At 43.5% G+C, this 72,089-nt stretch overlaps 1 protein-coding gene across 2 annotated transcripts; it reads right to left on the bottom strand.

The window, feature by feature from the left end:
• Positions 1-13,411: 13,411 nt before the first annotated feature.
• Positions 13,412-31,972, bottom strand: ATP6V1G3 (ATPase H+ transporting V1 subunit G3). Of its 2 annotated transcripts, none has more exons than XM_077452741.1 (3): positions 31,826-31,972; positions 17,508-17,608; positions 13,412-13,869 (listed from the first exon to the last, which is right to left on the bottom strand). In XM_077452741.1, exons 1-3 carry the CDS (start codon positions 31,905-31,907, stop codon positions 13,696-13,698), a joined length of 357 nt encoding a protein of 118 aa, XP_077308867.1. In that variant the 5' UTR covers positions 31,908-31,972; the 3' UTR covers positions 13,412-13,695. The 2 variants fall into 2 exon arrangements, with proteins under 2 accessions (XP_077308867.1, XP_077308866.1); XM_077452740.1 differs by lacking the exon at positions 31,826-31,972 and adding an exon at positions 30,020-30,080.
• Positions 31,973-72,089: the final 40,117 nt, after the last annotated feature.

Genomic DNA, 72,089 nt, shown 5'->3' with positions numbered 1-72,089 from the left:
ATGCGCGACACATGCAGACTTCTGCGGCCATTTGAGGAGATCACCAAACTGGTCAGTCGCAGCCATGGCGCCATCAGTGACATGGTACCTTATGCCTTCTTTCTGGAGCGTGCATTGCGTCGTGTCATTGATCAGGCTGTGGAGGAGCAGGAGCGGGAAGATGAGGAAGTCGCAATGCTGGATGAATTCCCAGGGGGGGCTACTCTATCTGAGACAAGTCAACAACAGGAGTCTGATGAGGAGTCAGAGGAGGATGGTGCCGGGGCGGATGAGCAGGAGCAAGAAGAGCATGCTTTAAACCTTTCTGGGATCCCTGTTGTGCGAGGATGGGGAGAGGAGAATGAAGAGGACGACATTATCCTGGATGATGAGCAGGAGCCAGGCCACCACACCGCTTCCACTTTAGTGCAAATGGGGGCCTTCATGCTCCAGTGTTTTAATAGGGACCCCCGTATAAAAAGCATGAGGGTCAAGGACCAGTACTGGGTGGCAACGTACTTAGACCCCCGGTACAAACACAAAATGGCGGAAATGTTACCGCCGTCGCAGAGGGCTGTCAGAATGCAGCACTTCCAGGCCTTGCTTCGAGAAATGCTGCATTCTGCTTTTGCGTGCGCTGGCAGAGGAGCAATTCCCACTCCCAGAGAAGGATTTGCGGGTACCAATCCAACAGCGCCTGCAAGAAGAGGCCGGTTTGAAGATGTGTTGGTGACTTCGGATATGAGGTCATTCTTTCAGCCGACCCATCGACAGGTGTCATCCGGATCCAGCATCAGGGAACGCCTAGACCGTCAGGTGTCCGACTACATTGGGTTAACGGCCGATGTGGACGCTCTGAGGAGTGATGAACCCCTAGACTACTGGGTGGGCAGGCTTGACCTCTGGCCAGAGCTTGCCCAATTTGCAATCGAACTGTTGGCTTGCCCCTCATCCAGTGTCCTGTCCGAAAGGACGTTCAGCGCAGCAGGGGGGATTGTGACCGATAAGCGTACTCGCCTAGCTCACCACAGTGTTAACTACCTCACATTTCTAAAAATGAATGAGGCATGGATCTCGGAGGAATTCAACACATGTGACCAGTAGACCATGTATATGTCTATAAACTATTTTTTTAATCAAGCACACAGACCTTCTTAATTCATTTGGCTCACTTCCTTGACCCAAAAAAGCACACCGTACTATATGCCCCTACCCTCCTCTTTGAAGAGGTTGAGCGGTGTCATATTTCTACTGGGGCTGCTTATGATATCCCTGTGCTGTGCTGACTTCCTCCTGGGGGTTCTTATTATGAAGGGATCACACTATCCCTGTGCTGTGCTGACTTCCTCCTGGGGGTTCTTATTATGAGGGGATCACACCATCCCTGTGCTGTGCTGACTTCCTCCTGGGGCTGCTTACGGTGCTGCTGTCAGCGCTGTATGTCACGGTGCTGCTGTCAGCGCTGTATGTCACGGTGCTGCTGTCAGCGCTGTATGTCACGGTGCTGCTGTCAGCGCTGTATGTCACGGTGCTGCTGTCAGCGCTGTATGTCACGGTGCTGCTGTCAGCGCTGTATGTCACGGTGCTGCTGTCAGCGCTGTATGTCACGGTGCTGCTGTCAGCGCTGTATGTCACGGTGCTGCTGTCAGTGCTCTGTATTACGGTGCTGCTGTCAGATGCCTCTATCACGGTGCATGTGTCATTCCGGTATGTCACGCTGCTGGTGATCATCTCCTGCACCCTCTTCTTTGCCTACCCTGGTCCCTGACCTTCCCTCTCCTCCATTGCCTTCATTAGCTCCATAGTCCTGAATTGTTAGAACAATTTCCCAAATAAAATAAAAATGCTTGTAGTTATCGATCCCAAATTCACCTCATACATGTATTATGTCATTGTCCAGATGGTGGGACTACGTTTTACCCCCTAATAATTACCACGTGGCCGCAAATTCGACATGAAGGTTTGCAAAGTTCGCCTCCCATTGAAGTCAATGGGGCCCGCGGCGAACGTTCGGTTTCGCGAACGTTTGGGTCCGTTCGCATTTCACGTTCGCGAAACGTCCCGTCGGAAGTTCGTCCATCACTACTCTGCAGTGTGACATTTCAGCTCTCCCCCCCCCTTTTTTTTTTCTCTCAGACAAGCTGTATACATTATGGACTTTAAATGGCTGTAGAGAAAAGAAAACTGCAGATAAACAGGTAAAACTTTTGTAGGATGATTTGTTTCAGCTCTGTGTATCACTTGAGGTCACTCATTATATGTAAGGGTTTACAACCACTTTAAATATAACTGGGAACAACACGTTGTTTGCAAATATGATATCTTACCACTGTTTTTTATTTTCCTGTGTTCCAAAAGCTGTCACTTTATTTCATGTCAGAAGACCCACAAATTAAAAAGATGACTTTATTTTAAACTTATTTTACAACTGGGCTACAAACTCTTCCCTGTAACACTTATTCAGTCATTGGGAAGTTAGAATTTAACTGTCAAGCTTGTATAAACCTTGAAATCTTTTCTTTGTGTTTAAAATGCTTCACCCTGAATACAGGTAGTCAAAAATGTATGCAAGGATTAAAAGTTCAAACGTTTGTAAAATAGGGGGGATTTGCTTTTACAATAGCAGAGCTATATAATAGGTTCCAGGGATGTCCTCTCAGCTGCAATCAAGGCAAGGCAGACATCAGTAAAATCTCTATGCTACTCACAGTCAGTTTGCTGTGGAAAGGTGGAAGTGCAGCATGAACTGATGAAAACAGACCTGCTTACTACAGCGGGTAAGCATGGGGCCTAAGGGTAGCCTAAAAGGGACCTACTGAGGAGCAGAAATTGTGTTCTCTGCTGAGTCAGGCAGGGATACACCCCATGGGGGGAATAAGGTCAATATGCTCAGAACTACTCATTGTTTTTATGCCGTCTACCAAAAAAAAAGCATAATTGTGATTTTCTAACACTAAAAATGCATTTTGAAGCAAATATCTTTTTTCAGGTTCTATAATCTTAACCACCTCAGTACAGTGCAGTTACACCCCCTTCCTGACCAGACCAATTTTCAGCTTTCAGCGCTCTCACACTTTGAATGACAATTACTCAGTCATCCAACACTGTACCCATATGAAACTTGCGTCCTTTTTTCCACACAAATAGAGCTTTCTTTTAGTGGTATTTAATCACTAGTGGGTTTTTTATTTTTTGTGCTATAAATAAAATAAAACATAAATTTTGTGAAAAAAATGCCTTTTTCTTCGTTTCTGTCATAAATTTTTGCTAATTAGTAATTTTTCTTCATAAATTTTGGCCAAAATTTATACTGCTACATATCTTTGGTAAAAATAACCCACATTAGTATATATTATTTGGTCTTTGTGAAAGTTATAGAGTCTACAATCTATGGTGCCAATCACTAAAAATTCATCACTTCTGATCAGGCCTTCAGTACATCAGGTGTACCTCATTTCTTGAGACTCTAACTAGTCAGGAAAGTACAAATACCCCCCAAATGACCCCTTTTTACAAAGTAGACATCCCAAGGTATTAAGTAAGTAGCATGGTGAGTTTTTTTAAGTTGTCATTTTTTCCCACAATTCTTTGCAAAATGAAGATTTTTTTTTTTTTTTTTTTTTTTTACTAAATTGTCATATTATCAGGTTATTTCTCACACACAGCATATGTATACAACAAATTACCCCCCAAAATACATTCTGCTACTCTTCCCGAGTACGGCGATACCACATGTGTGAGACTTTTACACAGCCTGGCCACATACAGAGCACCAACATCGATGTAGTACCTTCAGACGTTCTACGAGCAAAAATGACGCATCTCATTTCTCAACCACCTATTACACTTTTGAAGGCCCTGGAGTACCAGGACAATGGAATTTCCCATAAAATCACCCCATTTTGGAAAGCTAACACCCCAACGTATAATCTGTGAGGCATAATGAGTCTTTTGAATGGTTAATTTTTTTCCAGAAGTTTTTGGAATATGTGGAAAAAAATTAAAACGCATTTTTTTTTACACAAAATTGTCAATTTATAAGATATTTCTAACACATAGCATGTATATAGCAAAAATTACACCCCAAAATACATTCTGCTACTCTTCCCGAGTATGGCGATACCACGTGTGTGAGACTTTTACACAGCCTGGCCACATACAGAGCACTAACATTGATGTAGTACCTTCAGACGTTCTATGAGCAAAAATTACGCATCTCATTTCTCAACCACCTATTACACTTTTGAAGGCCCTGGAGTACCAGCACAATGGAATTTCCCATAAAATTACCCCATTTTGGAAAGCAAACACCCCAACGTATAATCTGTGAGGCATAATGAGTCTTTTGAACGGTTCATTTTTTTCCAGAAGTTTTTGGAATATGTAGAAAAAAATTAAAACGCATTTTTTTTTTACACAAAATTGTCAATTTATAAGATATTTCTAACACATAACATGTATATAGCAAAAATTACACCCCAAAATACATTCTGCTACTCCTCTCGAGTATGGCGATACCACATGTGTAGGACTTTTACACAGCCTGGCCACATAGATGGGCCAAACATTGAAGTAGTACGTTCAGGCGTTCTAGGAGCATAAATGACACATCTTATTTCATTCCTACCCATCACACTTTTGAAGGTCCTGGACCACCAGGACAGTGAAATTACCCACAAAATGACCCCATTTTGGAAAGCAAACACCCCAACGTATATTCTATGAGACATGGGCTGCAAATAGGTACTCGGGTACTCTGATGGGCTGGAGATAGGTACTCGGGTACTCAGATGGACTGTGACAGGTACTCGGGTACTCAGATGGACTGGAACAGGTACTCGGGTACTCTGATGGCCTGGTGACAGGTACTCGGGTACTCTGATGGCCTGGTGACAGGTACTCGGGTACTCTGATGGCCTGGTGACAGGTACTCGGGTACTCTGATGGCCTGGTGACAGGTACTCGGGTACTCTGATGGCCTGGTGACAGGTACTCGGGTACTCTGATGGCCTGGTGACAGGTACTCGGGTACTCTGATGGCCTGGTGACAGGTACTCGGGTACTCTGATGGCCTGGTGACAGGTACTCGGGTACTCTGATGGCCTGGTGACAAGTACTCAGGTACTCTGATGGCCTGGTGACAAGTACTCAGGTACTCTGATGGCCTGGTGACAGGTACTCTGATGGTTTGGTGACTGGTATTTGGGTACTCTGAAGGGCGGTGACAGGTACTCAGATGAACTGTGACAGGTACTCGGGTACTCAGATGGGCTGTGACAGGTACTCGGTACTCTAATGGACTGTGACAGGTACTCGGTACTCTAATGGACTGTGACAGGTACTCGGTACTCTAATGGACTGTGACAGGTACTCGGTACTCTAATGGACTGTGACAGGTACTCGGTACTCTAATGGACTGTGACAGGTACTCGGGTACCCTGATGGGCCGTGACAGGTACTCGGGTACCCTGATGGGCCGTGACAGGTACTCGGGTACCCTGATGGGCCGTGACAGGTACTCGGGTACCCTGATGGGCCGTGACAGGTACTCGGGTACTCTGATGTGCCGTGACAAGTACTCGGGTACTCTGATGTGCCGTGACAGGTACTCGGGTACTCTGATGTGCCGTGACAGGTACTCGGGTACTCTGATGTGCCGTGACAGGTACTCGGGTACTCTGATGGGCCGGGACAGGTACTCGGGTACTCTGATGGGCCGGGACAGGTACTCGGGTACTCTGATGGGCCGGGACAGGTACTCGGGTACTCAGATGAACTGTGACAGGTACTCGGGTACTCAGATGGGCTGGGACAGGTACTCGGGTACTCTGATGGGCTGGGACAGGTACTCGGGTACTCTGATGGGCTGGGACAGGTACTCGGGTACTCTGATGGGCTGGGACAGGTACTCGGGTACTCTGATGGGCTGGGACAGGTACTCGGGTACTCTGATGGGCTGGGACAGGTACTCAAATACTCTGATGGACTGTGACAGGTACTCTGATGGACTGTGATTGACAGGTACTATGAGGGGTGGTGACAGGTCCTCTTTATTGGGGGGGGGCAATCAGTATGTTTGGTGTACACTGTATGCGGTAACGAGATGTTACCGCAATCTCCTCCTCACACACGATCGGTGTGTGAGGAGGAGAACCCGGTAACATCCCGTTACCGCGGTTTGTTTACATTTTAGTGATCGGCTGTGAAAGGATCACAGCCGATCACGTGGGTAAACAGCCAGCCAATGGCTGTTTACCAGTGTCGGTGACGAGCAGTGTTCCCGGGGAACACGCCGTCACCGACGTGCACGCGCAGCGCGCTCGCGATCGCGCGCATGCGCCGTGCACGTAGGGGGTGTGACCATCTGTGATCGCCCGTGACTTCATCACGGCCGATCACGTGGTAAACAGCCATAACGAATGGCTGTTCACCCCCTTCGGTGGCGAGCGGTGTCTCCGTGACACGCCGCCACCGAAGAAACAGGGATGCGCGCGCACGATCGCGCGCATCCCTGTTTAAACGGGAGGCCGTCATATGACGGCCTCCCGCCACAATAGCTGCGCCGCCTGGCCGTCATTTGACGGCCGGCGGTCAGCAACTAGTTAATGTAGTATTAAACCCAAAAACAAAAATGTATTATATTGCAGTTTACAATTTCTTAGAGGTGGTGACCGCATTCATTTTCTTTTTTTTTTTATCAGGCTTTTTTTTTCCTTTATTTTCCCCTGGTGCTCCAGCCATTAAGTCTGTAATTTTTATTTTTAACAGACCAAATTGTCCAGAAAAAATAGCAGTTAGGGTTGAAACAAACCATTTAACCACTTCAATACTGGGCACTTTCACTTCCTTCCTGCCCAATTTTCATTTTTCAGCGCCGTCACACTTTGAAGGACAATTGCGATGTCATGCAGCATGGTACCCATATGAATTTTTTATATTTTTTCTTTTTTGCAAATAGAGCTGTATTTCAGATTTAATCACAGCTATTTTTTATTTTGCTAAATTAGTGAAAAATAAATGTTGAAAAAGAAAAAAAGAAGTGTTTTTCTTTGTTTTTCTTATAAAATTTTGCAAATAAATAATCTTTCTTCAAAAATTTTGGCCAAATTGTATTCTGTTCAATTTCTTTGGTGAAATTAACCCAAATCTGTACCTGACCTTGTCTGTTTAAATAAACGCATCAAGTTTTAAAAACATACTACTTCTATATTTCCCCAACGTATCCAGTTTTTACATACTCTGAGCAGTGCTTGGCTATTTATTGGGCCCTGGAGGAAGCCACCATCCCTTAGGCTCTGGAACCCCTCAGGAGGAACTGATGAGACCTCCCTCTCTTCCTAGGATAACCATCCATTTCCCTGTTTTCTTTGAATGCTGCTTACCTTAAAGCAGTAAGGTAAGAAGTTAACCTGTTTCCCCGAAAATAAGACCTAGCGTGATTGTCGGTGATGGCTGCAATATAAGCCCTACCCCCAAATAAGCCCTAGTCCTTGTAGGTCTTCTTTTCAGGGTAGGGCTTATTTTCGGGGAAACAGGGTAGGGCTTATTTGGGGTTAGGGCTTATATTGCAGCCATCACCAACAATCACGCTAGGTCTTATTTTCGGGGAAACAGGGTATTACACCTGCAGGTGTCATCTTGCACTGAAGACCCACAACACAAAAAGTCACAACATCACTTGTTGGTTGCCAGTTAGCACCTTGTGATTTGCACCTTGCACTTTTTAATGGTTGGAAGATCTCTTCTGGATTGTGATTTACTTGCACTACTTGCACTTTGATATATATGGACTTTTGCTATGGGATTATTTTTCTTATGCATTGTGATTACATGAACATCCAATGCACCACAGTCACTTCATTTGCTAATATTGCACTGATCACCATTGTATTTATGTTGAAGCAGTTGATTTTTTCTACATATCAGTATATGCCAGTGTGTTAGTTCTATAACATTCACTGTCATTTATCTCAGCACTTCATATGTATTCATTTATTTTGGAGCGCAACACCAATTTTAGTTTTTTTTCCATATAATTTATTGTGGGTATTGTTTGACCCATACGGTGGCTGCTGCACCATATGTATTGTCATAGCTAACTCCTCAGTAACACGGGCATATTTCAAATCAGTGTTTATTATTTAGTCTGTAGGAAAATTATAAAGTCCACAAACTATGGTACTGTATATATAGCTGAAAATTGATCACTGTACTGACGGCCTATCTCATTTCTTGAGGCCCGGAAATGGCAAGTAAACAAATAATCCCCAAATGACCTCTGGAAAGTAGACATTCCAAGGTATTTAGTAAGAGGCACGGCGAGGTTTTTTTTTAAAGTTGTAATTTTTTTTTTTATCACAATTTTTTTTAAGGTTAACAAAGAAAAAAAAAATAGGATATTTGTACTCACCGTAAAATCCTTTTCTCTTTCGTTCATTGACGGACACAGCTCCTTTAAATCTTGAAGGGTTATATTGCCACCTTCAGGAAATATAACCCTAAGGTCAAGATTTAAAGGAGCTGTGTCTGTCAATGAACGAAAGAGAAAAATATTTTTTTCACTTTTTTTTTTACATACTGTCCACAATGCAGTGCACCATAATATAACTGGTGTGACGATGATCACTGGACACTGACACTGACTGGTGACAGTATGTAAAAAAAAAAAAAAAAAAGGAATTTTTTTTCAATTTTTTTTCTTCTTTTAATGATTTTTTTAACCACTAGCCGACCAGCTGGCACAGTTATACTATGATAAAGTGGGGGGGGGGGGGGGAAATAGGCTTGGCGCTATACCGTTTAGAATTTAAAATGTAAAATTCAGATACGCAATAAGCAAGAATTTTCCAGCGTGCTGGATAATAAAAATGAAATAAAATTAAAATTGAAAATAAATAAATATGTGTTACCAACTGGTATAAATGTGCTTGTCAATGGATGTCAACAAAAGATTATTGTATCTTAGAGACCATAAATGTCATAGAAATCATAAATTAATGAGCCATAAATCAATTAAAGCAACATACAGTTACTAAATGCCAATAATAAAGTGCAAAGTGCCAGTGAACAAATAGTGTTAGTGTAAATACAATCACTAGTAATGTAAAAATGAACTATAAAGGTAGAAGGTGAAAACCATTAGTATGAAGATTGGAATATAAAAAATATATATAGTCCGATTATCTATTCCACATGTCGGATCCTCACATGGTGCAACTGTGATTAAAGGTGCGTACAAAAGTAATTACATAAGATAAAAATACAAAGTGAAAAAAGTGTGATAAAATTTAAAAAAATATATAAAAATATAAAAATAAAAATAACAATAAAACTATAAAATATAAATATATAATGCCGGAAAGACTATATTTATATTTATATTTATATTAACACAGGTGCATTGAACAATCACCTGCCTAGCCTAATACGTTCAGTATTACACTAATAGAGGGCATTCCCTCAATCAAAATGGCGGCGGGATTCTCCGCGCATGCGTGGTGGCACATTACACCCTATATATAGAAAAAGGTGTATGCAGATGACCGCTCCAGAGGACGTCTTTGATGACGAAACGCGTAGGGCGTGGCCAGACAGCATACACCTCTAACTCATACGGCGAGACAGCCGAACGGGATCTTTCCTTCCTTTCCTTTCTAAGCATATACGAACGGATGTTTGTGAGTAATTTTGTCTATTTAATAAATACGAATTTTTAAAAACATACTACACCATGGATATGCCTCTTACTCATTACATATAATCGAGCACGGCATACGAACGGAGGAACGAGGGTCTCCCAGAACCACAATAGAGGCAAGCCAGAGAGCAACACAGTGGCTGATACTGTGAAGGCTGATCTACCCCGGACGGGGTCATAACTCTGGTGAGAGCAATTGCATAAGTGGTCACAGAGCACCGGGAGCAACAGTTGAAGTCACCTTCCCTCTTTCGTTCACCTCCACTTATAGAGGATACCCCACTATTTTACCACCATTTTGTTCATTTTTATTTTTTATTTTTTAGGACACCATTTTTTGGGACATTATTTACCATCAATTCTATCTCATTTTCTATTTTTACTTTCAGTTTTAGTGTTATTTTTATTTTTATTTTTATATTTTTATATATTTTTTAAATTTTATCACACTTTTTTCACTTTTTGTATTTTTATCTTATGTAATTACTTTTGTACGCACCTTTAATCACAGTTGCACCATGTGAGGATCCGACATGTGGAATAGATAATCGGACTATATATATTTTTTATATTTCAATCTTCATACTATTGGTTTTCACCTTCTACCTTTATAGTTCATTTTTACATTACTAGTGATTGTATTTACACTAACACTATTTGTTCACTGGCACTTTGCACTTTATTATTGGCATTTAGTATTTGTATGTTGCTTTAATTGATTTATGGCTCATTAATTTATGATTTCTATGACATTTATGGTCTCTAAGATATAATAATCGTTTGTTGACATCCATTGACAAGCACATTTATACCAGTTGGTAACACATATTTATTTATTTTCAATTTTAATTTTATTTCATTTTTATTATCCAGCACGCTGGAAAATTCTTGCTTATTGCGTATCTGAATTTTAAATTTTAAATTCTAAACGGTGTAGCGCCAAGCCTATTTCCCCCCCCCCACTTTATCTCTTTGTTTCCACCCCCATTGGGTTGAAATTAAAATAGGGGCCGCTCTTACCAGAATCACAATCCATAGCGCGACCTAAACCCCCTCGCTTTTAACAGTTATACTATGGCAGGTTGGCTCAGATCACCGTAGCTGTACATCTCTCCTTTAAGATGTGACAGCAGGCATGTGTGTACCGCTAGAGGCACGCAAATGTGCCCGATGTGTGCCCCCAGAGCTGATGCGCATTCCTGGTGTGCGTGATGACAGCCGGGCACCCGTGATTGCTCTTGACATAGAAAGAACCAGGATCTGTGTCTGTAAACACAAATCCCAATTTTCTTGGGAGAGGAGGGAGATTGTGTGTTCATACTAAGTATCAGTCCAATCCCCCCTACAGTTAGAACATACCCAGGGAACACAGTTAACCCCTTGATCGCCCCCTAGTGTTAACCTCTTCCCTGCCAATGATATTTATACAGTAATCAATGGCTATTTTTAGCTCTGATCGCTGTATAAATGTCAATGGTCCCAAAATAGTGTCAAAAGTGTCCAATCTGATTGCCCCAATATTGCAGTCCTGATAAAAATCGCAGATTACCGCCATTACTAGTAATAAAAATAATAATAATAAAATGACATAAATATATGCCCTATTTTGTAAATGCTATAATTTTTGCACAAACCAATCAATATACGCTTATTGCGATTTATTTATTTTTTTTACCAAAAATATGTAGAAGAATACATATTGGCCTAAACTGAGAAAAAAAAATGGTTTTAAAAAAATGGGATATTTATTATAGCAAAAACTACAAAACATAGTGTTTTTTTTTTTTCAAAATTGTTGCTCTTTTTTTGATTATAGCAGAGGTGATCAAATACCACCAAAAGAAAAGCTCTATTTATGGGGGAAAAAAGGACATACATTTTGTTTGGGTACAACATTGCACAACTGCGCAATTGTCAGCTAAAGTGACGCAGTGCCGAATCGTAAAAAACCTGGTCAGGACGGGGGCAAGTGGTTAAACATGCTGTGACCATAGCAATACAGTGTTACCCTAGTAACACTGCACTACTCTGGGGAAGTGATTGGGATTTTTAATTTTTTAATTTTATGAATGCTTATACCTGTGAATTTCACTGGGAAAAGCAGCCATTTTTAAAGAATGAAATTGATTCATTGGGTATTGTTGTGATTAGCCAAAACTAATCACATGGTACAGATGGGCTGTGATTGACCCCGCCTGTACCATGTGAACACTGTGACCAATCACAGCTAGCAACACAATTGTATACAATGACTGGCATGAAAGAAATGCCATCCATTGTTTTCAATCGTCATTTGATCTGCTGCAATTGGTCACAGTGATCACATGGTATGGGCAACATGCTGATATAGTGATCAGTCAGTTTCAGGAAGATGTCATATAGCATCCAACCAATATGGCAAATGTCCCACCCAGCCGTCATTTGACAATAGGCTGGGTGGGAGGGGGTTAACATTGACAGGGGAGCTTGCAATGGTCAGATTTTATTCTTTATATGAAACCGTTATCCCAAAAGAAAAAAAAAACTGTTGCTGCAACTCACCTTTAAGGAGAATTACAACCAAAGCTCGTTTGACTGTACTTCTGTGGCTCACAGGAGTGCAGTTCATTCCTGAGACCCATTTTCTGCCAACAGCGGGCTGAAGCCCGATGTCGGTTGACATCACAGAGTCAGTCCAGGCATGGAAAAGATCATGACTATATGGTAGTGATCCACCCACATGCCTATATTGGCCCCTGGCTCAGCCTCTCAGCGAGCCTCTGAGAGCCTTGAGCTGGCCGCTCACGTCCCTTCCACAGCCCAGCACTCCAATGAGCGAAGGGGGCAGAGCAGAGAGGCGGTCACTGACAGTCACCAGCTCTCTGCTCAGGAAGCTCTGAGAACCGAGCGATCATGGTGTTTGATTGCTAAGTTCTCAGTCTTAGAGCCGGCAGGAGACAGATGTAGCATTAGACTGATGCTGCATCCACCTAAGTAAGTATGATCCCCCCCAAAAAAAAGATCCCTATACTTCTCTTTTAAATCTGCTAGTGCATCTAATGTTATCCTCTCCCCAGACTGACAATGCGGATGTCCAAAGGTGTCTTCATTGCTCCTCCATCCAGAATGGAGACACCCTAAGACAGAAAATGTGTTACTGACTTCAATCACCAGGTGAAAATATTGGGGATAAAAAGACTAAAAATAGAAAACTAATGCAGCCACCATATTTAATAATACACTTTTATTTTTGGGTTTAATACTGCTTTACTTAAAGTGGAACATCACTCTCTCAATTAACATTGATTATGTTTAATCCTCATGCTGCTAACATTAGTAAACAGATAGGAAAGAATATCCTATTTATTTGTTTTCTTTAGTTACTTTCTGGTTTTCATGAGTAGGCAAATAATGTAAAAAATCCCAGGAGTCTTCAGGAGGGGAGGAGGAGTTTTTACAGCCAACAACACCCTCCTGCATGCATGCCTGAACTAAGTGCAGAAGGATTCCAGGATGTAAATACTACATAATCATCTGCCCTTACTCAAGATGGCCAGGGCCAGAAATGCTAAGGGGGTGTTTTTCAAAGTGAGTTCTTAGCAAAATAAAGCATAGAGACATGGATGGATGGGGGAGTTTGCTTTGAATATTAAAAATGAATTAACTATCATTTTTGGTTTGTGGTACTCAGATGCAGTGACATTTGGCTTTAATATTTTTTTTTAGTTGCTGCCCTGTCTAGAGATAAATGCAAAATTAGCAATGGCACTTATTTATTTATCGAATTCCTACAGCATAATCATTTTCAGATTTCAGTACAATGTGTTAGCAAGGGAAAATGAACAATGCAAATAACGCAGTACTGGATATTTAGGTATAGCTATAATAACAATTTTCAGCTAGTGATTAAAAACAAAAAAATATCTTCTTTGGTCCAGTTGTCATCCTCATGTTTTCGGTGGTCTTGGTGCATCGTCCCTTTTTCTAGTACTCCCGATTGCATAGTAAATAGAGGTTGGATTTTGGAGACAGAATGGTAGTTACACCTTGTACTTATAATTTTTATGGAGTTCTGGTCTAACATCAGAGGCCAATTCCAGAAGTTCCTTTAATACTTTCTCCTTGAATTTCTGGAAGTTTGAATTGTATGCCTGCATCTTTTCATTGGTCTGTTCGTCTATCTTCACAGCCAAGTTACCCTGTGAGCCCATTATCTGGGAAAAGAGCAAAGTATTAGGAGAGGCATAAAAGTACGATTACATACACAAGTTGAACTGGAAACCAGTAGGACCAAATTTTACAATACTACCAAGTATTTCTTAGACATGTGCATTCGTTTTCATCCGATTGCATTTTCATCCAAATTTCAGGTATTTTTGTTATCGTTTTAACAAATGATAACAAATGTGCAGAATCCAAAAATGGAAAGATCCGACATAAACAAATGCTTTATTTTCGTTTTCGTTGCGGCAACTGTTCGATATATATAGGAGATTCGACATGATGCTGACAATAGTGATCTGTGTCCATTGAACCTGTGGTCGATTGTGTCTTACCTTAGCTCTATCAGTCCAAGATTATTCTACATGGAGAGAAAAGATTCGACATAGAGATAAAAGATTCGACATAGAGAGAAAAGATTCGACATTATAGAGACAATAGCAAAAAAAGGTTGAATGTGCCTAACCTAACTCTAACCTAAATCTAACCTAACTCTAACCTAACCTAATAATCTCTAACTCCAAGGTTATTCGACATAGAGAGAAAAGATTTGACATTATAGAGACAATAGCAAAAAAGGTCGAATGTGCCTAACCTAACTCTATTAGTATAAGATTATTTGACATAGAGAGAAAAGATTTGACATGAAGATTCGACGAAGCAGTCACCACGAGTGGATATTTATGGTCAAATGCTCCACCCATAGGCTATAGAAGAATTCTAATGTTGGTTGACTAGTAATAATAATTAATAAATATAATTATTACTAGTGTCATACAACATTAGAATTCTACTATAGCTTGTAGGCGGAACATTCGACCGGAAATGTACGATTGCGGCGTCGTTCAGTTTAGCTGCTCCATCGAATCTTCTTAGAACATTCGACAGACACCATAAGCCTTCAATGAGCCTTCAATGAGCCTTCAATGACAGATTTGACCTTAATTATTTCGGATTTTTGGACAAATGCATTTTTTAACTAAACAAAATGAATAAAAACTAATTTCGGGAGTAACTAAATAAATGTATTTTTCGGACGAAAACTAAATTCCAAAACTGTGTACACATGTCTCTGTGATAAGGACAGTTAAAGGGGGGTCGCACTTATAAACCATATGTCTTCTAACAGCAAATAAAAATATGTCTACATGTATTTATCTGCAAATTATGCTAAGGCTAATTATGCTATCAGACACTAAAAACACTAGTTGTAAAGCTGGTGTGTTTATTTTAGGTAGTATGGTTAAGGTTTCAAAGTTTTATTGGTGGAAGACAGGAAGATGACCCGTAATGAGCATGTGTCCCGACTATGTACCTATAACATTGATGCCAGTACATTGAAAATTGGCTAATTAAAGTATTACAAGGACATTAAATATCATAAGCATAAGGGACAAAACTTACAGTTAACGCAATGTGTCCCCTGTACGGCTGGCACAAAAATACCATAGTTAAACACTTCCATCCTCTGATCCACCATCTACCACCACCGCTGTAATACTCTGGTTCTGCGGAGGGTTAATAGAGCAGAAGGACCTATCATATGCACCCTTTAAAGTGGTTCTAAAGCCTAAACATTTTTTCCTTAATGCATTCCTTGCATTAAGGTAAAAAATGTTTAGGCATTAGTTTGCCCGCTCACCCCTCCTTTTACTTACTGAGCCTTTATTATTTCCAGTCCTGTGCATGTCTGCAGCTCTTCTCTCCCCTCACTTCCAGGTCTCACTGGCTTTGCTGGAGCACTGGGAGCCATTGGCTCCCGCTGCTGTCTGTCAAAGCCAGTGAAGAGGGAGCGAGCATGCACAAGTGCCCCCATGGGAAGCGGGTTCCTGTGGGGGCACCAGACAGAGAGGAGGAGTCAGGAGTGCCAGCAGGGGACCCGAGAAGAGGAGGTTTGTGGCCGCTCTGTGCAATTCTATTGAACAGAGGCGGTAAGTATAGACATGTTTATTTTTATTTTTTTACCTTTACAATCCAGGGGTGTCCATTAAGGGCACACGGATGATACAATGCCTCCCCCCTGCATTTCCACCTCCCCTATCCATGCATCCAGCCCCTTTCAGGACACCGGCATGTGGATTCCAATGTGGTGGGGCTGTTTTTTTTTAAGCACCGGTTAGAGCCAGAGGCTGTAATAGGTTTCAGTATTGGGTGGGCTCGGGCTGGAGAGAGTGCGCTCTGAGCCCACCCAGGTGTATTACAACAGTGAATCAATAGGCGCTCGTAACCCGGCCACTGCTCGCTGCTGTAGGAGCCCGTCCGCCCACCTGCAACTGATGGTGTAAGTACCGTGCTGAGGTGTGTGTGTGTGTGTGGGGGGGGGGGGGGGTGCCACCAACCGCCCCAACCAAAAAAAAAAAGAGTGCTGACCATGTCTGTCCTTTCCGTCTTCTCCTCCATTTATAGAAGTTGTGCTATAGCTCCCATGAATGAAAAGCAATCTATGAATGGAACTTGGGCAGATGAATGAAAGGTCCACCTCCTTCATTCGTACATTGTTTTTTAATTCATGGAAGCTATAGTACCGCTTCTATAAATAGAGGAGGGGGCAGAATGGGTGTACATAGTTGAGACTCCTGGTAAGTCCCTCAGCTCTATAAACCCCGTAAAAGAAGATTACCTCTGTGTGTGTATGTGGGGGGGGGGGGGGGAATGAAAGAACAGAACAATTCATCTAATTCTGCAGCCATCAGCTCAATAGACACATTGCCGTGTCTGAAAGTACGGTCTCTTGTGCTGATTTTTTAAAAACCTTTTGTGACTAAACATAAGCTTTAGAAATCAAACGTAATAACATCCTGTGAATGTAATTAGGCTATTTTCTTACCAGTTCAAATGTGTTAATCAGAAAATTACTGCATTATGGCCACTAGATGGAGCTGATGATTACAGTAAATAAGCATTTATTTCCTTTGATTATCAGCTCCACCTAGTCGCCTTAATGTAGTATCTTCCTGATTCCTATTTTACCTGGAGAGAAAATAGCCTAATAACAGTGCATTTTGCCCCCCATTTCCACAGATCAAATGAACATGCAGTTTCACAGGAAGAATAGCTGTGCTAAATACTAAGCAATAAATGTTGTAGAATAATGTTACCTTCGTCATTTGCCAGACACATCTTTGTATAGTCCCTTGTATGTGTGTCTTCTCCGTGGCATAAAACAGTTTTTGTCTACATGATGACTACAAATTATATACAGTAACACTAATAATGCTATTTAAGTTAAATTTGTTAAAGAAAACTTCCAGATGGAAATTGTTTTTATTTGCAAAGAGAAGGGTTAGAAACTCTCTAATTTGCCTTGCTTGTATACCTAATGGGGGGAAATCTCATTGCTTCCTGTTGGGTCACAGAAAAAGGAATTGAAACAAATCACTCCAACAGAGGCAAACAACAGTAAATGCACTTTTATTTGTAGAGCGGGGAAATTGCACAGATCTGTCAAGGTTTTGATTGCTGTCTGTGACCTTATTGGCAAGATTTGTTAATAGCCTGTTGTGCCATCAGGAGGCAGACATTGCCACAATGGGAATACACTCAGCAACCGAATCCTGAGAACGGCTTCTGAATATCCTCAACTATAAAAACAAAACCCCATGCTCATTTCATGACTTAATCAAATACTTACAGTGGTCTGGATACGTCGAAAGTCACTCTCTCTCTTTAGTTTATACTGATCGATATCTGCTGTAGCTTCCTCTTTTGCTTGCCGTAAACGTTTATTTTTCCCTATAAAGAGGACAATTTTACAATACAAATATTGATCTCATCCACAAATGGATATATGATTTTTATGATATAAAACACATTTTGATCTTTATTTGATCTCCATAAAGTAGGTAAAAAAAAGTTTAATAACCTAAGGCTGGATTCACACCTATGCAGTTTTAGTGCTTTTTGCATTTTGCAGATTTGCACTACAGTGCATCTAACATGGTTTCCTATGGAACACCTTCTGTAGCGCAAATCTGAAAAATGCAAAAAGCACTAAAACTGCATTGGTGTGGATCAGGCTTAAGGCCTCTTGCACACTGCTGCCTAAAAACGCAGAATTTGTAGGCATACAGGTATTTTTTATTCTTATTTTATTTTACTGACGTTAATGCAAACCATTATTTTCAATGTGCTTATACAAAGAGGTGAGTAAATATGCGCTGTTTTTAAATCAGTAAAAAAAATTTAATCTGCGTTGCCGGTTAGTATGTTCATGCATATACGCTCATATATGTACAAATGTGCACAAACGTGGCACTCACTTGATTAAAAAAAAGCTAGGAACATTGTTACACGTGTGTACAATTTCACACACATTCGCACAAGTGCTATACAGCCCATCCTCGCGCTTTTTCTGTCAGGAATGTTCATACATCAGTACAGTTACATAGGTAAAGAGGGGGGGGGTTAGGAGGGGATGGGGGGGATTGTAGTACTTTGGACAGCTGGAGACAGTGTGGGAACATCATCCCCAGGAGCTGACGTAATGGTATCTGTGGTAATAAGGCAGCAGCAACCACCAGGGAAAAGCATTAAATGGGATAAAATCCACATGTTATTTTTAAATGGTGTTGGGTATATGCTCATAGGTCTTCTGTGAATATATATATATATATATATATATAAAATGATGTATCAATGGAGTGACTAACACAACTGATAAATGGGGGAGAAAAGGGGAACCAAATATAAGAAGAGTGATTTTTCCCTGGTGGTTGTTGCCGCCCTTTTACCACAGATACCATTACCTCAGCTCCTGGGGATGATGTTCCCACAGTGCCTTTAGCTGTTAACAATAACAACATTTTTTGTTCTTGAGTCCAAGTGTTGAGAGTTGAGATTTAAAATTTGTCCCCCCTCTTCCTGTTATAGTATTTACTATACCATTTATGGCAATTATGTATTTTATTACAGACTCATCTATTTTGCATCTTCTCCTGATGAGTGGAAGATATCAACGAAATGTGTAGAGCTTTTTATTGATGCTACGTCCCAGTTATCATGAGTTTATCATGTGATTATTACCTTTTTAGAATTTTGAATCAATTGTATAATATCATGGTTACAATCAATCATGGTTATCATGTTTGTATTAATTTTGGGTATATATACCATTTTCATTACTATGAATTATATATGGGTATATTTATGTATATTTATGAACAGGGCTGGACTGGGAAAGAAATTTGGCCCTGGACTTCATCCAGACCGGCCCACTTACATTTTGAGTGTCCCATCAGCAGCCCCTTACATCAGAGTGTCCCATTAGCACCCCCTTACATCAGAGTGCCCCATAAGCACCCCCTTACATCAGAGTGTCCCATCAGCACCCCCTTACATAAGAGTGTCCCATTACCAGCCAACTTACATCACAGCAATCTTCAAAGCCAAAAAGGACCACTTCTCATATACAATCTCAACGGCCGCAAACCAACCACGGGAACTGTTTAAACTGGTTAATCAATCAATGAATCCGGTCTGCCTAGAACCCCCAGAAAGCGAATCCCAGGATTACTGTGACAAACTGTCGGATTTTTTCATCGATAAAGTCAAAACCATCAGGGAAACAATTTTTCAGAAGAAAACATCCAACCTCAGCCAGCAAATACATAAAGAGGATGTCTGCATCAACATACCGCAACCGCCAAAATTTTCACTATCCCCAATTACCGTAGACACCGCAAAAAACATCATTAATAAACTGCGTGACAGTACCTCACCTATTGACATCATCCCCACAAAACGACTGAAAGAATGCTCCGACATCGTGGCTCCAACCATAACCCACCTCATAAACCGATCATTCCACGATGACGTCGTGCTGACGAAACGCGTAGGGCGTAGCCTAGGACGTGCACCTTACATTGGCATACAGATTACAACGCCGGCGCAGCTATTTGAAAGGCGAATTGTCTCTTTGGAGATTGTGAGTAATTTGGATTTTAAACAAATAAACCGTTTAAAAAAATAGTGTTGCACTATGGATGTATTTCTGTTTCCTCTCCTATGCACTTGCTAAACGGACTATTTGAGGAAGTAAAAGGGCGAACATTCCCCCAGCACAGCAGGAACAGAGTCCAAAGGAAAGCTGCACAGTGGCTCATACTGTGACTGCTCGGCTAACCCTTTGAGGGTTCTTTGTCTGGTGAGCGCAATCATTCTCCTGACACTGAGTGGCGCACCGGAGAGGAATGTTCCTTAACCCTTTCTGCACTAGTCACCTTACTCTATCCTTTGTTACTTGAAGAGATCTTATGCGTTTTTCCAGCAATTTGAGTGATGCGATTCTAAAAAATTTGTTTGGGCATTGAAAGAATTCCCTTTGACATACTTTTTCTTGTTATTCTTATGATCATTTTGGACTATCACTCTTGGGACTTATAGTACAGAACACAGTTTATGGATTTTTATTATTGATGCTTGTGGTTTGTATATGATCCTTCACATGTAACACATATGCATTAATATTTTTGTATGATTTTCACATTTTATACTTTTATATTTTTGCATGATTTTCACTTTTTATAGCACATGTGCACTTTTGAGTTGCACGCCAACGGGTATTTTTCAACATACATTTTTTTCTTCATTTTAACCGTCATTTATTTATTTATATTAACACGCATTTATCAGGGGCATACATATGGTATTTGGTAGATACCACTAATATTTCATACTAGTTCACATTATTAATTTATTTTATTTTTAAGGCCGCTTATTAATAATATTGATTAGAATACTGCACATTTAATTTTTTGGCACCAAGGTGAATGTTAGGTAAGGTTTTAGCGCCAAAGCTTATATTTCTTATTGTACACGAAGGGATTGTTCCCAGCATCCTCAAACAAGGCATCGTCAAACCTCTACTCAAGAAACCAAACCTGGACCCTCAGGATCCAAACAACCGTAGGCCGATTACAAGCCTCAACACCATTTCTAAGATCATGGAGAAAGCTGTAGTACATCAGCTACAACTTCACCTGGATACTCACAAACTCCTGGACCCACTGCAATCAGGCTTCCGCCCGGGTCATGGAACAGAAACAGCTCTCCTCAAGATTTGGGATGACGCCCTCGAAGCAGCAGATGACGGAGAGCCGTGTCTCCTCGTACTGCTAGACCTAAGTGCAGCGTTTGATACAGTAGATCACAATACTCTACTCGTCCGCCTCACAGAAGTAGCCGGAGTCCAAGACATAGATCTCCAATGGTTCGCGTCCTTCCTAGGAAATCGGTCACAGACAGTGAAACTAGGAAAATTCCTCTCCGAAACTCGGGCAGTCACCTGCGGAGTTCCTCAAGGCTCTCCGTTGTCACCCGTTCTCTTCAACATTTACATTCGCCCACTCCTTCAAATCATCAGATGCTCAGATCTCTGCTTCCACTCTTATGCTGACGACACGCAACTTTATTTCCGGATCAATGGAAAAAAAGATCACCAACAACAACTTGAAAACTGCCTCAAATCAATAGAGGACTGGATGACCACCAACTCCCTCCAGCTGAACCAATCAAAGACAGAGCTTCTTATCTTACACCCAAATCATAAGCCCGCAACCAAAACCTCCTGGTTTCCACCAACCGTCTTTGGGCAGACTATCTCCCCAAAGACCAAAGCGAAGAGTCTCGGGGTTATTTTAGACGCACAAATGTCAATGAATGCGCAAATAGGATCTGTAGTCAGTCGATCTCACCATCTGCTGCGCATGCTTCGCAGACTCATCCCTTTTATCCCAAAGAATGACAAAGCAGTGGTAGTTGGAACAATCATTAATTCACGACTGGACTACGCAAACTCGCTTTACATAGGATTACCACAATATCAACTTGCGAGATTACAACTGATCCAAAACACGGCGGCAAGGCTGATAACAGGAAAAAAACCCTGGGAATCCATTTCTCCTTCACTGAGGAGCTTACATTGGCTAACCGTAAAAAATCGGATCACGTTCAAGACCCTTTGCCTCACCCACAAATGCGTGCATAGAGAAGCTCCGCAATACCTAATGGAGAAAATAAATCATTACACACCAAACCGCAGTCTTTGATCAGCCAACAAAAACCTCCTCCTCGTGCCCAAAGCCCGGTATAAATCCAAGGGTGATCGGAGATTCGCTGTCCAAGGGCCTCGGCTATGGAATGCTCTACCAATCAACATCCGCCTGGAAGAAAATCACCTGGCTTTTAGGAAAAAACTCAAGACCTTCCTCTTTTAGCAGATAATCAAAGCTCGCCACAGCGCCTAGAGGCAATTCAGTTCGCATTGTGCGCTATACAAGTATTTCATTCATTCATTCATTCACAGTGTCCTATCAGCACCCCCTTACATCAGAGTGTCCCATCACCAGCCCCCTTAAATCAGAGTGTCCCATCAGCAGCCCCCTTACATCAGAGTGTTCCATCAGCAGCCCCCTTACATCAGAGTGTTCCATCAGCAGCCCCCTTACATCAGAGTGTTCCATCAGCAGCCCCCTTAAATCAGAGTGTCCCATCAGCAGCCCCTTACATCAGAGTGTTCCATCAGCAGCCCCCTTAAATCAGAGTGTCCCATCAGCAGTCCCTTACATCAGAGTGTCCCATCAGCAGCTCCCTTACATCAGAGTGTTCCATCACCAGCCCCCTTACATCAGAGTGGCCCACTGAGCCATCGGCCCACCGGGAAACTCCTGGTAGTCCCGATGGTCAGTACATGCCTATTTATGAACCATTTTGAAAGTATCATATGTGTTACGTATCATGTCTACTTTATTTTGTATGATATTTATTGCAATTAATTTATTGATTTGCACATATTCTCACATGTATCATAAAATATGTTATCTAATATCAATTGATTAGTTTACATTCTAGTGGTGTGTTTCCCACAAAGTCCCCCAATCCCCCCCAATCCCCTCCTAAACCTTTTGTGGAAAATCGGATGATCATTCGTCTGATTTTCTCAAAGCATGTACCCCACTTAAAAAATATGTTTTTTTTGTTTAACAATCACACTTGCCAATGCTGCATCTGTCCCCCAACGCATCTAACACTGAGAACCAAGCGGTCTAACACCACCGATCGCTCGGTTCTCACAGCTCCATGAGTAGAGATCTGCTGACTGTTAGTCGGCAGCTTTGTGCTCTACTTGACCCCCCACCGCACTTCTCCTTTAAGAACAGTTTGTAAATATATACGTACAAGGGCCAGATAGATCTGCTCATAGGATAACTAAAGGAAAAACCATTAAGCGAAGTTCCACCTGTGGAAAAAAAAAGTCAGCACCTACAAATACTATAGCTGCTGACTTTTAATATAAGGAAACTTACTTGTCCAGGGAGCCCGCGATGTCCACACCCCAGCCGATCTTTGGATCGACTCCCAGGTGCTGCCACCACCGTTCCTGGTAAGGGTACCAGGCAGTGAAGACTTTCAACTTCACTCCTGGTTCCCTACTGGCATGCGTGAGTTTTGCTCTGCGTTCTGATTGGTCCTTTCTGTCTTCTGGGACCTGTGTGTCTCCCAGAAGACAGCAGGGGGGAAGGAGGATTTGCCGGACAGTGCGTAAATCTTTTCCCTGGAAGTGGGAGCAGATACCTGGATTTGACAGGTATCTGCTCCCCACTCCCCCCTGAAAGGTGCCAAATGTAATGGGGGGAGGAATACGATCAGCACAAGTTCCATTTATGGATGGAACTCCGCTATTTTAGTTTTGGACTGAGAGGAGAGGGACAAGGCCTGTCTGACTGAACACATTAGATACAATCTCTACTGATGTGAAATTCATACAATTCTCATGTGTGCAAAATAAAATTTTTGCCTTTAGTTATACTTTAGGTCACCAGAGGGAGCACATTTTTTTATTTATGGCAAGCAAGTATCATTTTGGTAATCAAAATACAATACTGTATAATGACTGACTATATGACTCCACTTACAACATGTCCAGGCAAACTCTTACTATTTATAACAGGTACGTATATAGGTCCAACAATTTACAAAAGCCCATGCCCTCAATGCACTTACAATCTAAGGTCCCTATCTTACATACAGTATGGGGACCAATTAACCTACCTGTATGTCTTTGAAACCCTAGCAAGAACGGGGAGAACAAACTCCATTCTGTCCTGACCAGGATTTGAGCCAAGGACCCCAGTACTGCAAGGCAGAATTGATAACCACTAAGCCACTTTAGTGCCCATACTACATGCAATGTCGCACTTAGGCCTCATGCACATGGGCAGAAAAAAAACACCACTATTTGAGGATTTCAATGCCTCTGAATGCTGCTTTATTTAAGCCATTGTATCCAATGTATCCATGTACATTGTGGTGTTTAAAATTCGTATTTAAAGCAGTGTTTAGGGGAATAAAAAAAACAAGCCAGTTTACATTAGAAAGTGGTACAGGAAACCCACATTTCATGTACTGCATTCAAAACGCACTGCACTTGCGATCTGCATAGGGTGTCAGTGTTAATGACACCCCAAACGCAGTGTATTTGCCTGCACGTGATCCCATGATACAGTAGTACCCTGTGATTCCGTTGCTGTGCGTTTTGTAAAGTAGTGCTTGCGCTACTTTTGGTGCAGTCTGGCACAATTTCAGCCCATTGTAAACTGTAATTGCACTGCACCCGGATTGCATGCAAGCTGCACAAGAACGCAGAGCATGTTCCTATGCGATTCATGGTGTGAACTGGCAATAAATCTGCGCTCGGAGGGAAGCTTACTGACAAAATATTTGCAGATTTTGAACATAAATGCATATAAATGCATACATAAAAACAAAAATTCATTCTAGTGGCTAAAATAAAAAAAACAAAGCATTCTAGCCTAGAGAATGAGTTTAGACGCACATGCCTCTAGATGCCATAGACGAGTGACTACATGCCAAAACAGGCATTTTTCTGCCAGTTTCTGGTCAGTCCTTTAACTACAGCTAGAAAACACTGCAGACATAACGTTGTGCCTTCCTCTCATCCTCTGCCCCTTTACTGTCACTTTACCAGTTAGTCCGGTCCCCTTGATCTGAAAGATCATTGAATGAAGCTCAGGAGGATAAGATCATGCATCATTTTTTGTAATAAATGTGTACTGTATTCTAATATGAGGTTTTTATTTTGCCTGGGAAAGTGTTCATTTTTGAAGCGTTCTTTGATTCCAGCTAAGCCTTTATACTGCTAGCAGCAAATTTGCATTTACTGTAAATGAATGTGTGAAGTGTAACCTCAAACAGGAAATTTCAGCTGGGTGTTGACACAACGCGTCAAGGCTCCTACAATATAAACACAAATCTTCAGCTCTACCCTAAACATTTCATGGCTGATCAATGCATCATTGTCTTTAAATGGTATTCTAAGATAGTCAGCCACTGCATGCACAAGACATTTATACAGTGAAAGGGTTAACTCCCTGAGCATGCGATGCACTGCATGTGTGTGGGTAAGCTAACAGCAACTGCATCCTGTATTATCCAGCTTCTGTGTAAAGTGTACACATAGCAATGATTGTGGTGACAACACAGAAGATAGCATCTGCACCCTGCTAAAACCAGAAGTACGAGGTCATGCAAATCATCCGTCTGACCTCTGCTGTCACTGCATTCTGCATCTAGCTTCTTTTTTTTTTTTTCTTTAATGTTGCACAAAATCTCCCATATTCATAAAACGTAGAAAAGTTCTAGAGCCGCTCATGATTTCAAAGGCAGTAAAGTGAATAGAAACGGATGGGGTTTTGCAGAGAAGACATACTCATACATAGACACAAGGGTTGGCTGTCTATGCAATACCTGGGGAAATAAATCTGCTGCATGGCTGGCCAGTGATCGTATTGTTTGCTCTAGTAAGATTTTGATCCTACAGAAAACCCTATAAAGTTTGAGTGACTGTGTGATCAAAGGCTGGGGGTGATTGTTGTTGGGTCTCTTTGATTTTACTTGCCTTTGTTTGTGTATCATTTCCAGATGCATGTATTTTACCATAATTCTCACCACAGGACAGTCAATAAAAGTAGGCTCGAGATGCAATGAGTAACGCATTTCTAGCGGCTAGAGAAAGACGTATAAAGAAACACATGTGTGGGATTACATAGCTCCATGGAGACTAAAGTAATGCTGGAGATACACATTCTCATAGATAGAGACATTCATGTCGGTGACAGCCGTTATAAATATAGGTGTGTGTGTAAAATGGAAGAATAATTTCTGAAATCAGCAAGAAAAAGTTCAAAACGATGGGGGTCGTATTGGGTGTTTTAAAGTACAGTAAAACCTTGGATTGCGAGCATAATTCGTCCTTGGAAACATGCTTGTAATCCAAAGCACTTGTAAATCAAAGAGAATTTCCCCATAAGAAAAAATGGAAACGCCGATGATTCGTTCCACAACCATTTATTCATAAATCCTTCAGTTTATAGTCCATATAAAAAGATTACAGCAATATGATAGGTTGTGTAACCATAAAATGTCCATCTACAAATAGAATCCTCCACAAGGAGATTAGAAGCAAAATCCCGCAGGTGCTACAGAGTATAAAAGAGAAGAGAGGCGTCTCTAAGTGTAACGATATGGTTACATTTATTGAAGGTACAACATTTAGAAATGCACATGGTTGATGATAAAAAGAGGCACATGTAAGTATGTAGGCTCCTGAGGTAAAGCTGTCCACATAGACCATCCTCCGCACTGTTGGCTCTCACCGTTGTCAGTCTGCAATAGTGACCGGAAAGACTACGCTGAAGTAGAGCGATTTAAAAGCAAGGCACGCAGTGTGGAAGGAATGATGTCGATGTCGGTGCGGGGGATGGTCTATGTGGACAGCTTTACCCCGGATGTCTGCATACTAAGATGTGCCTTTTTTAATCAAGCATGTGAGTTGCTAAATGTTGTACCTATATTAATTGTAACCATATTGTTACACTTAGAGGCGCCTCTGTTCTGTTTTATACTCAGTTGTGACATGACGCTACTTGTATATCAAGACATTGCTTGTGTATCAAGTCGAAATGTATTTAAAATTTTAGCTTTTCTTGCAAATCGCTCTAAAACAAGGTAACTCTCAAACCAAGGTTTTACTGTATAATTAAAGGCAAACTTTATTATTAGTTTCAATAGAATGGAGAGGGATTAGGACATCTGTCAGGTTTTTATTGCTGTCTGTGCTCACTCTCACTATTTGTCCTGGTGACCGTTATCACCAAAAGTGAAAGAAAGAAATTCAAAATTTTTTTTTTTTTTGCAAGTACAGGAATAGAGGGGAAATCTTCCAACCATGATAATGGTTCTGGTGAGAACCATGGATTCCCTCACTTTGGAGGAAATTCCTCTCACTTCCCGTTTTGACTATGGGAAAGGAAATGAAGGGGAAGTTCTCCAATGAGACATAGATAGTAAAAAAGAAACTGAAAGGTGAAAGCCTACTAGAACATACATATGGAAACAAACACCTCTTTGACTACAACTGGAATCGCTGAAATTTATGGGTTAAAGTGGTGGGCCAGCGAAAAAAAAAAGGGTAAAAGTCAGCAGCTACAAACACTGTAGCTGCTGACTTTTAATAAGCACTTACCTTTCTAGGGTGCCCGTGATCTCGGCTGCCCGAGACTGACCCGTCCCCTGGCTCTCGGGTCCCGGCGCCGCCATTCAAATGCGGCTTCACTGCCCGTTTCCTACTGCATATGCGCAAGTCGCACACCGCTTTGTGAATGGGGCTTGCTGTGTTGTGGGACATACAGTTCCCACAACACACCGTGCCCCATTCACCAGAAGACAACGCCAGGAGGAGAAGACCGGAGATCACCGCAGAATAGGAAGAGGCAGATTCTGGTAAGTGAAAAAAGTTTTTGTTTTTTTTTACATTTTTTTGGAAGCTTTTTATGCATTTTTTTTTTTTTAGGGTGGTCCTCCCCTTTAATAATCACTAATGTATGGTATGTACAATATACCAAATACTTTCCTTGGCACCAGCCACCAACACATGGTTCTGCTTACCGAACATGGTCAGAACAGGTTTGGGATACCGACAACCCACCCTAATCTTTCATCTCTCTACTGTTTATTGTTTGATCTAATGTTCGTTAAGTGCTTGTTTTCTATTCTGATTGATCTGTTACATTAACGGAGCATATTTTGTCTACTTTACATATTATGTCTGTTTTATATCCTGCTTGCCCAACTTCCTATAGTCTGATAGGTATGTGTACAGAATGTCTATACAAATGTACTTCTCCATGCTATGTAGATCATGTAGTATACAGTATCTCACAAAAGTGAGTACACCCCTCACATTTTTGTAAATATTTTATTATATCTTTTCATGTGACAACACTGAAGAAATGACACTTTGCTACAATGTAAATTAGTGAGTGTACAGCTTGTATAACAGTGTAAATTTTCTGTCCCCCCAAAATAAGTCAAAACACAGCCATTAATGTCTAAACCGCTGGCAACATAAGTGAGTACATCCCTAATTGAAAATGTCCAAACTAGGCCCAAAGTGTCAATATTTTGTGTGGCCTCCATTATTTTCCAGCACTGCCTTAACCCTCTTGGGCATGGAATTCACCAGAACTTCACAGGTTGTCACTGGAGTCCTCTTCCACTCCTCCATGATGACATCACGGAGCTGGTGGATGTAAAAGACCTTGCGCTCCTCCACCTTTGTTTGAGGAGGAGGATTAGTCGACCATGGCGAGGCCTGTTCTGAGTGGAACCTGTCCTGTTAAACTGCTATATGGTCTTGGACACCATGCTGCTGCTCAGTTTCAGAGTCTTGGCAATCTTCTTATAGCCTAGGCCAGTGATGACGAACCTTGGCACCCCAGATGCTTTTGAACTACACTTCCCATAACGCTCAACTACGCTGCAGAGTGCATGAGCATGATGGGGAATGTAGTTACAAAACATCTGTGGTGCCAAGGTTCACCATCACTGGCCTATGCTATTTTTATGTAGAGCAACAATAGTTTTTTTCAGATCCTTAGAGAGTTCTTTGCCAAGAGGTGCCATGTGGAACTTCCAGTGACCAGTGTAAGAAAGTGAGAGCGATAACACCAAATTAAACACACCTGCTCCCCATTCACACCTGAGACCTTGTAACACTAACGAGTCACATGACACAGGGCAGGAAAAATGGCTAAATGGGCCCAATTTGGACATTTTCATTTAGGGGTGTACTCACTTTTGTTGCCAGCGTTTTGGACATCAATGGCTGTGTGTTGAGTTATTTTGAGGGGACAGCAAATTTACACTGTTATACAAGCTGTACACTCACTACTTTACATTGTAGCAAAGTGTAATTTCTTCAGTGTTGTCACATGAAAAGATATAATAAAATATTTATAAAAATGTGAGGGGTGTACTCACTTTTGTGAGATACTGTATATACTTGGGTATCATATGTCTGGCCACTTGTTGTATTGTATGACACTTTATTTATGCCTTTTCAATAAAAACAAATCAAAGAAACAAAAAAAATAAACATAAAGGGATTATAACCCCCCTTCTTCTATCCAAAATGAAAAAAGTTTAGGGCTGCTGCATGGTGCGAGATCGCATTTGATTGGCACCGCACTGCAGTGCAAATCACATGCAATGTCCGTGCGATGCAATTACAGCCATACAGATAGTATGGCTAAAATCGCATTGCATTTGGACTAAACTCGCACAGGACCCTTTTTTTGGTCCACACCAGAATCGGTGTGAACACCCATGCGATCTGATTCATGTCTGAACTGACAGTTCGCAGTGCGATATGCAAGCTGAAATGGGGGTGTCATTAACAATGTATTGACACTCCCCGCAGTTGGCATATGGCAGTGTGAACTGTCATGCGATTCGGGTGTGATGTGGGAACCAGCAGTGGATTTGCAGGGTTCCCGCATCGCAGCAGTGTGAACCTTAGTCCTACTTTAATTCTAATTATTAATAAATAGCTTCATCAAAAGTATATTCTATTGAACTGGCACACTGTTGGTGCAAAAGTAGCCTCAAGGTACCAAGAAAGGTTACTGGGGTTGATTTAATAAAACTGGAGAGTGTAACAATTGGTGCAGTTCTGCATAGAAAACAATCATCTTCCAGGTTTTTTTTTGTCAAAGTGGTAAAAACCTGAAAAGCAATGTCATATTGTGCTAGTATGCATCACATACTAGCACATTATATGAAACATACCTGAAAAGGAAGCCTTCCAGCCATGCGCTGTCACTGCTGAAGGCATTCTTATCTTCACCCTGTCTTCCTTCCAGGTTCGCGAACTCCAGCTTTGTGAGTGGCCAGAGCCACAATGCATGCGCGTGGGAGCCTTCGTTTACGGCACAAGACTGAAGCAACGGCCCGGGTGGTTGTTCCTTTTCAGAGTAAATGTGTCAGTGACTTGTTATCGGCACCATCTACAGTAAATATCTTCTAAACAGTGCATGTTTAGGAGATATTTACAATACCTATAGGTAAGCCTTATTCTAGGCTTATCTATTGGTAAAATTCATGCATGGGAGTTTACTCCCACTTTAACCACTTGAAGACCAAGCCTTTTCTGGAACTTTTTGTTTAAAAGTTTCAGTCAGTATTTCTTTGCTAGAAAATTACTTAGAACCCCCAAACATTTTATATATATATATATATATATATATATATATATATATATATATATATATATATATATATATATATATATATATATATATATATATATATTATGCAGAGACCCCATAGAATAAAATGGCGGTCTTTCAAACACAATTTCTTTTGGAAAAAATACACTATGATGATAAAAAAAAAGAAGCACAATATTTACCCCAATTTTTTTGTATAATGTGAAAGATTATGTTACGCCTAGTAAATAGTTATCTAATATGTCATGCTTTAAAACTGCGCTTGCTCGTGGAATGGCAAAACACTACGGTACTTAGAGTAAATAGAGACGAGGGGCAACCATCCTGGCCTCACTTGTCTCCATACCCAGCTAACAGCAGCATTGGATCACGCTAGGGCTTCAACATTACAGACTGAAATGGCTGTACACATGGTGCAGCTGCAGCATTTTCAACTCAGGCTGCATGTTTTGACAAGTGGCCCCACCTGTCAAACTCACCCATTGCGATCAATGAGGCCGCACTGCAACTGTGAGCCAAACATTTGGTTTAAGAGCTGCGGTGCAGTCCCACAAATTCAAATTTCCATTTGACAGTTAAAGTAGTACCTCCTGAATGGCTGTCAGCTGCTGCTGTACAGCACTCTGAAAAGTGACCCACCTTGGATTGCTATTTAGAAGGCAGTGAGCTTATTGCAAGTGTTAAATAAGCAGAACAGTTTTCATGGCAACCTCATATGATTTTTGTTAAAGCTTTTTAGCATTCCAAAAGAAATAATAATCAAGACAACTGTGCTTTAGGTATGTGACAAGAATGCTGTAACATATACAGTATATGCATATATGTATGTTTTTTTTAAATTCCTTATATTAAATACAATATAGAGTCCTGAGTATTCTATGCATATTATAGCTTTCTTATTTAGCTGAAGCAGGGTTTCCTGTGGCTTGTGGTCCTCATAAATGAGAGAACTGTGGGGTTTCCACTTCTGCTACAATATTCAAATTCTTCATATTCTACTCTAATTATGCACATACAGAGAACTGGGTATTTGAATAGAAAATATAATAGATCTTACAAATCAAAATGTTATAAAGAGGTTAGCTAAAAAAACAGATGAGATAATGGGACAGATTCCTTCTGAGATTTAGAGCTAGCAAAAGTAAAAAGGAATAAAATATATATATATAGAATATAATATTTATCATAATATGAATTTTATATGTTTTATATATATATATATATATATATATATATATATATATATAAAACATTCATTTTATGATAAATATTATTTTAGCATAGTTGAATGTAATCCCCATGGTGTAATCTGCTTTAGACAATTAACAGCAACTCAATTACTCCCCAGCATTACTAATCCTCTTACTTTTTTTGGCTTCTTCCAGTTTGTCCTTTGCTCGTTTCTCCGCCTGCAGTAACTGCTGGATGCCCTGGGACTGGCTGGCCATTGTTTACTGGAGATGTCCTGGACTGTGACCTCAACTGGGATTTTACTGCAGACTAGAGCCTTTTATACATACATCCCTCTGCTGTTTGCTGTCAAAACAGTGTGTGGCTGCCTGTGGATCTGGATGGAGCAGTACAGAACTGGTTTCTTTCATCAGAGGTTACAAAAAAAAAAGCTTCATAAAACATAGACATAAAATATTTATCCCTACACCAAAGATCCAGATAAAGGAATCATTTTTCTTGTGCATTTCTTAATGATGAATAAAGATGGTTTGATGGCATTGATAAAATGTAAATGATGGAGCAATCAAATACAGTCCGAATTGGAATTAAGCAGATGGTTGTTCCAGGTTACTGCAGTTTTTACACCACACTTCCTGTTCATTCTATCTGATATAATCAGTGTTGGTCATCTTACTTTAAAAAAGTAATTAGTTAAGTTACAAATTACTTCTCTCAAAAAGTAATTGCGTTAGTAACTCGGTTACTACAATGGAAAAGTAATTAGTTACTCAGCAAAGTAACTGTGACAGGGGTGGCAGTGGTGGTACTTGAGGGGGTGGCAATGGTGGCACTTGAGGGGTGGCAGTGGTGGTACTTGGGGGGGGTGGCAGTGGTGGTGGTGTACTTGGGGGGGGGGTGTCAGGGGTGTACAGTACTTGGGGGGGTGGCAGCGGTGCCACTTGGGGGGTGGCAGCGGTCGTGGTGCCATCCTCTCCCACCACCACCTCTGCCTCTTACTGATCCCATCCCCCACCACCACTGATCTCATCTCTACCTTATCCCTCCCCATCACATCTGTTGTAGAGATGATGGTGGGTGGGTAGGGATGGGATCAGTAAGAAGCAGAGGTAGTGGAGGACTTGGGATGGATTGATTGCACTGCAATTCCAATCATCAGACAGTCACTTACTTGAATGCCTCCAGGGATGCCTTTCCTCATGGGGTGAGAGAGAGAGACCCTCCCCTTCACTCGATTGGTGTCAGCTGGTCAGCTGACTTAATTTTTCAGTGTCCGCCCTGCCTCCCTACATTCTTTCTATTTGGATAGGCGGGGCGGCATGGGGCGGTCCAGACAGTCTCTGAGTCTCAGCCTCTTCTCAGCTCAGTGGGTGAAAACCCCCCTCCCCGCGGCGGAACGAACGGTCAGGCAGTGCGGCCATGGCAGGGCCTCCTGGGCGGTAAATGTAATTGAGGTAACTCTGCCCAAGTAATGGGAACTGAGTTACCATGAGGGGAAGAGTAATTATTTAGATTACTCTTTACCCTCTGCGTTACGTAACTCCATTTATTTTAACTTACATCACTGGATATAATGTATAATGATTATGATATTAAGTTATGACTTTATGACTTATGTTTTTTGTAGAACTTCTCCTGAAGAAGAGAAATAATTTCCAAAAAAACTTGTTGAAAAAAATCTTCAGCATTAGCATATTCAGCATCCAAGATCCTGATGGACTGAGTAATAGGACTACATAAGTGTATTCAATAATATCAGATACTGTGGCTAATGGGTGCTGGAGCAGATTTATATTGGTACTGGGGCTACTTGGACAAATGAAAGTGGTTCTAAAGGCTCAAGGTCTTGCATTGTATGCATGAACGTAAAAAAAACCTTTAATGTGCAGCAGCCCCCTTAATACTTACCCAAGCCCCATTTTTATCCAGTGATGTGCACGAGAGCCTTGACTCTCCGGGGGGCTCTTACTTCTCATTGGCTCCTGCTGCTGTCAATCACAGCCAGTGAGCCAATAAAGAAGTAGGGGGACTGATTCAAGTATGGCTTTAATCACTTGCCGACCGCCTCATGCAGATATACTGCAGCAGAATGTCACGGGCAGGCAGAGTAACGTATGGGTACGTTACTCGCCTCCCGCTCTAGGAGTGATCCGTGCTGAAGGGGAGGCCACTGATTCATGGCCACCCCCTCACGATCGCTCCTGGCGAATGGAAAGCTTCCTCTGCTTCTGTAATGTAAACAGAAGCAGAGGAAGTGATGTCATCACTCCTCGTGAAGCCTTTGCGTTCCGGCTTCTGAGGAAAGAAGACCTCAAGCAAGTTTGCACCAACACTACACTAACAGTAGAACACGCAGGCACACAAATCACCCCCCAATCACCCCCCTGCACCCCCTGTCACCGTGACACCAATAGTAGTTTTTATTTTTTTACTGATTACTGCAATGGTGTAATTTGTGACTGTTATAAGTGGTAGGGCAGTTAATGGTAGGCCCCTTTAGGTCTAGGGTACCTCCCTACCCCTCCTAATAAAGGTTTAACCCCTTGATCACCCCCCAGTTAACCCCTGTTGCCAGTGTCACTAAGCAATCTTTTTTCTGATCGCTATATTAGTGTCAGAGGTAATGCTAGGTAGTCAGGTAAGTATTTAGGTTTACTGTCAGCTTTTTATAGCGTCAGGTACCCCCATATACTGCCTAATAAAGGTTTTAACCCCCTGATTGCCCCCTATTTAACCCTTTCACCAATGATCATGTGATGCTGGTTAGTTTGTTTTTTTATAGTGTCAGGGCACCTACCGTTTATTACCTAATAAAGGTTTAACCCCATGATCGCCCGGTGGGTGATATCAGTTAGGTTTTAAGGTCAGATAGAGTCTGCATTGCCCCAGGCAGCGTCAGGTTAGTGCCAGTACCGCTAACACCCACACACGCAGCATACACCTCTCTTAGTGGTATAGTATCTGAACGGATCGATATTTGATCAGATCTATACTAGCGTCCCCAGCAGTTTAGGGTTCCCAAAAACACAGTGTTAGCGGGATCAGCCCAGATACCTGCTAGCACCTGCATTTTGCCCAGCCCATCCCACCCAAGTGCAGTATCGATCGATCACTGTCACAAAACACATAACTGCAGCCTTTGCAGAGTCAGGACTGATCCTTGCGATCACTAACAGTTTTTTTGGTAGCGTTTGAATCAGTCGCTAACAGTCGGGAGCTTTTTTACTTGTGAGTCTCACTAGTGTACCATTAAATTTAGAGCCCAAAATGGCAAATCGAAGGTACACTAGTGAAGAGGCCTACACGTTTCTGAGCATGACATATAGTGAAGAGGAAGTGACTCATCTGTCAGATTCAGGCTCAGAATACAATCCTGTAGACGGCAGAGGCTCCATGACTGTCATGGATCTGCTACCTTAGGGTTAACTTACTCCAGGCTGATTTCAGTGATTGGCAACAGGCTGCCTTATTTAAACACCTCAGCAGCACTGTATGCTTGCTGTCTGATTTGCAACTCTGTGTATGTGGTTCCTGAAGATCTGATACCTGCTCCTGTTTGACCTGGCTTGTTTTGAGACTGTTCCTGTTATCCGCCTGCATCTAACCCTTGGCTTGTTTGACAATTCCTTCTGCCTGCTCCTCTTGTTCCTCCGTTACCAGCCTGATTACCGACCTGGCCTGCCTGACGTTCCAAGACTCTACTGCAATCTGCTATACTTACCTACTGCAGCCATCCAGCTCCAGTCCCGGTTTGCCTCACCTGTCTGCTGATCAGTGGCGGCTGGTGAAGTTTTTGGATGGGGGGGTGCCAGACCCCGCCCATCATGACCCCGCCCATCATTTTGGCCCCTCCCACTTCTCATAAAACACGCCCCTTATGTAATCTGAAAAAAAAATTGACGTGGATTCCCCCTCCGAGAGCATACCAGGCCCTTAGGTCTGGTATGGATTCCAAGGGGAACCCCCTACGCCGAAAAAACGGCGTGGGGGTCCCCCCCAGATCCACACCAGACCCTTATCCGAGCACGCTACCCGGCCGGCCAGGAAAGGGGGTGGGGACGAGCGGGCGGCCCCCCCTCCTGAGCCGTACCAGGCCGTGTGTCCTCAACATGGGGGGGTGCCTTGGGGGAGGGGGGGCGTGCGGCCCCCCCACCCCAAAGCACCTTGTCCCCATGTTGATGAGGACAAGGGCCTCTTCCCGACAACCCTGGCCGTTGGTTGTCGGGGTCTGCGGGCGGGGGGCTTATCGGAATCTGGGAGCCCCCTTTAATAAGGGGGCCCCGGATACCGGCCCCCCACCCTATGTGAATGAGTATGGGGTACAATGTACCCCTACCCATTCACCTGTGAAAAAAAGTAAAAAAAAAAACACAACACAGGGTTAAAATATTTTATTGCACAGCTCCGGGGGTCTTCCGTCTTCGGGGGTCTTCTCGCCGGACTCCTCCGCTATCTTCTTGTAGCTCTTTTGCTAGCGGAGGAGTCCGGCTTTCTTCCTCGCCGCCGGCCTCTTCTCCCGACTTCGGGGGTCTTGTCCCCCTCTTCGGTTCTTCTGCCGGGCCACCGCGCCTTCTTATAGCTCTTTTAGAGGCGGTGGCCCGGTCTTCCTGAATGGTAGAGGCCAGGGTTGTCGGGAAGAGGCCCTTGTCCTCATCAACATGGGGACAAGGTGCTTTGGGGTGGGGAGGCCGCACGCCCCCCCTCCCCCAAGGCACCCCCCCATGTTGAGGGCACGCGGCCTGGTACGGCTCAGGAGGGGGGGGCGCCCGCTCGTCCCCACCCCCTTTCCTGGCCGGCCGGGTAGCGTGCTTGGATAAGGGTTTGGTGTGGATCTGGGGGGGACCCCCACGCCGTTTTTTCGGCGTAGGGGGTTCCCCTTGGAATCCATACCAGACCTAAGGGCCTGGTATGCTCTCGGAGGGGGAACCCACGTCAAATTTTTTTCCAGAAATTTGGCGTGGAGTTCCCCCTTCAGAGCTCATTCTCTGATTGGCCACGGCAAAAGTCGCCTGGCCTGGGGAAACCTTTCTGGCTGTGAAAGCTTTTTGCATTCATTCAGCTAAATGCACGAACATTCTCCACAAAGTAGAAGCTAGAAAGCCTTTATGCGGTGACTCACCTCTCATTGTCTGGCAGCTCCGCTCGGGCTAAGGAACGGAGCTGCCTACGTCACTTCCGGGTTTCGTGAAGCAGCCGAAAGCCGGAAGTGACTGCCTGTCTAAGAATGACAATGCTCCCGCCCGTAGAATCACAGTGATTTTACGGGCGGAAGCTAGTCGGCGTTCTGCAGTGCGCCGCAAGGCGGGTTTTTAACCCGCAAATGAAGCGCCATGGATGCAATCTTGTGATTGCATCGACGTGGCGCTTCTCATAGTGCACTGTGACCGGCGCCACAGTACACTATGTTAAATTGTTAAATTACATTTTTTTTTTTTTTTTTTTTAATGTCTTAAAGGGCCCGTTTTCTTTTTTTTTTTTTTTTTTTTTAACTTTTTTTTTTTACACCTAGGGAGAGGGGGGGCGGCGCCCGGGCGCCCCCTATGGGCGGGCCGCCACTGCTGCTGATCCGTCCAGTCTGCTCACCTGTCTGCTGATCCGTCCAGTCTGCTCACCTGTCTGCTGATCCGTCCAGTCTGCTCACCTGCCTGCTGATCCGTCCAGTCTGCTCACCTGCCTGCTGATCCGTCCAGTCTGCTCACCTGCCTGCTGATCCGTCCAGTCTGCTCACCTGCCTGCTGATCCTTCCAGTCTGCTCACCTGTCTGCTGATCCGTCCAGTCTGCTCACCTGTCTGCTGATCCGTCCAGTCTGCTCACCTGTCTGCTGATCCTTCCAGTCTGCTCACCTGTCTGCTGATCCGTCCAGTCTGCTCACCTGTCTGCTGATCAATCCAGTCTGCTCACCTGTCTGCTTATCCGTCCAGTCTGCTCACCTGTCTGCTGATCCGTCCAGTCTGCTCACCTGTCTGCTGATCCGTCCAGTCTGCTCACCTGTCTGCTGATCCGTCCAGTCTGCTCACCTGTCTGCTGATCCGTCCAGTCTGCTCACCTGTCTGCTGATCCGTCCAGTCTGCTCACCTGTCTGCTGATCCGTCCAGTCTGCTCACCTGTCTGCTGATCCGTCCAGTCTGCTGATCAGTCCAGTCTGCTCACCTGTCTGCTGATCCGTCCAGTCTGCTCACCTGTCTGCTGATCCGTCCAGTCTGCTCACCTGTCTGCTGATCCGTCCAGTCTGCTCACCTGCCTGCTGATCCGTCCAGTCCTCATCTGTCTGCTGATCCATCCAGTCTGCTCACCTGCCTGCTGATCCGTCCAGTCTGCACACCTGCCTGCTGATCCGTCCACTCTGCTCACCTGCCTGCTGATCCGTCCAGTCTGCTCACCTGCCTGCTGATCCGTCCAGTCTGCTCACCTGTCTGCTGATCCGTCCAGTCTGCTCACCTGTCTGTTGATCCGTCCAGTCTGCTCACCTGTCTGCTGATCCGTCCAGTCTGCTCACCTGTCTGCTGATCTGTCCAGTCTGCTCACCTGTCTGCTGATCCGTCCAGTCTACTCACCTGTCTGCTGATCCGTCCAGTCTGCTTACCTGTCTGCTGATCCGCCCAGTCTGCTCACCTGTCTGCTGATCCGTCCAGTCTGCTCACCTGTCTGCTGATCCGTCCAGTCTGCTCACCTGTCTGCTGATCCGTCCAGTCTGCTCACCTGTCTGCTGATCCATCCAGTCTGCTCACCTGCCTGCTGATCCGTCCAGTCTGCTCACCTGCCTGCTGATCCGTCCAGTCTGCTCACCTGCCTGCTGATCCGTCCAGTCTGCTCACCTGCCTGCTGATCCGTCCAGTCTGCTCACCTGTCTGCTGATCCGTCCAGTCTGCTCACCTGCCTGCTGATCCGTCCAGTCTGCTCACCTGCCTGCTGATCCGTCCAGTCTGCTCACCTGAATGGTAGAGGCAATCAAATACCATCTAAAGAATGCTCTATTTGTGGGGGAAAAAAGATGCACATTTCTTTTGAATACAACATTGCATGACTCCACAATTACCAGTTAAAGCAATGCAGTGCCAAATTGTAAAAAGTGCTCTGGTCAGGAAGGGGATAAATCCCTCCGTGGCTGAATGCATCATTTTGTTATAGTGATAGGGTCACTTTAATCTACAGACATTGTACATATATAGATATATTTACTTATTATATTGTTTATTGAGAAGTGAATGTTTGTAGTGTATGTCAACTATTTTATTTGCTTTGACAAGTTTTTTTAGAATAAATAATTGTTTTATTGCATTTTACAATATAGAAGGGCATAGACAACAATGCATTATTCATAGGATATTTAAAGAAATGCTTTCCAGAAGTATTAATTCCAGTAAAAGAATCTTTGCTATCTTACATGTAGTATAAAACAAGGATTCAAAAAATACATAATAATTAAGTAAGAATTATTATATAGCCATATTTCAGTGTATAGGGTCAACTATACAGTATGTTATGGGGGGGGTTAATGGATAGCCTGTAAATGGGTAGAAATTTATGGACTGTCCATAAATTTACAGAGAGTTGGCAACCCTGGCTCCTGGACCTTACCTGGTAAGAATTTTGAAAGTCACAGTAAAGCCCCATACACACTATCAGATTTTCTGCTGATTTTTTCCCTTCATATTTACCAAAACCATGTAGTGCAAGGGCCTGCCTGATTGCATACATATTGAAACTCCTAAGGTTTGACCTCATATTTATATAGTTTTGGTAAATCTGAAGTAAAAAATCAGCAGAAAATCTGATAGTGCATATGAGGCTTTATAGTAAACCCTCCACATTTTTAGCTTGACACATTGAGCACAATAAAATAAACATTCAGGTGTAAACTATTTCTTAAAATTTATACCTTACCTTTTACAATTTACAACTTTGGATGCTGCTGGCTCCTGTTTTCTCAGTGCTGCTTTCCTGGATTTACAGTCTTAAAGTAGAATTATAGGCCAACAATTTTATTTCATTTTGCTGTCAAATGTGTGTAGCAGGCATGTTGTAATGCAATTTCTCCTTTTGGCCACAAGATGGAGATAGAGAGATGCTGACTTGTCCTTCCAGAAAACCCAGAGACACAAAGCACACTGGGAAAAAGGGGAGTTTTGGGAAGTGCTGAGGTAAATGAGGAGAGGGAAGTGCTGAGGTTAGACAAAAGAGAGAGAGAGACAGGTTTTCCACACATCACTACAGAGAGAGTGCTGACAGGAGACTGAAGAGAAGGAAGTGCTGAGGTAATGGAAAGAGAGAGAGAGAGACAGGTTTTCCACACAGCATTACAGAAGATCTGAGGAGAGCGATCTGAGGTACCGACATCTGATTGAGGGGAGAGACGCACGCTGACACCAGGGACTGTGTGACAGAGGGAGAGAAAGCCATGTTTCTCTTGAGACTACTGGGGAGAGTTACCGTGAAGAGAGGGGACAGAGAACAGGAGTGGTGAGGTGACGGTACTGTGAGAGAGAGAGAGCCACACTGTCTACCAGCATCTGAGAGAGAGAGACACATGCTTTTCCCGAGACTGCTACCAAGAGACTGAGGATAAAGGAGCTAGGAATAGTGTGACCCACATGGCCCTCCATCGTTCAGCCCAGGGACCCTGCTAAGCAACTTGTACTATCTAGCCCAGTGGAGACAACCCACACACCGCTTCGGGGATCACAATACCCATCCAGATGTCCTGTTGGCCGGTGTCCCATCACCATGCCAGTTCAGCTGCCAGCCATCTTTTTGTATTGTTATTTTCAATGGTATTTGTGGACCAGAAGGAGCTGAGAAGTTGATAGATCTTCTATCCTCTCTCTCAGCATCTGTGTTATGGGCATATGGATTACTGCCCTTTTCTAAATTTACAGTTGCTAAGTATTGAGTGTTGTCTTTTCAAATGTATTAATTCTTTGCAGAAAGGTTTAACAGTGTTTTACAGTGTGTTCCATATGCTTTAAACCATGATAATATATTCAATTTGTTTATCACTACTAGTTGTCTGTCTGTTATTGATGATAATCCACAGCCAGGATAACAGTATTTTCCACATATGTCTTTAAGGCTGGGTTCACACCGCTGCGGCAGCGAAAACCAGATGTGATTCGCACCGCACTGCAGTGCAAATCACATCCGATCTCTGTACGATGCGAGTTCAGCCATACAGATAGTATGACTGAATTTGCATCGCACCCGCCGCAAACTCACACGGGACCCTTTTTTTGGTCCGCAGCAGAAACAGATCGCATGGGTGTTCACACCATGCGATCCGATTCCTGTCCGAGTTTGCAGATCGCACTGCTATATGCGAACTGATCTGGGGGTGTCATTAACATTTCACTGACACTCCCAGAAGTCCGCATAGGGCAGTGTGAACTGCCGGCGGGAGGCATGCGATGCGGGAAAACGCTGCGGAATCGCGGCGTTCCCGCATCGCTCTTGTGTGAACCCAGCCTAAATGTGTTTGCAGTCATTTAATTTAACCAGGTGTGCCAGAGGGGCTGAGGTCATTCTTGGGGTTGAGGCGGAGATCAAAGAACGCAAATTTACCAAGCGGCTATTTCGCGGGTGGCGCTACACGTGTTTTATTGGAGTGATGGTGAACAAAAAAAAATTACAACTGGTTTAAATACATACAAAAGGAAATAAGCACACTAGCTGTAGGCTATTATACTGTATATAACTGCCTTTTTTTCATTTTGGGTAATATAAGGGAGGGTCATAAACCCTGTCAGTTTATTTTTTGCCATCTGTGTCCCATTGGGGACAATTCCCTTTACTTCCTGTCCCATAGCCAAAACAAGAAATGAGAGTCAATCCCTGCAAATTAAGGGAATACCTTGAGGACCCCCAGGTTACCAGAACTAATGTGCCCATTGGAAGATTTCCCCTCTATTACTATTTACTACATTCACTTTCAGTGATAATGGTAAACAGGACAATAGAGAGGGTGAATCTCCCTAATGTGTGCCTTGACAGCAATAAAGACTAACAGGTGTTCTATTCCATTTTAACGCTATCCAAAACTAAAAAAAAGTTTTGGCTTTAGTTGTACTTTAACAGGAAAAAGTTAATAGTGAACTGTGCAGTCTTGGAGAAGGGATGGGGATAAAGAGGTAGGAACAGGAGAGTATCTTTCAATCCCAGACTACAGTGTTGTTTGTTTCTATTTACACAGTGTAGGAAGACACAACTTGCATGTATTAAACATCCTTAAACAGGAAACATGGGGCAGCGGTATAGTACCAGTCTAAACAGGAACACAGGCAAATATTAAAAGTTAAAGTGGTTGTAAACCCTTACAACACACTTTGACCTACAGGTAAGCCTAGATTAAGGCTTACCTGTGGGTCCAAGAAATATCTCCTAAACCTATATGGTTTAGGAGATATTTGCCCGAATACAGGCACCGCTGTCTACGGCGCATGCGCCGTAGACAGCGGCGTGCAGGCGCACTGAGCGTGCCATTTCCAACGACGGAGCTGCCGCATGTGTCGGCTCCCGCGCGCATGCGCGGGAGTGACGTCTTCGCGGCTTTGCCGAATGACAGCTACGGAGCTGCGAGACCCCACCAAGAAGATGGATGCGCCGGACTACAGGGGACAGCGGTGACTTCGCTGGCTCCTGTGTCAGGTAAGTGACACATAATGGACTACTATGCGATGCATAGTAGTCCATTATGCTTTACCTTTGCAGGGAATGAAAGAGGAAGTAAACCCATCAGGGTTTACTTCCCCTTTAAAGCATCCACATACTCAGTAGGTGGTCAAATCGGCTGCTGAAATTGATGAAATCTGAGGGGTTACTATCACTTTAAGCAGAAAAGGAATGAGCCTGCGGTCTTGGCTTTCTTATCTGAGGTTTGTTATTATCAAGAAGAGACATTAACTATCTTGTGTTCAAAGGTATATTTTGCACTTATTGAACAGATTATAATTAAAAAAAAACTTTCAGTGGCATTTGAGTTTATTCTTAGGGTGTACATACACTTTAAAGTAAACTAAAGCCACAACATTTCAATTATGATGGAGTAAGGAATGGTGAAAACACAGCTGGATTTATTTTTTTCAATTTGTGTCCAATTTGGGAGATTTATTTTAAAGGGGTTGTAAACCCTCATGTTTTTTCACCTTAATGCATCCTTTGCAGCTCCCCGTTTTACTTACCTGAGCCCTGGAACTTCATCTGGCGATACACGCTCTTCCTTTGTCCGGGGCTCTCGGCTCTTGATTGGATAGATTGATAGCAGTGCAGCCATTGGCTTCCGCTGCTGTCAATTAAATCGAAAGACGCAGGCGTCGTGGGCGGGGCCGTGTCATACATTCAGCAGCTATAAATGCCGAATGATGGACTCGGGGGCACGCCTGCAAGGCAATCCCCGGGGGGAGCACTTCTCCTAGGGGGTTATCTGATGTGAGGAGGAGCTGTGAGAGCCGCCGAGGAACCCCAGAAGACAATGTTTGGGGTCACTGTGCAAAACGAGCTGCACAGTGGAGGTTAGTATGACATGTTTTTTTTTAATAAACAAAGCTTTACAATTTCTTTAACTTTCCATTCTGTAGACACAACAAGAAGAGAGAAAAGGGGGAAGAAAATGCCCTACTGGAAGTTTTCCCCTCTGTTCTTGTCCTGTTGGGAACTCAGTGATCACCAGGACAAACTGTGAGACTGTATCTCCCTAATGGGAGAGACAGACCACAATACAAATCTGACAAGGGTTGTAACCACTCTATCCAAAACTAAAAAATATATATATTTTTTAAATCTTAAGATACACTTTACCTGCTCAGTCTTAAGGATTCAATGGAGATGTCAGACCCATCAAAATTCTCAAGTCTAGTGAAGCTTGTGGGTCCAACTGGCTGACCATTGTGGTGAAGAACTATGGTTTAGGCAGTGTCTCCCCTCCTACTCTCTTCTCTCCCAGTATATATTTTTTTGTAGGTAAAAAAAATATTTTTTTTCTCTAAGGAGTTTGCAGAGCATTGCACCCCTGATCATCAGATCACAGGTGCAATGACTGGCTCCTGCAGACTCTCAGTATAGCTGTCTGCCTGTACCGCTAATACGGGCAGGCAGTAATATGAGAGCAGGAAGATCAATGAACTACAAGGGCACTCACTAGCTCCCCTGTAGTTTATTGAAAGCTACAAGATGTTAGTCATGGGGCTGTGTGGGCAGATCCCGCTGTCACAGAGAAGGGGGAGAAGGTGCAGATGCTGGAACATGTAACATGTCCCACCCTAAAAATGGTGAACATATCCTTTAACAAAAAAAAAAGTATGTTGTATTCTGCCTGTGGTCACCTGCAGGCTACCCACATGTGAATGGGGCCTAATCAGTGTACCTGAACCATGACTTGGGGTGACAAATCACCCCAAGTTATTTTAAAGCTGTTTATATGTTGTAGAAATTGAATAAGCACAAACAAGGCCGTTATAGCAATGGTACTATGTATGTTGTAGAGCTGGGGTCGGCAACCCATCGATCGCAATCTACCTGTAGATCTTGGCCATCTGACAGGTAGATTGCGACCTGGTTCCGTTTTCAAAATGGTGCAGGAAGACCTGCAATAGTGTGAACAAGGTCTAAAGTAGAATTCCACCTTACACATAACTAGCCTTCAAAATGTCCCCCCCCCTTACCCCTAACACCTATGCTGACTAGGGGTGCTGAAATGAATCGCTGCACCGATGCATCACGATTCGGGTGTCCCCGATGCGGCATTGATGCATGCGACAGTAGAAATCGATTACCGTGACATCATTGCCCCGCCCCTCCCGGCAGAGCGCTCCGAGCGTATCCCCTGTTGTGTAAAATGCTCTCCGGCTCACTTCCAGCTCTGCTCACGTCAGCGGAGAATTCTCAGCCCCACCCGCTGACTGTCACTATCAAATTAGAAGAGGCGGGCGGGGCTGAGAATTCCTGCTGACATCAGGAGAGACGTGAGCCTTGAGAGCAGAGAGGCGGGCCAGGCACAGGCAGTTACATCAGAGGTGCCTATGCTTAGTCAGATAAGTCAGTGCTATCCCCTTTTAACCACTTGGGATCCGCGCTATTGCAAAATGACGGCAATAGCGCGGACCCACATTTTCGGGACTACGTCTATTGACGTAGTCCCGGTTACGAGCGGCCTGCGCGCCCCCTGATCGGCGAGTCCGTGAGACTCGCCTGATCACCGATCCGTGTAAGGGGTCGATCCCGACCCCTTATCACGTGATCAGCTGTCAGCCAATGACAGCTGATCATGTGATAAAACGGAGCCGGTAATCGGCTAGTATTCCTCCTCGCGCTGACAGCGCGAGGAGAAAAAAAAAAAGCCGATCGCCGGCGGCCGTGTTCGGGACATCAGTCCCGATCACGGCCAACAATTTAAACGGACACCTGCCCCCTGCCAGTGCCCACCTGCCACCCGCAGTGCCATCCTGAAATAAAGTAAGTGCCCCCCTGTCAGTGCCACCCAGCAGTGCCCATAGTGCCCACAGTGCCACCCAGCAGTGCCCACAGTGCCACCCAGCAGTGCCCACAGTGCCACCCACAGTGCCACCCACAGTGCCACCCAAAATCTGCCTCAGGTGCTGCACCCCAGTGCCGCCCATCAGTGCCCAGCAGTGCCGCCCATCAGTGCCCAGCAGTGCCGCCCATCAGTGCCCAGCAGTGCCACCTATCAGAGCCACCTATCAGTGCCACCTATCAGTGCCCATCAGTCCCATCTATCTGTGGTACCTATCAGTGCCCATCCGTGCCACCCATCCGTGCCACTTATCCGTGCCACCCATCCGTGCCATCTTATCTGTGCCCATCTTTGCCCATCAGTGCCGCCTTATCTGTGCCCATCGGTGCCGCCTTATCTGTGCCTATTAGTGCCGCCTTAACTATGCCTATCAGTGCCCACCAGTGCAGCCTATCAGTGCCCACCAATGCAGCCTATCAGTGCCCACCAATGCAGCCCATCAGTGCCCACCAATGCAGCCTATCAGTGCCGCCTAATCAGCGCACTTCAATGAAGGAGAAAAATGACCCGTTTGCAAAATTTTATAACAAACTATTAAAACATGATTTTTTTTTTTTTTTTTTTTGCATCTTTTTTTGTTTGTTTAGCAAAAAATAAAACTCCGAGCTGTAACTAAATACCACCAAAAGAAAGCTCTATTTGTGGGAAAAAAATGATAAAAAATTCATTTGGGTACAGTGTTGTATGACCGCGTAATTGTCACTCAAAGTGCATCAGCGCTGAAAGCTGAAAATTGGTCTGGGACTGAGGGGGGTTTAAGTGCCCAGTAAGCAAGTGGTTAATAGAGATTAGTCCCGTACTACTAGCATAGTTGCCAACATTGTAAAAAAAAAATTCAGGACACTTTTTTGGCAGTAGGTGGAGTTGTGTTATAATTAGGGGGCGAGGGCATGCGGTTATAGGTGTGGCATAGGAAAAGGTGAAAAAATGCGGCGCCCCCCGATCCTACACCACAATAGCAATATGTGTTTTCCAGAGTTTGACAATCAGCAGATAAAGATACTCCAAATACCTGGTGTTAGCGCTTCAATCATCCCGGCGCCATGATTGTTATAGTGTCAGGATGATTGAAGCGCATTATTTCTATTATTACATTGTAATATGAAATGAAATCATTCAACTCACCATAATGCTGAATCAGTGGGAGCCATGAGCGCGTCACTAGCCATGTTGCCTGCCACCAGATGCCATCAGGTGCCCCCAGCAGAGTCCCTCCTTACATCAGGTGCCCCATCAGAGGTACCTTCCTGGATATCCATGCCTTTCTGGCTGGGGTGGGGGATGCTTCTGTTGAAAAGCCTATGGCTATGTGCCCCTGAAGTGGCAGTTCAGGGGTGCCTTATATTCACTGTGCTTGTCACTTTGATATCTGGCACCTTGGTCACGTCACTATAAACATGCTTTTTCACACCTGCCTCTAGGGCCGGGCCTTTTGGCTAGGACCAGAGGAATTTTTGATTCCCGGCCGGAGGGCCTGGTCATTGTTTCACACAATGACCACTTTTTCACTCTCCCTCTCCACTATTCCTTCCCCACTTTATTTATTTATTTTATTTCTGTGTTTGTTTTGTCACATTTTGTGTTGTCCCTGCACGTTTGGCTAGTAGGGTGTCGGTCTTCAGGCCAACCCTGAACGTCTTGTGGGAGGGTGGATATAGGCCTTCTGGCTTGGTTGGCCCTCTCTTTGGGGGGTCTCCCTTTGGGGGAGCCCCTACCCTAGTACCTGGGTGGGTCTGTTTTGGCAGACCTTCCGGAGAAAAGCGGTCGTCCAGCTTTGGCTGGATGGGCCATGTATTGGTACCTCAGTCCCTGTCTGGAGCCTAACGCCCCGGGGGATCAGGCTAATGTCCTTCCTTGTGGAGGACAGCAGACACCCATTGCACGTTTTTGTGTTCACTCTTCATGTGTGTGCACTTTTTCTGGCACCGGGTGGAAGTTTTTTGGGTGTGTTTTGCACGCCACAGGCTTTTCAATCGAAAAAAAATCAGAGGTACCTTCCTCATATCTGTGTCCATTAGCGGAGCCCCTCCTTACATCTGGTGTCCCCATCAGTCCTCCTAACATCTGGTGCCCCTCTGACATCCAGACTCTGACTGCCCCCCCGACATCCAGACTCTCACTGGCCCCCCGACATCCAGACTCTCATTGGCCCCCCCGACATCCAGACTCTCACTGGTGCCCCCGACATCCAGACTCTCACTGGCGCCCCCGACATCCAGACTCACTGGCGCCCCCAACATCCAGACTCACTGGCCCCCGACATACACAGACTCACTGGCCCCCGACATACACAGCTTCTGGTCTTCATTAAAATGGCGGCCGGCAGAGACATTGTCTCCGCCGGCCGTGGACCTCTAGCGGCTTGCGGGGGAAAAACTGGGTATTTGAATTTCCTGGGACAAATCGAATTTCCTGGGACATTTCCCGGGACAAATGTCCTAATCCCGGGAATGTCCCGGGAAATTCGGGACCGTTGGCAACTATGAGTTCACTAGGCTAGCAGGCTGGGACTCCCGAGAGATGTCAGGACACAGTAGGGAGGGACTAATGAGGGAACTTGAGATACCCATTGACAGAGGAGCTGCTGCCTACTCAGCCAATGGGTGCACAGGGCGGCCTGTCCATCACATTCTTTGTACTGTGATCTTCCTGGCTTCCTCTGCAATAGAAGATGTCATCAGTCAGAGCCTGGCAGAGAAGTGAGCAGAGGAAGTTTTCTTTTGTGAAATGTCTGAGCTATCACTGCACTGGCATCCCCAGCATCCCTTTAGATGAGAAAAAGCAACAGACAAGAAAAGTGAGAGGGGGATGATTCTTCTACAGAATTCCATATGGATCAAGCAGCCAGGTAAGGAGCACCAGTGCCCCCCTCCCCCACTGACTGTCAGTGCCTCCAAACTGCCCCCATTAGGCACCAGGACCCCTATCTCCCCTCACTAAGCACTTTAGCCTCCCATCTCTCCCCACTAGGCCCCAGGATTCAGAACCCTCCCATCTCCCCTCACTAAGCACTAGGACCCCCCATCTCTCCTCACTAATCACCCCTATCTCTCCCCACTAAGCGCCAGGATCCCCCTAATTGAGCACCAGTGATCCCTTTTGTCCTCCTTGAAAAAAAATGGGGATATTTGTTATAGCAAAAAGTAAAAAATATTGTGTTTGGGTGTTGGGTAATCTAAAAGGGTACATAGGGTGTAAATAAGATTGAAATAAAAGTAAGTAATGTGTATATACATATTATATATATACTGGGTAAGCTCAAACAGGTCAGCATAAAATTGCAGCATAGAATTGCAAAAAATGGCCTGGTCATTCAGCAGCCAAATCTTCCAGGGCTGAAGCAGTTAAGGGAGTGAGGTTATTTTTAATTCAAAGTTCCAGTAAATCTCTTTATTAAAAGTCAGCAGCTCCAAAAAAAGTGTATCTTCTTTTAATAAAAAGTCACTCACCTGTCCCACAATCCAGCGACGTGACCACCCAAACCCTCCATTCTCTCCCCCGCCTGTCCACGGCACTGGCAATACTACTGTGGGCATCTGGCTGTGACAGCTTGCAGCTTCACAGCCGGGTGAGAATGTCTCACTGCGCTGTCCTGAATGGCCGCGCAATCTTTTGGGACCTGTGATGTGTCCCAGAAGACTGCAGGGTGGAAGGGCCGCCTAGGCGGCCCAAGCAGAAATGGGAGTTCGTTGGTAATCGTGATGCATCGTGGAATCGAATCGAATCGCTGACCAGATCATCGTAATTGAATCGTGAGACCAGTGAAGATGTACACCTCTATTGCTGACTAAACTATTTTCAGGTATTTCCAGTCTGGTCACTTTATCTCACCTGTGTGATCTAGCAGTGTGTGCAGGGGAGAGGAGGCAGCACTCCAGTCTTTATCAGCTGCACTTTCTCCCCTGTAGCTGCCATTGGTTGACAAAGGTAAGATCACATGACCCGAGGCAGGCTGAAAATAGGTAAGTACAGACATCTTTTTTTTACAGTGACATTTGTTTTATTATTTTTTTATGTTTCCTTAATGCCATTATTTTTTTCGGGGGCTTGGCTAGTTAATTTCTTTAAAAATAATAAATGATAAAAAAGGGTGCTGCACTCTGGTGATCTTTGATCTCTTCCATGTTGCCCAGGTAAATCTCCACTTCTCTAAAGTTGCCTACCCCTGTTGCAAGTATAGAACCCTCATAGGTTGCCTAGATGTAGGCAAATGTAGTTCTTTTTGGCTCACCTGTAATCAGTGCAGCAGTTGTTGATTGCTTGTGGCTGTTCTGGATCTCACAGGCTGCAGGTTTGATTGCTCTAGGAAACAGTGGAATAGAGAAAGAGACGGCGCCCTCTAAGTGCAGCAGTGAAGTTACTCAAATTTATTAAAAATGGTTAAAAAACACTCACATTAAATTAGTGGTGTAAAGGCACATTAGAGATGTAATGTTTCATCCGTATGTCCATGGGGACGACTCGCAGGGCTGTAAGGCAGGGTTTCCGGCATCTGACTTTTTGACCGATGGTTGGTGTTTTGGTCTATTCCATGGATTTCCTCGGAATGGTCAGAGTAATCGGGGTAGTGCTGGTAGCTGTGGTGCCCTTGGTCCGATGTTCAAGGAGTCGGTGTCCTTGAACATCGGACCAAGGGCACCACAGCTACCAGCACTACCCCGATTACTCTGACCATTCCGAGGAAATCCATGGAATAGACCAAAACACCAACCATCGGTCAAAAAGTCAGATGCCGGAAACCCTGCCTTACAGCCCTGCGAGTCGTCCCCATGGACATACGGATGAAACATTACATCTCTGATGTGCCTTTACACCACTAATTTAATGTGAGTGTTTTTTAACCATTTTTAATAAATTTGAGTAACTTCACTGCTGCACTTAGAGGGCGCCGTCTCTTTCTCTATTCCACTGTTTCCTAGAGCTACTTCTTGCTTTAAGACTGGCAGCCCTTTAGGGTACAGCCTGTACTGCTGATCCTCCTCACGGACCACTTTGACGATCTACATAGACCCTGAACTTCTCATCGTGGATACTGGTGTGTGGATATACTCAAAACCCACACAAAAATCGATATACCGTATATACTCGAGTATAGGCCGACCCGAATATAAGCCGAGGCCCCCAATTTACCCCCAAAAAAACTGGCAAACTTATTGACTCGTGTATAAGCCGAGGGTGAGACATGCCTGTCCATCCCTGTGTGTGTGTCCGTCCATCCCTGTGTGTCCGTCCATCCCTGTGTGTCCGTCCATCCCTGTGTGTCCGTCCATCCATCCCTGTGTGTGTGTGTGTCCATCCATCCATCCATCCCTGTGTGTGTGTGTCTCCATCCATCCATCCATCCCTGTGTGTGTGTGTCTCCATCCATCCATCCATCCATCCCTGTGTGTGTGTGTCTCCATCCATCCATCCCTGTGTGTGTGGGTCTCCATCCATCCATCCATCCCTGTGTGTGTGTGTATCCATCCATCCCTGTGTGTGTGTGTGTCTCCGTGTGTGTGTGTGTGTGTGTGTGTGTGTCCAGCCTACCTGTGTCCCGAGCCTTTGTCCCGAGCCTCCGTCCCGTGCCTTGCCTCCTTGCCTCCGTCCCGTGCCGTGCCTTGCCGCCGTGCCTTGCCTCCGTCCCGTGTCGTGCCTTGCCTTGCCTCCGTCCCGTCCCGTCCCGTGCCTTGCCTTGCCTTGCCTTGCCTCCGTCCCGTGCCCTCTTCGTCGGCGCCTCGGCGGCCATTGTAAAATTCAAAAGCCTCCGCCTTCGCCTGTGATAGGCGGAACACTGAATTTCCCAGCAGCCTGTGTTCCGCCTATCACGGACATCGTATCATCCTCGTCCGTAGTACGAGGATGATACGATGTCCGTGATAGGCGGAACACAGGCTGCTGGGAAATTCAGTGTTCCGCCTATCACAGGCGAAGGCGGAGCCGGAGGCGCGGCTTTTGAATTATAGAATGGCCGCTGTCTGTCTGCTCGACACGCTGATCGAGCGGGCAGACAGCGATGACTCGAGTATAAGCCGAGGGGGGCACTTTCAGCCTCAAAAAAGAGGCTGAAAATCTCGGCTTATACTCGAGTACCGTATTTTTCCGTGTATAAGACGCTACTTTATCCTTAAATTGTTAGGCTGAAATACGAGCAGCGTCTTATACACGGTCAGTCAGCCTGGGAGAGAGCCGCGCGGGTGCGTAGATAGTGCGTAGCTTACGAACGGCTTCCTCCAATCACGAGCTGTATGCTAGTGACGTCAGCTGGAGGTAGAGGCGGAGGTGGAGAGTGCGCAGATGCGATCCCGTTCGACGTGGAGACTGCGCAGATGCAGAGAGCGGAGCATTTTGAGCCCAAGATGTCACAGAATACCGGTAATAAAAGTAAGAGACTGTCTTATTCTGCAAAATTCAAACTCAGTGTAGTTAGCTATGCAAAAGAGCATGGGAATAGAGCTGCAGAGAGACAGTTTGGACCTCCCCCCACTGAGAGTATGATCAGACAGTGGAGAAAACAGGAAGAGCAACTCCTTAAGATGCCAAAAAAGAAGAAGGCCTTAAGGGGAAAACCAGCAAAATGGCCAAATTTGGAGCAGAGGCTTAAAACTTGGATTTTGGAGCAGCGCCAGAGTGGCTTATGTGTGTCAACCAAACTTATTCAATGTCAGGCAAGAATGTTTGCAGGCGAAATGAACATTGTTGATTTTACAGGAAAGGCAAAATGGTGCTTCAATTTCATGAGGAGAGAAGGGCTGGCCATGAGAACACGAACAAAGTTAGCTCAGAAAATGCCACCAGTTTACGAGGATAAAATCCAACAGTTTCACTCCTATGTCATAAAACTTCGGAAAAAATATGATTTTGAACCAAGTCAGATTGCAAACATGGATGAGGTCCCTCTCAATTTTGATGTGCCTTCCAACAGAACTGTTGATGTGAAAGGAATCAAAACAGTGCCAATAAAAACAAGTGGCCATGAAAAGACACACTATACTGCTGTGCTTTCATGCTGTGCAGATGGTACTAAACTGCCTCCTATGCTTATTTTCAAGAGGAAAACCTACCCTAAAGAGACCATACCACCTGGCATTATTGTGCAAGTTCAAGAGAAGGGATGGATGAATGAAGACATTATGGCCATTTGGTTTGCAAAGGTTTGGTCCAGAAGACCTGGAGGGCTCTTAAAGAAGCCAGCTCTGCTTGTCTTTGATCAATTCCGAGCACATTTAACAGAAAAGACTAAAAGGGTTGCATCAGATTTACGAACACACCTAGCAGTTATTCCTGGTGGACTTACAGGTCAGCTACAGCCACTCGATGTTTCAATCAACAAGCCATTTAAGGTCCTGATGAGAGAAGAATGGAGCAGATGGATGCAAAAAGCAGGTGATAACTTGACCCCGGCAGGAAGAGTGAAAAAACCAACCATTACCGAGGTCTGCAATTGGGTCCTAAACTCATGGCATGGCGTCAAACAAGAGGTGATTGTGAAGTCCTTCAAGAAATGTGGAATCAGCAATGAAATGGACGGAACTGAGGATGATCTCACATATTTAGACAGTGACTCAGAAGACAGCAGTGATGCAAATGAAGTTGAAGAAATTCTGTCTGGAACTAGTGATGAAGAAGAGAACATTGATGCAACAGAGGTTGAATAAAGTGATATGATGCATAATATACTGGTATGTAAACTTTAATTACTAAATAAAACTGTTCTGTTTTACCTGTTTAAAATATGGATTTCTTAATTCTGGGTTGCAAAAGTGGGGGGCGTCTTATACATGGGGGCGTCTTATACACGGAAAAATACGGTATATACGGTACTTTGGCTATATAAACACGATCAATTTTTTATTCTGTGATCATACTACAATATTTTTGGGATCCCCAGCGAGCGCCATATTACCCTCCTCTTGATTGCTCTCACTTCTCTTCCTGAGGGTTCTGGAATATAGAGGCTGGGCAAGGCAAATCTCAGCCTGAATATTAATTGTGCTCCAGGAAATCCCTGGGTAGGTGTATCTAGAAGGTGGCTGGTGAGAGATATTAATAGTATAAGACCTAGAGCAGCAGGGTTCTAATCCCTGTTGGAGGAAATACATTTGTTTGGGTAGGGGTGGCTATCCTGTTTCCAGCTAGTATTTATCAAAGGCCTTTGCATGAGAATCCAACTTATTTTAAGTTAATCAAGGGAACCCTCATCTGGAACCTGGTCTGGAGCACACACTGAAGAGTGCCCAGTGGAAGAAAGGAATCTGCCTGTCATGTGACACTGTGGGCATCAATCTCTCCTTCACTGAAGAGTGTCCAATGGATACTGGAAGGAGGCATCTGGTGATCCTGTTGCATTGTGAGTACTGACCTAATCCCAAGGCTTTTGTGACTGTGTGCTGAACCTGGATAATTTCTGCAAAGAGACTCAGTACTATCATTTGTACTGGCTATTACATAGAGACAGAAAGTCCACAGAGCTGCAGCCGCAGGCTGTGGGCGTAGGGACGGCCGGACAGCTGCTATGACTGCACTGTCGCCGTCTTAACTAAAATAATTTATAATTTATCCGCTTTAAGAGAGGACCGGAAGGCGGGGCTGTGGGCGGAGCCAGAAGTTTCGCCGGGAAGCCGAGTGGAAGCCAGTGCAGTCGGAGAGCGGAGGAGGACGAGATTCCCACCCACCCTCCCTTTTATTGGGGGTTATTTCGGGGGCTCGTTTACTGGGGTGGGCAGTTTTTTGGGGTCAGTTGAAAAGGTCAAGTGGTGCAGGTGGAGAATATGTTGTACCCATCCATTGTGACGGGGTGGTTGGATCTGTACTTCCCAGTTACATGGGGTTAACCGGGAAGGGTAAAAGGGGTAGGTTACTGCACTGGTTTGGGTATAGCCTCCGAGACAGGGGATACCATCTGGAGGTCAAGAGGTTAAAGATATGACTGATGTAGCGTGCAGTGACCAGTAGGGTCTTGGGTATGCTAATGACCCATGATACAGTACTAATGGAAAGTTGTTTACGTTTTAATAAAAGTTATTTATTGGAAAGTTTATATTTGATATATATATATATATATATATATATATATATATATATATATATATATATATATTGGTTAATAAATCAAGGCCTGTTGGCCATTTACTCCAAACATAGTCTGGTTATTTGTTAATGGGGGGGGGGGGGGTGTGTTTGGAGGGGAGTTTGTGGTAAGGTTGGATATTGGGGGAAGTGTCAGTTAATACAGATGTCATGCTCCGAGAGATTTAGTAAAAGTAAAGTGTCCTTCTGTCAAGAATTAGGGAATCTGGAGTATCACATGTCACCCTACAACCCATCCAAAGTTCTTCAGCATCAGAAATAAAAAATACATATCCTAGACCAGGGGTAGGCAACCAGCAGCCCTCCAGCTGTTGTGGAACTACATTTCCCATGAGGCATTGCAAGGCTGGCAGTTACATTCACTCCCAGAGGCATGATGGGACTTGTAGTTCTGCAACAACTGGAGGGCCCGAGGTTGTCTATCCTTGCCCTAGACTGATCATTGAGCCATAATGAGTGAAATGTTGCTGTGAGCCTGGCTGCATCTGCACTAATCTTGGGAAAGAACCGGTTAAATTGCAGTGGCTCCTTTGGGGTAGTGCTTCTTAAGAAAGGCAGTTTTCCAGTAGTGTTGTGATACACAATTACAGATTACAGGCCCATGTGTATTTTGGTGAATACAGTAGAGGAAGTTATTAGTCTATTATTAAGCTGTGGAAGAAAATTTTGGCTTGTTTACCCATCATTAGTAACCCTTTGACCCACCATTCAGCTTTCTTGCCTCTTGCCACAGCCAATTGTAAGGAGTGAAGGGAATAGTCACCCTTGACATATTTACACAATATGGGCTTGCAAAGAAATATTAACATTTTTAAAGTGTTATCTGGGATTTTATCATTTAAAAAAATACATTATATTAAGACTATCTATTTATGTTCACTAAAGTAAATATGAGCGTATATTATAATAATAATTATTGTAATCTGCCAGCAAAAAAATAAGTGCAGAGTCATAGGCAAAACAAAGGTAATACCAGCACCCATCCAAACAAAATCTAAATGTTAGAAAGGTTATACTCCTTTACAATTTCCAGAAAGTGAACAGAAACATTAGCTATGGATGCCCTGTTAGGGAATATTGATGGGGCGAACACCCCCCTTCAGTTTGCACCAGAACTGCCAAACATGTAAGAATTTCGGACCCGAGCCATGAACTCTATTAAAGTCTATGGGACTTGAACTTGAAAAATTAAAAGTCCCCATTTTGAAGGCTTGTATGCAAGTTATTGGTCATTAAAAGGGTGTGAGGGCCCAGGTACTACCCTGGGGGACATGTATCAATGCAATTTTTTATCTTTTTTACAGGAGCAGTGATTTTAATGAGGCTTAAAGTGAAACAATAAAAATGAAAAAATCCTTTAACTGCTTGCCAACCAGCAGCCAGCATTATACTGCGGTAGGTTGGCACGGCTGCGCGGATCGCTGTAGGTGTATGGTGGCTTCTTTAAGAGCTATAGGGGGCGTGCGTGGAGCGACGCTGGAAGCGATGTGCATGGTTGGTGGCCGCGATGTCCTCCAGTGACCCGCGATTGCTCCTTAGAGAGCCAGAACGGGGATCTGTCAATGTAAACAGACAGATCCCCATTCTGCCAGGGAAGTAGAGAGAGATCTGCTGTTCCTAGTAATCAGGAACAGCGATTTCTCTCTACTCCCAGTTAGTCCATTCCCCCACAGTTAGAAACACCTCCCTATTGTCCTGTTTTGTAAACGCTATACATTTTGTGCAAACCAATTAATATATGCCTATTGTGATTTTTTTTTATCACAAATATGTAGAAGAATACATATTGGTCTAAGCTAATGAAGAACTTTGTTTTTAAATTTTTTTGGGGGGGTATTTATTATAGCAAAAAGTTAAAAAATAGGGGGTTTTTTTCAAAATTTTCGCTCTTTTTTTGTTTATAGCGCAAAAAATAAATACCACAGAGGTGATCAAATACCACCAAAAGAAAGCTCTATTTGTGGGAAAAAGGGACATACATCTTTTTTGTGTACAATTTCGCCTGACCGAGCAATTGTCAGTTAAAGCGTCACAGTGCCGTATCGCAAAACATGGCCTGGCCATTAAGGGGCTGAAGTTGTTAAATATAGTTCCGGGGGTGGGTGGGGGGGGTCCCGGGGGTGGGTGGGGGGGGTCCCCTTAGTCTGCCTGTAAATTGGTGCATCTGTACTGTGTATAGAACCTGCTGCAGCAAAACTGACATATATGAAGGAAAGAAAATTACATTTGCCCTTAATACAAAAATGTAAAAAACAAAAAAAAAAACAACAAAAAAATTGACCCTTATCTGAGCATGCAGCCTGACAGGCCAAGAAAGGGGGGGCGCCAAGATCCCGCCGCTAAGTGAATGAGTATGGGGTACATAGCACCCCTACTCACTCATAAAAAAAGTGTGAAAAATAAATAAAAGCACACACACATTTTTTTACAATTCCTTTATAAGAAACAAAAAAAAGTGCCCCGATGTAGATCCATCGTCAATCATGCCTGCAACGAAGGCTTAAATAGGTAAGGGGTGAAGCCCCTGGCAATGTCACCTGGTGGCCCCGCCCCTGTGGGATAGTCACCGATCGGTGCATGCTGGGTCAGTGATGTCACATGGCGCCATCACCAGGTGGCCAAGCTTCCTACCTGTTAAAAAACTGTTAAACGGTGGAGCAGGCAGTCGGCAGTTAGCCTTCTTCATGGGCAGAAATTGTATATTTCTGGTCCGGTGGTGGCAGTGGGCATCATGAATGACGATGGACCTACATCGGGAGACATTGATTTTTTTATTTTTAAGGAATTGTCTAAAACGGTGTGTGTTTTTATTTCTGACATTTTCTTTGGTGAATTAGTAGGGGTACAATGAACCCCATACTCATTCACATAGGGAGGGGTCCAGGATCTGGGGTCCACTTGATAAAGATTCTGATAAACCCCCTGCCTGCTGACCCCCACAACCGCAGCCCAGGGTTGTGGGGAAGAGGCCCTGGTCGCCATCAACATGGGGACAACGTGCTTTGAGGTGGGGGAGCAGAGCCCCCCTGCCCCAAAACATCCCCTCCATGTTAAGAGTATGTGACCTGGTAAGGTTGGGGGCGGCTTGCTTTTCTGGCCTGCCAGGCTCCATGCTTGGATAAGGGTCTGGTATGGATTTTCTGGGGGGCCCACGCCGTTTAAAAAAAAAATTGGCGTGGGTTACCCTTAAAATCCATACCAGACCCTTAGGGCCTGGTATGGATTGGACCCCAATGCCGTTTTTTTGCTGGCAATGTTTTTTTTCCCAGCCCGCTCCTTAACAACCAGCTATTTACTGTGCCCTGATTGGGCAGAGCTTTGCACCTGAGCAGGGGTCAGGTGCATTGATTCAGCCAGTCAGAGCTTAGAATGCACTATGCAGTGTGAAGTGCACTGTGGGGCGCTCGCTAAGGCGAACATCCTGCGGAGCGCCCCACAAGTTTGGGTGTTCACCAAATGGGTGAACAGCCGATATTCGGGCCCAATTTATGCTTGGTCTGAACCACTCAACCAACGCTATTAGGGAACACACGTTTTACTCCATTACTGCATATACTCTCTATATCCCTCTCCATGTGATATATTTTAACATTTTTGTTTACCACAAACAACCCTTTTTGTACCCATTGTTAGGTATTGTCCTCAAGTATATGAACTGAAAACAAATTTTAGTGTACATTCATTTCCATTATCTTATTTCTTCACCCATCACCATTGTAATGCACCTTTCTGAGTAGAGAAAGAGTGCAGAATGCAGAGCAAATACATTTTATCCTGACTCTGCATCACACCAACAGATTTTATTTTTGGGGGGGGGGGGGGGGGGTTGGGGGTGGATGTAGCAGTCCTCTCTAGTTAGGCTGCTAGATTAAATGTAGCTTTTGGCTCCACTGCAGTCAGTGGAGCAGTCAGTGGAGCTGTGATCTATTATTTTTGTCTTGTCGGGGTTTCCTAGCTAGGTTTTTGATTTTTCTGCTTCTAAGAACCTTCCAGAATATAGGACATGAAGTGCAAAATGACAAGTATGAATATTTGACATGCCTCAGCCAGTCTCTGAAAGAAGGCATCAAGAAGGTGGATGGAGAGGTGATAAATGTTTGGAAGGACTTTCTAGAGTGTTCTTTCCTCTACGGGGAGAGTTCCAGTTCTCCTGGAATTTCTGCCCTGGGAGATAGCTAATGAAATGAGAAATGAGAAATTACAGCCTGGGCCTCAGAAGGTGCTGGGTTAAGGGCCTGGAGAACATTGATAAAGGATTATTTGCTGGAGGGTAGACATGTGAGATTTGTTTGGTTATGAATTGAAATTCAGACAAAATGTTGTTATTCAGAGATTGGGATGTATCAGAATCACAATAGTAACAAATTTTAACAACTCAAAAATAAATTATAATGAAACAATTAATTTGTAATCAACCATTTCATTTGGACATTTTATTAATGTTTGAAGCATCTGAAATAATATAACAACCTAACAAATTATCCAAATAGATTTGGATCCATTTTGTTTTTTTATGTTGCATTAACATTTTTGTTTATTATACAAAATGCACTGCATATGAAATGGGAACATATTGCAATAAATGGGCCCTTTCAGGCCGCGTACACACGGGCGGATTGTCTGCCCAACTTAGTCCGCTGAACCGTGTTTCAGCGGACAATCCGCTCGTGTGTGGGCTTCAGCGGACTTTTTCAGCGGACAGTCTGACACACTTTGTCTTTCGGAATCTCCGTAATTTTGTCCGTCCAAACTTGGTTTTGTCCGTCCAAACTTGGTTTCAGCGGACAGTCCGCTCGTGTGTAGGCTAGTTGGACGGACTAAGTATGGCGCATGCTCAGAAAGGATTTACACGGCCGAAGGTTGCATTGCAGTGTATTGGACGTCGTTTTTCTAGTCCCGTCGTACGTGCTGTACACGTCATCGCGCAAGTTTTCAGCGGACTGTCTGTTCATCGTGTGTGGTCAAGTCTGTTCATTCAAAATTTGGACGGACTGTCTGTCGGATTGTCTGACGAACTTAGTTGGGCAGACAATCCGCCCGTGTGTACGCGGCCTCACAGTGATCAATTTTTGAGTTTAAAAAAGTAAAAGAAAAATGCATCCCTTTAAATCATATTTTAAAAGTCCTGCTTGATGCATTTTTTGTGTATGTTTGATGTAGTTAAAAAAAAAAAAAAAATGCACCAAAAACATTAAAATGAATATAGCCAATCTTTTGAAATATGAATCAATTTGGAATAATGAATATACGAAATGAATCAGAATATAAAAAAATATCAGAATATATGAAACTGATTCCAAAAACAAATAATTTTAACATGTTAAAAGCTGGATGGCAGACAGCTCATGGGGCAATGTAAGTAAAGACTTTGCTGTAGACTCTTGGGTGTGCAAGTATTAGAAGGGAACTAAGTGCCAGAGGATGCTATATTGACTGGGACTGCTCTTATAGGTTTCTAGGTATACTGGGTATTCCCTGTTACCTGTAGAAAAAAGAAAAAGGGGAGAGACCCATAGAGTTCAGATTGGGACAAAGGGTGGGGCAGACAGCGGTCTTTACCTAATAGTAAAAATTATTTAATAGTTATAAATAAAATACAAAAATTAGCAGATGATATGGAAATTAAAACTTTAAGAACAATGTAGCCACAGATGTGCACCGCTATCCGGTGATAATCGTACAATATATTGCATAAAGTGCCTCAGGTGTCATGATACTTCAAGACACCTAGGAGAGGCATGTGTCTATGGGATCAAGGGAGGGAGTAACAACGGGAATCATTCAGTGATGTCAGCCAAGAATTGGCTTGTACAAACACACTGCAAACTTTGTTAACTCAACTTTCCCAAGATCTACCAAGAAAATTAAAACTTGGTGCAAACATAAATGGTACCATGGATCATAACAGTTTAACAGTTAGGACAAGACATGCATAAATGGGATCAGGGAGAGGAGCAAAGACAGATACCATGCAGTGGTGTTGGCCAGGTATTGGCTTTAACAGACACTCTGCGGACCTCCGTCAGCTCATTTTCAGAGATCTACCAAACCAGTCAATGAGATTACCATTATGAGTAGTATACAGTCCACTGAGGTGGAGCCCCGGGATAAGAATGGAACTAAAAAAAGATCATCAATTGATGTGGAGACAGTATATGATGGGAATATATGTGGACCGGTAAATCAGTGTTCCGGATATATTAATATTCAGCCATCTGTGCCATAGAGTATAAATACATTGCTCATTATATGACAGTTCTCCAGGCTCATACAAGAACTCAACTATAAGTTGAACCTGGCCCTGGAGGTAAACTTACTCTCCAAGAGAGTCTCAAAACCTCACAGTGAGCGAGTACAACATACCAACCATCTACATTATCCTGAAGATTCACACGTTGCCGCAGGACCCACCAGGAAGACCGATAATTTCTGCATTAAAGGACCACTGAAAGAAATGGAAACTAAACTACCTTCATATGCACAAGAACCAGACATGTATTAATGCACATCGATAACTTATCCATACCACCTGATGCCATCGTGGCTAGCATGTTGAATTCCTGTATACATCAATTACCCTATGATGGGGGCACAAAATGAGTTCCTCCTTGAGCTACTCCAGTTTGGCCTATCTAACAATTTCTTTCAAATTGTAGGCACAAACAAATTTGTGGCACCTCTATGGGCACCCAATGGGCACTGGCATATGCCTGCCTACACTTGGGATGGTTGGAAAAGGAGGTAGTGTACTGCTCTGAACTATACCTTGGTCATACATTGCTATGGCTAAGGTATATTGATGGCATGCTGTTGGTCTGGTAGGGTACCCCAGAGAGTCTGGGGACCTTTTGTCAAGAAACGAAACCAAAACACCAGGAATATAAGGGCCACCTTAAATTGGGACCCTCAACAAATTTCCTTCCTTGACCTCCCTATAAAAGTGAAACAAGGGAGACTTGCTACGAGTACCTATATAAAGCAAACGGCAGCTAACATGCTCCTTGAAGCCACCAGCCACTGCCCAAAGTCCCTAATCAATGGCATTCTGACTGGGCAATTCCTGCGGATAAGCAGAAATTGTAGTCAAGAGTTAGATTACAGAACTGAAGCTACGCAACTTTATGAACGTTTTAGGGAAAGAAAATATTCCCACAGGACATTAGATGATCCAAGCAGAAGGCATCACAGAGGCCACAAAGTGACTTACTACAGTTGAAGACAAACAAAGATGGACCTCAAAGAAAACAAATAGATCCAGTTAGGATCATTACCCCGTATGGACTACAATGGGAGGATGTCAGAAGTGTGCTTACCAAACATTGGCACCTCCTGACTCGATCGCCAGCCCTATCTGACAGGCCCCAGATCACTCATGGTGGCCAAGTGGGCCAAAAATCGCAGATGAAATCATAAATTAAGAAAATCTACTCCATGAAGTTGGCTCACAGACCTTCTGGCAATTAAGGGAGTGTACCCCTGTGGAAAATGTAGCATCTGCAGCCTGGTGGAGGGAACCAACACCTTCACAGATGCAGATACACAGAAAACATATGAAATTAGACAATTTATAAACTGCAACACTGAAAAAGTTGTTTATATGCTGGAATGCCCGTTCCGTAAGCTATAAATTGGCAAAACAAAACGCCCACTAAAGGTATGAGAGAGAAGGTAAGAGAAGTCAATTGCCAAACATTTCCTTGACCATTACAAGGGACAAATCAAGGACCTAAGTGTAAAAGGCTTTTATGCTCTGAACCTATCAAGTAGGAGAGGAGATTTTGACATAGTCCTAGTACAGAACAGGAAGGAATGGATTTTCCATTTGGGGACAATGGCCCTAAAAGGGCTAAACAATTAATTAAATCTACAAGTGTTTGTAAACCCCTGATCTCATAGACCAACTGACGTGACCTTCCTTCTACTCACCATGATGAAGTACTCTATAATTTAACATATCATATTACATTCTTGATACATGTGCGTATCTATAGCCGACTAGACTACCAATCCGCAAACATTATTAGATCTATTAAATTATTGGATGAAAAATTTATGTAAATTGAAATTTTCCTTTGATCTGTCAGGTAGATACATTTTATTTAAATTACTATATGATGTACTCCAAAACATCCACAAGATGGGGCCAGACTAATGCCCCATACACCTTCACTGACCAGCCTGCATAAGGGTTAACACAATAAACCCAAGGACTAGCCCCTCCCCCATGCTCCATTTCCATTTTTGATAATTAGAAAGGGTATAAAATACCACAAATAGGGGGGGCACGCTACCCTGGAGAAGTTCACACCCTATGTGAACGAAACGCATCGGTGTGGTAGCCACAGGACACCCCCAGAAACCTGCGATGCGCACATTTGGTCTCCCCCCCCTTGGAACTGTGAGGACCATTGAAGGAATCTCCAAGCTAACTATGAAGGGAATCCAGCACCCACTACATGCTCTCTTGCATTGAGAAGATTCACCTGTGCCTCAAATCCCTTCCAGCGACAAGCACCCATGCTGAGGTCCCCCCCATACCTACCAGGAACCGGAGCTGAGTTCACAGATCATGGATATTCCTAAGGTAGACTTGCACTCCCAGAGGTTCCTACCACAGCGGAGGTGACCAGGAAGTTGATCTGATTCTGTGGATCATGGACATTCCGATGGTAGCCTCATACTTCTCAAGGCTACCAACACACTAGGAGAAGCTCTCACGCCACCCACGCACAGCGCGACTTGTCATGGCTACACTGAGAACCCCCCCATCCGTCAGAGCCACCTCATCGAGAGTAACAAACATCACCCCAAGCCTGAAGAACTGTCATATAATGACCAATCTATGGCACTCTATGGCACAGATGGCTGAATATTAATATTTATGGAACACTGATTTACCATCCACATATATTTCCATTATATACTGTCTCCACATCAATTGATGATCTTTCTTTGGTTCCATTCTTATCCCAGGGGGCTCCACCTCAGTGGACTGTATACTATTCATCATGTTAATCTCATTGTCTGTTTGGTAGATCTCGGAAAATGAGCTGACAGAGGTCCGCAGTGTGTCTGTTAAAGCCAATACCTTGCCAACAACACTGCATGGTATCTGTCTTTGCTCCTCTCCCTGATTCCATTTATGCATGTCTTGTCCTAACTGTTAAATTGTTATAATCCATGGTACCATTTATGTTTGCACTACTTTTTAATTTTCTTGGTAGATCTTGGGAAATTTGATTTAACAAAGTCTGCAGTGTGTTTGTACAAGCCAATTCTTGGCTGACACCACTGAACGATACTCATTGTTACTCTCTCCCTTGATCCCATAGACATATGCCTCTCCTAGGTGTCTTGACATATCATGACACCTGAGGCACTATATGCAATATATTGTGCGATTATCGCTGGGCAGGGGTGTGTAAGGCACCGTGAAGACCGCTCAATGGCTATTCTGGAAGTACAGAGTGACTCGCACACAAGATGAGATCAAACTATATTACCTTTAATATGGTCTACTGACCGTGGTTTTATAATAAATAAAAGTAGGAAGGGTTACATGTGTCCAAAGTTTAATTACAGAAGAGCAAAAATTACAATCTCTAATAATACATGGGTTTTTCCACACAATATGCAATTTCATCATGTTTTCAGTGAGACAGGCATATGTCTACATGTCATGTCAGAGTGTTCCCAAACAATAGCCATTTACCACCATTATTATGTCATTAGTCTCAACATATTTTAGCATGAACACACATTTCTAAGTCAGTCTCAGATAATAGAAATATTACAGCAATGACATGGAAAACTTACAAAACAGGCATTTGGGAAACACCATTAATCCTTCAATCCCCTCTTTTATCATAAATATGATAATTTTCTCCACATTACCTCAGCAGTAAGTTTGCCCATGCCTTATCATCAGCCTTATTGATCATTCTGTTAATTTTCCTCTTTATAGTACAAACCAAATAGCAATTGTACATGGCAAGCATAACTAAAATGATGGCACAGACGGCGAGCGGGTAGAAGAAAGCCTTCACTACCTCACTTCCCGTCGGTGACCACCCTGTAAACACATTGCAGCATGAGTGATGGGTGTCCTGTGACAACTGAGTAGTGCCTGCTTCAAGTTTAACTCTCATGATGGTAGTCTTTATGACTGCCTTATATACTGTCAAATTATATGTCTTAAGATGTTGCAAGGATTTTTTTTGTTGTTTGAGTATTTCTACAATTGGGCCTATGGGCAATGAGAAATCAGCAACTGGGAGTGCATCTGGTCTCCAGTAAATACTGTGGAAACGTCTGTGACTCCTTCTAGCACATCATTTTCCCATGCCAATACAAAAATGAAACATTGTATGCAGCCTGAAAACAGTAAATGAGTATCCACTTCAATGATGTTTACTCCTGCTTCCGTTGCCAAGCATACCTGCTGTGGACCATCTTCTATAAATGCATTATAACCTTGTGGATATAAAGTCCAAATACACATGTTAACATCTGGCCTAGACAACAGACAGGGTTCAAACACAGGAGACCTTTGTGTACAAATGAGACCCTTATCAGCTTTCTGACAGTGTTCCAAGCTATAAGTGTTGTTTGAACCTACAGCTATACAAGATCCATCATACTTTGGTTCCCACCATGCAACAGTTTCAGTGATTACATCTGGCATAGGGATAGGGAGAGTAAAGAATTTACACATAGTGATCCCATAATCTGTAGGGACGAATACCTTATAATACCCCATACAATAAAAACTAGACATACTGCTAAATATCTTGGTGTGACACACTGTGTCCTGAGGAAAGGATATTACCCAATGATCTTCAGGAATCTTGAAAAGAGACCTCAGCTGTCTGGAACCTGGGGATGTAAGTCTGTTTTCCAACATATCCCTCTGTTGACTCATCCAATGGATTACAGCACACATGGTCCAATCTGCAAGACCCTTAGTCAAATCCCCTGTTAGCACAGTCAAACCACCAAGCTGAGTCACCATCGATCTATCTAGATTCAACTGTGCCACCTGAGGTGCCAACAGCATGGGGCTCCAGTCACCCAATATGTGGAGGGCATCCACACTGTCCTTTCCAGCAGCTGCAAGTTTACTTCTGACAGTATCTAAATCAATACCATTCAGAATTCCTAAGGTGGTTCCAGTCCCCCCTAGGATTATGTTATACCAGCTCTTCTTTCTCTTTTGTGAACTAGGATTACAGATAAATACATTGGGTGTAGTAATGTTAAAAGTTACTTGGATTTCTTGATTTGACAAAGATGTGTTAGTACAAGTACTATCAATAGGTACATGGGTTTTATTATTTACTAGGAGTTAAATACTTAGCACATACATATGCAACACCAAGGTGTGAGCTATTAGTAATTTCTAAATCATTGATTATAAATATACTGAAATTTATGGGCCATACCATGGAGGACCCAACCCATCCAGCTTTCCTTCTCATATGTGATTTTACATCCTCTATATAGAAAAGGGAAGAAAAAGGGTGAGTATGATTCCACTTTTTCCTGTGATACAACGTTAAATTTCTGGTGACATTTAACACATGTAGAAGCATTAGTAAGTAACACAACGACTCCCTACACTATTCGGTCATGGCGCACAATAGTAGCACAAATGACACATGAATCATTAGGCAACCAAGTAAAATTTCTCTGCGTGTTAAATCACTCTTCACCCACTCCACAAAACTCTCCTTTGTTACCCCAGAATATATACTCACTATTCCTAAAGTTCCATAAATTGGAAATGTCTTTTACATTTCTTTTCTGCATTCAGTGTGACTTGTTCAGTGTCATGAGCAATAGTGTGTGTCAAGGGGAATTTTGACTCATACTGTAATTGTCCTCAAAACACATAGGCCTAAATGGCCCTATGTCCTCTGGGTGATGTGCACAGTTTATTATGATCCATGTTGGCAGAAATACTGCCAGGGTCAAGAGGCTAAATCCACAAAGTGTTTTCCCAGAAGTTCAAAGACATGCAGGTAGGTAAATTGGCTTCTGTTCAAAATTGGCCCTAGGATATGAATGGGGACCTTGGATTGTGGGCTCCTTGAGGGTAGGGACCAACATGAGTGTGCAATGTACAGGGATCGGGACAATTGTAGACACTCACTCAGGTTGAACTGGATGGACTGGTGTCTTTATTCAACCTAACTAACTATGAAACTATGAAGTTTTGGGAGACAGTAGACAGGACATCTTTTTGTCTTCTTTCGGCTTGTCTGTTGTCTCACCTCCGGTGGTCTTGTATCACATGCTTCACCCTCTTTTTTCCTTTCTTCACCCTGGTTGCTTGGACCTACTGGGGACACTGTTCCATCAGGACTGCTGTTCTGGTCACTGCAATCACCGGTGTCTGTAGTCCAAAGGGGAATCCAGGTGTGTTGATTCCTGTGAAGAGACAGATACATCATCATAGATGTCATTCAAAGTCTAAACCAATTTTCTATAATACTCTACTTGAATCAATTTCAAATCATGGAAACAGTTGTACATTTTGCCCAGGGTATTGGAAATGATCTCCCCTACAATCACTTCAAATGGGGATAGCTTAAATATTTTATTCAACAGATATCATTTTTTAAACCTGTTAGCATTGCTGGCAGCACAATTTCCCACCTGGCAAATGTGCTTCTAGTAGCTTCTCTAATCTTGTCCTTAAAAATGAAAGCTGGCCCATTGTCTGTCTTGATCCACAATAGACAGTCCTATCGCTCTATAATTTCTTTCTATATACAAAAATATCTACATTTAAAACCTTCAAAACCTTTGCTGCTTATCTCCCCTCTGTCCCATTCCATAATGCTCCGAGGTGTACATACCTCCCCTCTTTTTGGGAATAACCCCGTCTGGAGTAATTTTCAAACTTTGTAAAGATCAACATAAAAGATTTATAGATCTTCCCTGTGACCTTATGTAATAATGGCCAGCTGTGAGGGGAATTCTGTGACTTTTTAGAGATCATTTATAAGAGCAGTATGGGTAATTGATTTGCCATCTGCTGCTACAAAGTCTCTCTGCTGCTAGATCCATCCGTAATCACAGACAGCTATATCAGCATACTTGGGATCTAGATAAATATTTACAAACTCTTGTTAATGTCACCACCTTCCGTCACCTGTGTGGATGGGACATTAAGTGGCTTGGCCTCCTGAAAAACATCAGCGTGCATAACCACATAGCAACCCACATAATAAAACACTAGATCAGACCTTGGTGAGGTCACAAAATGCAGAACTTCTATACAGTCATGTTGTTCCACCACCTCATACACCTCTCTATTCAAACCAAACATGGTACTCAGAACAGGAGCTGGTCTCTAGGTGGGCGAAACAAAACCAACGGTTAGAGCTGTAGTGGAGAGGAGAATAACCTCATATCCAGTGAGCCTCTGAACAGACACATATTGAGTTCTCAGACTTTTAAACAGAAATAATTTTTGGTGTGGGGAATGTACATTTGTAGCATATCACAGAGTTATCATGGCTAATATCTCAATACCCATGGCGCAGGCCGCTAGGGCAGGCAGACACGAAAGCATGCCTTATACCGGGACTGGAACTACTTTGGCAAAACAAAGACTACAAGTCTCAGCTTACTCCCATGGTCTTGAGCTAGGACCGCTGCAATGGTTGCACAGTTGTCCTTTGTGCACAAATAACAATACAAATGGAGTCCCAACCCAAGGGCAGTAACCATTTCAGGTTGTTAACTTTATGCAAGCATGTATTTTCTTAACATCCCAAGTCACCAGGTTCGGGGCTCTTGTCTAAGTGTTTTGTGTGAGCATGTTGTAAAAAAAAAAAAAAAGTGAACGGTCAGTTATCTATTGGCGGCAGTAACCAATTGTACCTGAGGAGAAAAGCATGTCTTTTGTTTAGTGGGCATGCTACTCCCACAACAGCCATAACCCTTGCAGAGCTTACTTTGCATTCCCTGGGGATGAGTGCGAACCCCAATTACTCATCCTGTGAGAGACAGAGCTGGACCTTGGACTGGGAGACCTTATGACCTTCTTTATACAGACAATTCAACAAAACCAGCAGTGTTTACCTGAGAAGCCATCAGGGAGGGACTGCACAACAGTAAGTCATTGACATACTGAAGGAGAACAGAACCATTTTAGCCATCCATGAGCATCTCACGGAGTGCTATTGAGTGGACTATAGATGAGTCAACATAGCCTTAAGGCAAATGGCCCAGGTATACTGGACTCTTTAAAACAGAAAAAAACCATAAGCAGTTGTGTCTCCTCGTCAACTAGGATGGAAAAAACATTACTTAACTCAATGACAGGAAAACTCTGGCACTGTGTGGGGTATAGACATAATCAGCGACAATTCATCTGGGACAATCGGGGCAATCAGTATCGGTAAATTATAAATTTCTCTTAAATCCTGTACAGCTCTGTGAGTACCATCTACTTTGGGCACAGGATTAATAGGCACATTTACATGAAAACATCACTGTTTTATGAACCCCTGCTGCAGGAAAGATTGCATCAAAAATCTGATACCTTCAATCTTTTCCTGTGACAAAAAATAGTGTCTATGAAAAATTGGAGCTGTGCCTTTCCAATGAGAAAGGTCTTAAACCAATTCCCTTCTGAAAAGATAAGGGGGTTGTAGTGGAGGCGGAAGAGGGGGTTCCAACTATACCTCCTCTCTAACCTCTCCTCTTCACTCTTTTTACCTCTTCAGTTTTAACTATTTTAGTTAACCTTTCCATCTGACGCTTATTTTTCTGCTGCACTTCTAGGTGTGCTTTAGCTCGGTCAGAGGATTTTTCCCCCCGCTGGCTTGGGCACCACCATCTATCCTTTCTTCCTGGTCCTGAACCAATGGTGGTGGGACCATCACGGGTACCAGTCGCAGGACATCCTATCGCTCTAGAGGGGTTGGGGCAGCAGGGAACAGATGCTCTGTAACTAAAACAACCAAGCCAGCTCTGCCTAAACTAGAACAGATCTAATGTTATACCCTGAAGGATATACCTGTGCCAGAGGTACATTTTCTACATTAGCTGAAGGATCATTTTTACAATTTCAAGAGACCATTTCCAATCAAATTGTAAACACTCTGTAAAGATACAGAGAAGCCATCGTACCAAATGACTTATTTTCTTGCTATCCCCTATGTGCGTGCATGCCCTCCTGACCTGCTGCTCTCTGGGATTGGCTGTCAATTCTCCTGTTACAGATCTCACAAATCCATTCAACCACAAGACTACACATTCATATATACATTTCATACATATATACAAATATTACAATGGCTTTAAGCAGGCAACATACAATACAAACAACAAACAGCAGTGGGAGCCATCAGCCACGTACCAAAAATGGCACCTGGAGCAACCTCCTGCAATGATCAGCCCGATGTAACACGTTGCCAAGTCTTAATGCAGAGTGTTTGAATTACCTAGTATGATCTGTGCTAAACAAGCTATAATAGATGTCTGATTTGTACCTAACGAATCCTGGCCCCTTCTGCCACCTACCTTATTCCCTTCTTTGATTTGCAAACTGATCAGAGCTAACATGATAGAATGTGCCAAAAATCTGGTACAATTCACTCACCTTGGATAATCGTACAATCCCGCAATGCTGCCACCAGGCTGTAAGGGCCAGTGAAGACCATTCAATGGCTCCCACAGGAATATTCCGGAAGTACAGAGTGACTCGTACACAAGATGAGATCAAACTATACTACCTTTAATATGGTTTACTGAACATGGTTTTATAAGAAATAAAAGTAGGAAGGGTTACATATATCCAAAGCTTGATTACAGAAGAACATAAATGACAATCTCTAAATATACATGGGTTTTTCCACACACTATGCAATTTCATCATATTTACAATGAGACAGGCATATGTCTACATGTCATGTCAGAGTGTTCCCAAATGTTACTAAACAGCTGTTTACCGCCATTCTTATCTTTTTAGTCTAAACATATTTTAGCACACACATTTCTAAGTCAGTCTCAGATAATAGAAATATCACAGCAATGACATGGAAACTTACAGAACAGACATTTAGAAACACCATTAACCCTTCAGGGTACACACCTGTGGCTACATTTTTCTTAAAGTTTTAATTTCCATATCATCTGCCAATTTTTGTATTCCATTTATAACTAATAAAGAATTTTTACTATTAGGTGAAGACCACTGTCTGCCCCATCCTTTGTCCCAATCTGAACTCTATGGGTCTCTCCCCTTTTTCTTTTTTCTACATGCCACTTGAATTCACGGCCAAAAGGAAAAGGCTCCACCCCCACTATATTGAATTCTGATATTATTCAATACACTGATACTTAGAATTAGGGATGAGCCGAACACCCCCCTGTTCGGTTCGCACCAGAACCTGCGAACAGACCTAAACTTTGTGTGAACTTTAGAACCCTATTAAAGTCTATGGGACTCGAACGTTTACAATCTAAAGTGCTCATTTTAAAGGGTAATATGCAAGTTACTGTCCTAAAAAGTGTTTGCGGACCTGGGTCCTGCCCCAGGGGACATGGATCAATGCAAAAAAAAGTTTTAAAAACGGCCGTTTTTTCGGGAGCAGTGATTTTAATAATGATTAAAGTGAAACAATAAAAGTGTAATATTCCTTTAAATTTCGTAGCTGGGGGGTATCTATAGTATGCCTGTGAAGGGGCGCATGTTTCTGGTGCTAAGAACTGTCCCTGCACAAAGTGTCATTTGTGCAGGAAAAAAAGTCTTTTAAAATCACTTGCGGCTAAATTGTCGCCTCCCCGTAATACAGAGAACATTCAATGAGTGTTCTCTGTATTAGCCGACAATTCATTCATACATTGATAAAAAAAAAAAAATAATCGTGGGGGTTCCCCTAAATTCAATTACCAGGCCCTTTAGGTCTGACATGGATATTAAGGGGAACCCCGTGTCAAATAAAAAAAAATTGACGTGGGGGTCCCCCTAAATATCCATACCAGACCCTTCAGGTCTGATATGGATATTAAGGGGAACCCCGCATCAAATTAAAAAAAAATTGATGTGGGGGTCCCCCTAAAAAGCCATACCAGACCCTTTATCCGAGCACGCAACCTGGCAGGCCGCAGGAAAAGAGGGGGGGACAAGAGAGCGGCCCCCCCTCCCTCCTGAACCGTACCAGGCCACATACCCTCAACATTGGGAGGATGCTTTGGGGGTCTGTGACCCCTCAAAGCACCTTGTCCCCATGTTGATGAGGACAAGGGCCTCATCCTCACAACCCTGGCCGGTGGTTGTGAGGGTCTGCGGGCAGGGGGCTTATCAGAATCTGGAAGCCCCCTTTAACAAGGGGACCCCCAGATCCCTGCCCCCCCTGTTTGAAATGGTAAGGGGGTACAAAAGTACCCCTACCATTTCACAAAGAAAGTGTAAAAATGGTTAAATAAGACAAACACACTTTTGAAAAATTCCTTTATTAAAAATAAAAAAAATTCAAAAAAGATTCCAGCGGTGCTAATCCACTCTTGCTATCCAGCGACGAATCTCTGGGGTCCAGCGATGGATGATCATATCCAGCGACGGGGGATCTCTCAGTCCAGCGCTGTCCACACATCTGTCTTCTGTCTCCAGTGCGGAGACACTGCTGAGATCCCAGCGCTGACATTTCTTATATTAGGAGGGCGGGGCCACCCATCACCTGACCCCGCCCCTCTGATGCTGGAGAGGAAAGCCAGGGGTTCCCCAGTGACGTGTGGGTGACCCCGCCCCCTCTGATGTAACGCAGGTTTCCGTTACATCAGAGGGGGCGGGGTCACCCATACGTCACTGAGGAACCCCTGGCTCCCTTCACC

This window comes from Lithobates pipiens, unplaced genomic scaffold (genome assembly GCF_037356315.1).
Source record: "Lithobates pipiens isolate NorthernLeopardFrog02 unplaced genomic scaffold, aLitPip1_a1.2 Scaffold_23, whole genome shotgun sequence".
NCBI lineage: Eukaryota > Metazoa > Chordata > Amphibia > Anura > Ranidae > Lithobates > Lithobates pipiens.
The sequence above is the reverse complement of the archived record's forward strand: the minus strand, read 5'-3'. Positions and strand labels throughout refer to the sequence as shown.

Coding starts and splice junctions, on each gene's coding strand:
- ATP6V1G3 (XM_077452741.1), bottom strand. CDS start 31,907: ATGGCCAGCCAGTCCCAGGGCATCCAGCAGTTACTGCAGGCGGAGAAA. Junction 17,609..31,825: donor ACTGGAAGAAGCCAAAAAAA/GTAAGAGGATTA, acceptor TCCTCTTTATAG/GGAAAAATAAACGTTTACGG. Junction 13,870..17,507: donor TTCGACGTATCCAGACCACT/GTAAGTATTTGA, acceptor CTCTTTTCCCAG/ATAATGGGCTCACAGGGTAA.